This window comes from Alexandromys fortis, unplaced genomic scaffold (genome assembly GCF_014885135.2).
Source record: "Alexandromys fortis isolate MF-2015 unplaced genomic scaffold, M_Fortis_MF-2015_v1.1 scaffold_74, whole genome shotgun sequence".
Taxonomy (NCBI): Eukaryota; Metazoa; Chordata; class Mammalia; order Rodentia; family Cricetidae; genus Alexandromys; species Alexandromys fortis.
Genome location: NW_026068008.1, coordinates 8,687,879 through 8,759,967, shown reverse-complemented (window position 1 = coordinate 8,759,967; position 72,089 = coordinate 8,687,879). Strand labels below are relative to the sequence as shown.

The 72,089-nt window shown below is 38.1% G+C and overlaps 1 protein-coding gene across 1 annotated transcript; it reads left to right on the top strand.

The window, feature by feature from the left end:
* Positions 1-28,605: 28,605 nt before the first annotated feature.
* Positions 28,606-66,250, top strand: Ca1 (carbonic anhydrase 1). Its single transcript, XM_050161775.1, has 8 exons — positions 28,606-28,666; positions 58,574-58,633; positions 59,060-59,257; positions 60,635-60,753; positions 62,950-63,045; positions 63,177-63,239; positions 64,932-65,087; positions 65,863-66,250. Exons 2-8 carry the CDS (start codon positions 58,597-58,599, stop codon positions 65,977-65,979), a joined length of 786 nt encoding a protein of 261 aa, XP_050017732.1. The 5' UTR covers positions 28,606-28,666; positions 58,574-58,596; the 3' UTR covers positions 65,980-66,250.
* Positions 66,251-72,089: the final 5,839 nt, after the last annotated feature.

Sequence of the window (72,089 nt, the reverse complement as noted above, 5' to 3'; positions counted from 1 at the left end):
AAAGTGTTCCAAGGAGTGGCTCTCCTACCAAGTCACAAATAAGAAGCTGATGTGAGAGCCAGCTTCGTTTTTATGGATGTCAGACACTGATGGATCCCCAGGGTTATTATCTCTACACAGAGTATTCAGTTCTGTTCTGAGAACTGTTTCTCACCCACACACACTAGCCCTATCATAGAGCAGACATCATGAAAAATCACACCCATGATCAAAGAAAATAGAGGCCAGATTTTGGATAACTTGTAATTCACAGAAAAAAAAAATCACAACAGGCAAAACACTAACTTATGGCTGTTGTGAGATATCTGCCATTTGTATTAGTGCCGTGGCAGTGTAATGTGTCTTCGGTTCCAGAGCTAATGAAGGATATGTTGTTAAAAAGTCCTCTGAGATGCTGAGCATATGATACGACAAAGCAGCAAGTGGAGGCTTGTATAGCTTACTTTGGCATCGTCTTTGTAAGTGAGAAAACATCTAAATGATGTATACGTACTATGTAGAATTGAAGCCCAGGATCATACTGAATGCAGCCTACCTTTTGGATACACCTGAAGTGAAACCTGTTGTGCAGATAACAGAAATCCATGGTTAGGTGCGCCTCAAGAAATGGTGTTAGAGCAGAGAGAACAGGGTTCTGAGACAAGGGGTAGTAACCAAAAAGTAAGGCTGTTGCTGTTAACGGTAGCCACTGAACTTCCTTTGTAGTTATATACCAGCTGTGCCGTTTATGTATGAACAACTCCCAAGGATACATTGTTCCTCTCTGAAGCCTCTGCACTTAGCTCAAATTTGGTAACCTGTGGAAGGCTATGGGGAAGGATCAAGAAAGAGTCCTAACCTACAATTGACTTAAAGAAGAATTTCGTCTTGGTTAAAGGATAACAATAAATAAGTAATTAAATATATAGACCTCACTAATATTGGGGAAGATACTTCCATGCAAAAAGTCAGAAGTCTCCCAACCTTCCTTTGTTTTACTTTGTTATCATCGGCAGGTGGAAGAGAGAAAGCAAACAATGCCTGTCCAAGTTTGCTTCACTTTAACACTAAGTGGGAAGCAGCCTTGCCTGCCAGGCCCTGTTCTGTCTCTAAGGGCCTTTCTGGCGATTTATGCTTTGCTCTGCAGACAGCTGAACAATTTTAGCAGCCTGTTTCGGTGCCTGCAAAGCACAAGTCATTGCAACCTTTTTTAAGACAGTCGGAATGGTGAATATTCTTTCTGAACTCACCATGCCTTTCTTTCCCTTCAGCCACAATGGAATCAGAGTTCTAAATAAAGTGCTTACATGTGTTTTTAAACAGCCAAATTCACCTCTGTTTACTTTGCCTCCAGGAATATTTCTGGCTGGGAGCTCTGGAGCTTCGTTTATGGGTAGCTCAGTTAAGGCAGGCCATGACACGCTTCCAAGATGACCTTTGGGCAGAATTCAAAAGAGCTGCTTCGAATTCTTTCTAGCAGCAAAGAGGGAATAAATAAATACAATTTTGAAAGTAAGTATGGGTGGGATGTAAGAGTCATATCTTCTCTGGAATGGGAAGGGATATAAATACATAGATAACTATGCAAGTTTCCAGCTCAGGTATTTGTTTACAAGGAAAGGCTTGGATGCCTCAACTTCACATACTTTATTGCTAGCAGGGATATTTTCCTGAAGTCAGATGCCAACCTATAGCCTCTCTGCTTCCATCATATTCATGTTAATAAAACTTCTAGTATACAAATTTGGTTAATATACCCACATATTACATATAAGTTACATTTACTAACTAAAATATAAAATTCAGGGGCTGGAGAGATGGCTCAGTGGTTAAGAGCATTGCCTGCTCTTCTGAAGGTCCCGAGTTCAATTCCCGGCAACCACATGGTGGCTCACAACCATCTGTAATGAGGTCTGGTGCCCTCTTCTGGCCTGCAGACATACACACAGACAGAATATCATATGCATAATAAATAAATAAAATATTAAAAAGATATATAAAATTCAAACCATCATCATGCAGAAAATGACTTCTTTGCACAGTACTTTAAGCAGTATAATTTATCTGTTACTATGATGCTTATACAGGGCATCTATCTTGATGCTCCTTCTAATAACAGAGGGCAAACTCTTATATTCACAATTTAAGTACTTACATCTTACTTATTCTGTTAGTGTCCAAATAGAGAGAGAAAAGGGAGAAAGGTATGAATATGAAGAGGGAGGGAGGAAGAGAAGGAAAGAGACACCAAAGAGGTGCTTTATTTTTCCAAAAAGTCAAGGCAAAATGAGAAAAAGCTATACTGCTGTAACAGTGCTGCGCATGATGTGCATGTCTGTGATCCCAGCACTTGGGAGACAGAGGCAAAAGGATTGAGAGTTCAAGGTCTCCTTTAGTTAAGTTTGAGGGCAGTCTGGACTACACAGGAACATATCAAGACAGACAATCAAATTTATATAATTGTGAATTCCAGAACAAAATCTGAAGTGCTAACTCCTAGGCTAAACATATCACATTGTTATTAACAGGCTTTCATGTATGCCCAACTCTGGAATCCACACTTTTTTAAATCTAAAGAGTGGGAATCATTGTTTCAATGGCATCTCATTTAAGAAAAGTAAATAGGCCATGTCTTTCTCTTAAGTGTCCTCCAAAGCTCTATATATTAAAGGCTTGGTTCCCCATTAGGATATGGCAAGGCCTTTAGAGGCGGGGCTTAATTGGTAGTCTCTGTTCACTGCGGGTGCTTTAAGAGGCAGATGGGTTCTTGTTGTCCCTTGTTCTCTTATGCTTTGGCCACAAATTGAGAAGTTTATTTTACCAGAAAACCCCATCACACTGGACTCCCTCAAAACACACTCCAAGAAGTGAGGCCAAGATGCTGGACTTCAGCCTCTGAAACTGTAATCCCAAATAAACCTTTGTTCTTTAGAAAGTCTCTGCAATTTGCTGTAATGGCAAAAAGCTAGGAAAAAAAAAACTAGTACATTTTATCTTCAGTATCTCATCAACAAAACGCTTACTAGGAACTGAGTATTCTGGGAATGAAAGAGAAAAATACAGAAACCCTGTTAGCAACTACCCAAATGAGCACAATGAAGTTTTTCTTCAATCAAAAATGAGAAACATGAGCATGAACTTTTTTATGATTTTAAAAGTTCTACAATATTTGGTTCTTTACAAATATAACATGGTGTCAAGTTGAGAGTTTTTTTTTTTAATTATACATTTTTTAACTGGGATTTATCTCAATATTTCCTCAAGGAACTGAGGGATTGAGGACTTCAGCCAATTGAAGCATATAACTTTTCAGGAGCAGGTACAAGGGAGCAACCACTGAGAGAGCAGGCCTGAGCCAGTGACCTTCACTGGAGCAGCCCCAAGCAAGCAACCACCATGGAGGCAGGCCCAAAGGAATAATCTCCATGATTTCAAAGCCATCCCCCACCCAACACCAATAAACCTCCAGGGATAGCCTTAGGGAATGTTGTAGGAGGCTGCAAATTCATTTTCCTACCTGCCTTCCACTTGTTCATTTCCCTGTCACCCAGACTCCCAAAATAACCATACAGAAACTGTATTAATTAAATCATAGCTTGCCCAATTACTTAAAGGTATTGCTAGCTAGCTCTTACATCTATAACTAACCCATCTCCATTATTATATATTTTACCACGAGGTTACCAGTTTCAGTGTGCCTGTCTCTGGTGGTGGATCCATGGCTTCAATCTGACTCTGCCGCTTTCTTCCAGCATTCAGTTTAGTTTTCCCTGCCTAGCTCTGTTCTGCTCTGCTCAGCTTAACAAATTATAGTCACAGCACACAAAGAGGAATCCCACATCATGGGAACATTGAGTGACCTCCAGGGTGAGAGGAACCATGGCTCTGATTGCACTTCAAATAGCAACCATCTGAGCCTTGGATTCACTGGCAGCTGGAAGATTGATTACCAGAGACACAGCCCAAACCACACCAATCAGAGGAAAAGATGGGAAGACAAAGTAATAACACACTCAACACCACAAAAAATACATGACACCAACAAAAAAAAAAGTGTTTCTACAACAGCAAGACAAGAACACCCAAATATACACGAAGCAGAAGAAAACCTCCTAAAAAAATAACTTTAGGAGAATTTTTGAGGGCCTTAAAGAGGAAATGAAAAGTTTCCTCAAAGAAATGAAATAAATCACAAACAAAAAAATTGAAAGAAATTAACATATTCCTTGAACAAAATGAAGAGAAAGCAATCAAACAGATCAAAGAAACTATTCAAGACTTGAAAACTGAAATAAGAAACAGCAAAGAAAACATAAACTGAGGGAATTATAGAAATGGAAAAGAAGAGAAAATGTTTAGGAACTACAAACATGAACATAAATAGCAGAACACAAGAGATGGAAGAGAGAATCTCAAGTGCTTAACATACAATAGAGGAAATAGACTCATTGGTCAAGGAAAACATTAAGTCTAACAAAAGTGTAACACAAAATATCCAGGAAATATGGGACACCGTAAAAAGACAAAACCTAAGGATAATAGGGATAGAAGAAAGAGAAGAAGTCCAACTCAAAGCAGAGAAAATATATTCCACAAAAAACATAAAAGAAAACTTTCAAACCTAAAGAAAGATATGCATATGTAGATACAAGAAGCTTACAAAACATCAAATAAACTTGATCAAAAAACATCCAATTGCCACATAATAATCAAAATACTAAACATATAGAATAAAAAAATATTAAGAGCTGCAAAGGAAAGAGGTCAAGTAGCATATAAAAACACACATATCAGAATTACACCTAACTTTTCATAGGAAACAATCAAAGCCAGAAGGTCCTAGTTAAACATTATGCTACATTAAGAGACCACAGATGCCAGCCCAGACTACTATATCCAGCAAAATTTTCAATCACCATAGAAGGACAAAACAAGACATTATATGACAGATTTAACCAATATCTAGCCACAAACCCAGCCATACACAAAGCACTATATGGAAAATTCCAACCCAAGGAAGTTAGCTACATCCACAAAAACACAGACAATAGATGATCTCACAGCAGCAAATCCCAAAGTGTAACATGGTGGGCCTGTTTGTTGGGTTTGTGGACCTGCCTGGTTCCCACATTCGTTAAGTCCCAAGAAAAATCACACAGAGGTCTCCATAAGTTACAAACTGATTGGCCCATTAGCTCTTTGTATTAACTCTTATAACTTATATTAGCTCTTATAACTTATATTATCTATGTTAGTCACATGGCTCGGTACCTTTTTCAGTAGGGTAGGTCACATCCTGCTTCTTAGGTGGTTGAGACAGGACTGTGAGAGAGCTTCCTTCTTTCCAGAATACTTCTGTTTTCATTGCCCCACCTCTACTTCCTGTCTGGTTTTCCTGCCTGGCTACTGACCAATCAGTGTTTATTTAAAACATAATTGACAGAATATAGAATTGTCCCACACCACCAAAAGAAGGGAAAACAAACACAATAACATCACCACCAACAAAACTAAAATAACAGGAACTAGAAATCAATGGTCATTAAAATCTATTAATATAAATAGACTCAACTTAACCTATAGAAAGAAACAGACTAACAGATTTGATAGAAAAACAGAATCCATTCTCCTGCTACATACAAAAATACACACCTCAACCTCAAAGACAATCTTCACTTCAGAGAAAAGGGTTGGGAAAATTTTTTTCCAATCAAATGGATCTAAGAAACAAGCTAGTGTAAATATCCTAATATCTAACAAAATAGACTTCAATCTAATATCAATCAAAATAGACAAAAGACAATTCATATTAGTTACAGGAAAAAATCCAAAAGAGAAAATCTCTGTATTGAACATCTATGCCCCAAATACAAGGGTACCCTCTTGTGTAAAAGAAGCACTACTAAAGCTTAAATCACACATTAAACCCCACACACTAATAGTGGGAGACTTCAACACCCCACTCTCACCACTGGACACCTCTGTCAGATGGAAAATTAACAGAGGAAAAAGGGATTTAACAGATGTTATGACTCAAATGGACTTAACAGACATTGGGAGAACATTCCTTCCAAACTTAAAAGAATAAGCCTTTTTCTCAGTACCTCATGGAACCTTTTTGAAAATTGGCCAAATACTAGGTAACAAAGCAAACCTCAATAGATAGGAAAAAAAATTGAAATCACCCCATGTTTCTTATTAGATCACCATGGCTTACAACTAAAATTCAACAGCAACAGTAATTCCACAGATCCCACAAACACATGGAAATTAAACAATGTTCACCTGAATCATCAAGGGGTCAAGGAAGAAATGAAGGAAGAAATTAAAGACTTTCCAAAATTCAATGAAATAGACCACACATCATATCCAAATTCATGGGACACTATGAAAGCAGTGTTAAGAGCAAAGTTCATAGTGCTAAATATCTATATAAAGAAGCTTGAAAAGTCACAGAAGAGTGAGTTAAAAGAACATTTGAAAACTCTAGAACAAAAAGGAGCAAACTCATCCAGGAGAACTAAATGGCAGAAAATAACTAAATTGAGAGTTAAAATAAACAAAATAGAAACAAAGAAAACAATACAAAGAATCAATTAGACATAAAGTTGGTTCTTTGAGAAAATCAAAATAGACAAACCTTTATCCAAACTTACCAAAAGGCAGAGAAAGAATATCTATGAATTCAATGGAATCCCCATCAAAATCCCAACAAAATTCTTCACAGACCTTGAGAGAACAATAATCAACTTTATATGGAAAAACACAAAACCCAAAATAGCCAAAACAATCTTATACAATAAAGGGACTTGCAGAGGCATTATCATCCCTGACTTCAAACTCTATTACAGAGCTACAGTAATGAAAACAGCTTGGTATTGGCATAAAAACAGAGACATTGACCAATGGAATGGAATCAAAGACCTGGATATTAACCCACAAACCTATAAACACCTGATTTTTGACAAAGGAGCTAAAATTATACAATGGAAGAAAGAAGGCATCTTCAACAAATCACGCTGGTATATGTCAACCTGTAGAAGAATGAAAACAGATCCATATCTATCACCATGCACAAAACTCAAGTCCAAATGGATTAAAGACCTCAATGTAAATCTGACCACACTGAACCTGACAGAAGAGAAAGTGGGAAATAGACTGCAACACATGAGCACAAGAGTTACTTCCTATGTATAATGCCAGTAGCACAGACAATAAGGGCAACATTGAATAAATGGGACCTCCTGAAACTGAGAAGCTTCTGTAAAGCAAAGGTCACTGTCATTAAAACAAAAAGGTATCCTACTGAATGGGAAAAGATCTTCACCAACCCTGCAAAAGACAAAGGTCTGATCTCCAAAATATATAAAGAACTCAAGAAACTAGACATTAAAATGCTAATTAACCCAGTTAAAAAATGAGGTACTGAACTGAACAGAGAATTCTTAACAGAAGAATTTTAAATTGCCAAAAGACACTTAAGGTCATGTTCAACTTCTTTACTAATCAGGGAAATGCAAATCAAAACAATTTTGAGATACCATCTTATACCTGTCAGAATGGCTAAAATCAAAAACACCAATGATAGCCTATGCTGGAGAGGATGTAGAGTAAGGGGAACACTCATCCATTGCTGGTGGGAATGCAAACTTGTGCAACCACTTTGGAAATCAGTGTGGCAGTTTCTCAGGAAATTGGGAACCAACCTACCTCAGGATCCAGCAATAATATACCCAAGAGATGCCCTATCATACTACAAAAGCATTTGTTCAACTGTGTTGATGCAGCATTATTTGTAATAGACAGAACCCGGAAACAACCTAGATGTCCCTCAATGGAAGAATGGATAAAAAAAAGTGTGGAATATACACATATTAGAATACTACTCAGCAGTAAAAATAAAAACAATGACATCTTGAATTTTGCATGCAAATGGATGGGAATAGAAAACACTATCCTGAATGAGATAACTCAGACCCCAAAAGATGAATATGATATGTACTCACTCATTAGTGAACTCTAACCATAAACAAAGGACATTGAGCCTATAGTTCACAAGCCTAGAGAAGCCAAATAACAAGGTGAACCCAAAGAAAAACATATATAGATCCTCTTGGAAATCGGAAGCAAACAAGATTGCCGCGCAAGAGTTGTGAGCTGAGGGTGTGGATGGGGGAAGGAGGGAGAAAGAGAGAGAGAGAGAGAGAGAGAGAGAGAGAGAGAGAGAGAGAGAGAGAGAGAGAGAGAGAGAGAGAGAGAGAGAGAAGGGAAAGCCTGCGGAGAGCTTGGGGAGGGTGGAGATGGAGGAAGGGTGGATATAGGAGCAGGGAAGAAGATATCTACATTAAGGGAACCATTTTAGGGTTGGCAAGAGACTTGGCTGTAAAGGCGATACCAGGTGTCCACAGGGATGTCCCCAGCTAGGTCCTTGGGCAGCAGAGGAGAGGGTGCCTGAACTGGCCTTGACCCACTATCACACTGATGATTATCTCAAATATCACTATAAAATCTTCGTCCAGCAACAGATGGAAATAGAGACAGAGACCTTCATCAGACCGACGGACTGAGTCCCCAAGGTCCAGTTGAAGATCAGAAAGAGGGAAAAGATGAGCAAGGAAGTCAGGAGTGCGAGGGGTTGGTCCACCCACTGAGACAGTGTGCCTGTTCTAATGGGAGCTCACCAAATCCAGCTGGACAGAGACTGAAAGAGATCAAAATGGACTCTCTGAATGTGGCTGGCAATGGGGGCTTACTGAGAAGCCATCGATAATAGCTCTGGGACCTTATCAATGATGATCAAACTCGAGGAAAAAAGATTGTAAAAGATAACTCTTCTGCCGTTTTATCAATGATGACTAAAAGATACGCAAGAGGAAATGAAACACATGTCTAAAACCAAAAATAGTATGATGTGTTTTGGAACAACATGACTCTATTTCTGCTTACTAAATTCTGCTTAAGTAAACACTCTGGCTGCTGGTCAGTCGGGCTGTAAGGGTCTCCCTGTCACTGCCTCACTTCTTCCTGACAGTTTACGACACTTTACTTCCTCGCGGGACCTGTCAGTTGCTGGGGTTGGCTCCCAGCAGAGCCTCGTCCTCTCAGAGCCTCGTCCTCGCGTCCCTTCTGTTGCTATGATAAAACATTCCAACAGCAACTTAAAGGAGTTGCTCACAACTCCAGGCAACGGTCCATCCTTTATGGAAGTCAGGCAGGAATGTAACATCTCCAGCCGAGAGCATAACTATTCTGCAGTGTTTGAATGAAATGTTCTGTAGATGTCTGTAAGTCCATATGATGTTTCTTTGTTTAGTGTTCATTGGGATGACCTACCACTGGTGAAAGTGAGATGCTGAGGAAGTTCTCTGCTATTGTTTTCCTGGAACGATTAGTCTGTGTCTTTACAAGCAGTAGTGTTTGCGCCCTTAAGCTAGGTGTGCTGATATTCCCTTAATCACATGAAATGATCTTCTTTTTCAACTAATTTTAGCTTAAGGTTTATTTTGTTGGTATTTGCTTGGAATGCCTTTTTTTTTGTTGTTTCTTCAGACAGAGTCTTTGTACATTATGTCGCTCAGTGTGCTGGGTAATTTTATACCAGCTTGATACAAGCTAAAGTCTTCTGAGATGAGGGACTATAAAATAAAAAAAAGTTTCCATAAGGTCTGGCTGTAAGACATTTTCTTAATTAGTGATAAATGAGTAGGATCACATCATTGTGGGTAAGAACATCCCTGAGCTGGTGGTCCTGGGTGCTATAAGAAAGCAGGCTGAGCAAATCACAGGGGAAGCAAGCCAGTAAGCAGCTTTGCCATGGCCTGCATCAGCTCCTACCTCCAGGTTCCTGCCATGTTTGAGTTCCTGTCCTGACTTCCTTCTGTGATGAACAAAGCTGTGGAAGTGTAAACCAAATGAATCCTTTCCTCTCTAAGTTTCTTTTGTCATGGTGTTTCATCAGAATAGAAACCCTAACAAAGACAAGTCTCAAAAACTAACACAAAGAGTCCCCACAAAATATCGAAGAGTTATGAAAGTGGAAAAGAGGATAGGAGAAGCAGAGGTGGCAGGGCAGTTAGGAGGTGCACACAATAATCACATTGCATATTCTACTTGTATGAAATTATCAAAGAATAAGCTCAGTAATTTTTTTTAACCCACAGGCTAGTCCATTAAGATTTACCTTGAAATATAACTTGGTTAAAATTTCTCCCTTCCAAAATCCAGTCAGAACCCAGTGAAGGGCCAACAGAAAGTCAACACATTTTGTCAGATCTTCAGGCTTTGGAAGAAGGACACCCATGCAGTGACTTGACTTAGAAATGTCCCCCATAGGCTCATGTGTGTGAACATATGGTCCCTAGCGGGTGGTACTGTTTGGAGAGATAATGGAACATTTTAGTTATGGAGGAAGTACACCACAGGAGGTGAACTTTGAGAGATGATAGTTCCCACTCTTTCTCTCTCTACTTCATATTTTTGGTTGAGGTAGGGATCTCTCAGGTTCCTTCTATGGCTGGCTATTATTGTGTCTTTCTCTCCACTACTGACTCACCCTCTGGAACCATAGCCAAAATAACTCTTTCCTCTATAAGTTACTCTTGGTCACAGTGCTCTATCATAGCAACAGAAAAGGAACCAGTAAATCCTGCCTGAACTATTAACCTCTAAGAGCCTCAGCTGGTTTTGAGTCAGGGTCTCACTTAGTAGCCCAGGCCATCATCAAACTTGAATTAATCCTACTAAGTCCTGACATTATGCTCAAGAACTTCCACCTCCATTTTATATAACTTTTAAACAATTTTTTTTTTACTATCAAATGTGGCAGATTGTATTCAGGTTTGGTTTTGGTATTTATTATTATTGTACTGGCTATTATACAGATAATATATAAAAATGGTTAGTACAGTGTTTGTCATATGGTGCTCTATCTATTAATATAGAGGATATATACAAGTTCTATATGTGATTTTAGTGTTTAAGTAATAATAAATTTTATTCAATGTTAATAAAATAATGCAGAAAAGTACATTGAAAGTAAGCATTACCCCATTCCCCCATAAATGACTATACACAAATAAATGGCAAAAATGTATAACACATGAATACAGCATAAATGTCACATATGTTATACACAATATGTATTTGCTTTAATAATATACTATGGAACCTTTTTTGTTAGAATATTTTCCATTATCTATTTTGCTTTTGAATCATTTTCTTATCCTGTAGACTTGGCTGGTCTAGAACTTACTATATAGACCAAGGTAGTTTCAAGCTTCCAGAAATCCATCTATCTACCTCTGTCCCCTAACTGCCCACATGCTTGGCCTCATTATCTGTTTTAATGACTACACAGTGTTTCATTTTGTACACAATTAACTAGACTAATTTCTCATTCATATACATATTTTTTGAATTTTATAAAATTAAACATACAGTTCTTTTTGCTGCTACTCTTTAAAAACTTTATTAGCCTTCTTCAATTGTAGTAAGAACAGTTAATCCTAAATATCCTCTTGAAAAGACTTCAAGGGTACAAAATATTACGGTTGGTGTTGTTGATTTTAGCCATTCTGACAGGTATAAGATGGTATCTCAATGTTGTTTTGATTTGCATTTCCCTGATTGCTAAGGAGGTTGAACATGACCTTTTGGCCCTTTGAGCTTCTTCTGTTGAGAATTCTCTGTTCAGTTCAGTACCTCATTTTTTAACTGGGTTAATTAGCATTTTAATGTCTAGTTTCTTGAGTTCTTTATATATTTTGGAGATCAGACCTTTGTCTTTTGCAGGGTTGGTGAAGATCTTTTCCCATTCAGTAGGATACCTTTTTGTTTTAATGACAGTGACCTTTGCTTTACAGAAGCTTCTCAGTTTCAGGAGGTCCCATTTATTCAATGTTGCCCTTATTGTCTGTGCTACTGGCATTATACATAAGAAGTGACTCTTGTGCTCATGTGTTGCAGTCTATTTCCCACTTTCTCTTCTGTCAGGTTCAGTGTGGTCAGATTTACATTGAGGTCTTTAATCCATTTGGACTTGAGTTTTGTGCATGGTGATAGATATGGATCTGTTTTCATTCTTCTACAGGTTGACATATACCAGCGTGATTTGTTGAAGATGCCTTCTTTCTTCCATTGTATAATTTTAGCTCCTTTGTCAAAAATCAGGTGTTTATAGGTTTGTGGGTTATTATCCAGGTCTTTGATTCCATTCCATTGGTCAATGTCTCTGTTTTTATGCCAATACCAAGCTGTTTTCATTACTGTAGCTCTGTAATAGAGTTTGAAGTCAGGGATGATAATGCCTCTGCAAGTCCCTTTATTGTATAAGATTGTTTTGACTATCCTGGATTTTTTGTTTTTCCATATAAAGTTGATTATTGTTCTCTCAAGGTCTATGAAGAATTTTGTTGGGATTTTTATGGGGATTGCCTTGGATTTATAGATTGCCGTTGGTAGAATTGCCATTTTAACTATGTTGATCCTACCCATCCAAGAGCATGGGAGATCATTCCATTTTCTGGTGTCCTCTTCAATTTCTTTCTTTAAAGCCTTAAAGCTCTTGTCAAATTGATCTTTCACTTCTTTGGTTACTGTCACCCCAAGATACTTTATGCTATTTGTGGCTATCGTGAAAGGTGAAGTTTCTCTGATTTCCCTCTCTGCTTCTCTATCCTTTGTGTATAGGAGGGCTACTGATTTTTTTTTTTTAGTTGATCTTGTAACCTGCCACATCACTGAAGGTATTTATCAGCTGTAGGAGTTCTTTGGAAGAGTTTTTGAGGCCACTGATGTACGCTATCATATCATCTGCACATAATGAAAGTTTGACCTCTTCCTTTCTGATTAAAATCCCCTTGATCTCCTTATATCGTCTTATTGCTATTGCTAGAACTTCAAACACTATGTTGAAGAGATATAAATATGATGAGAGTGGACAGCCTTGTCTTGTTCCTGATTTTAGTAGAATGGCTTTGAGTTTCTCTCCATTTAATTTGATGTTAGCTGTAGTCTTGCTGTATATTGCTTTTATTATATTTAGATATGATCCTTATATCCCTAACCTCTCCAAGACTTTTATCATAAAGCGGTGTTGAATTTTGTCAAATGCTTTTTCAGCATCTAATGAAATGATCATATGGTCTTCTTTCAGTTTATTTATATTGATATATTGATTACATTGATAGATTTTTGTGTGCTGGATCAGCCCTGCATCTCTGGGATGAAGCCTACTTGATCGTAATGGATAATTTTTTGATGTGATCTTGGATTTGGTTTGCCACCATTTTATTGAGAATTTTTGTATTGATGTTCATGAGTGAGATTGGTCTGTAATTCTCTTTCTTGTTTGAGTCTTTGTGTGGCTTTGGTATCAAGGTAACTGTAGCTTCATAAAAAGAGTTTGGCAATAACTCTTCTGTTTCTATTATGTGAAACGCATTAAGGAGTATAGGTATCAGCTCTTCTTGGAAGTTCTGGTAAAATTCTGCATTAAAATCATCAGGTCCTGGGCCTTTTTTTGGTTGGGAGGTTTTTTTTTATGACAGCGTCTATTTCCTCATGACTTACAGGTCCATTTAAATTGTTCACCTGGTCTTGATTCAATTTTGGAATATGGTATTTATCTAAAAGCAAGTCTATTTCTTTTACATTTTTTTACTTTGTGGCAAACAGGCTTTTGTAGTAAGACCTAATGATTCTCTGAATTTCCTCATTGTCTGTTGTTATGTCCCCTTTTTTATTTCTGATCTTATTAATTTGCGTGTTCTCTCTCTGCCTTTTGATAGGTTTGGATAGGGGTTTGTCAATCTTGATTTTCTCAAAGAAGCAGCTCTTTGTTTCATCGATTCTTTGGACTGTTTTCTGTTTCTATTTTGTTGATTTCAGCCCTCAGTTTGATTATTTCCAGTCTTCTACTCCTCCTGGGTGACTCTGCTTCTTTTTCTTTTTCTAAATCTTTCAGCTGTGCTGTTTAGTCTCCAATGTGAGATTTCTCTGTCTTTCTAATGTAGGCACGTAGTGCTATTAACTTTCCTCTTAGCGCTGATTTCATAGTGTCCCATAGGTTTGGGTATTTATTTTTGTTGAATTCAAGGAAGACTTTAATTTCTTTCTTTATTTCTTCTCTGACCCAGGGGTGGTTCAGTAGTTGACTGTTTAGTTTCCATGAATTTGTAGGCTTTCTGAGGGTGGAATTGTTGTTAAATTCTAACTTTATTCCATGGTGAATCGATAAGACACAGGTGGTCTAATTTTTTTTTTTTGTATCTGTGGAAGTTTGCTTTGTTATCAAGTATGTCATCAATTTTTGAGAAGGTTCCATGAGATGCTGCGTATAAAGTGTCTGTCTACATCTTTTCTGATTGATTTTAGTTTGAAGTCAATTTTTTTAGATATTAGTATAGCCACACTCGCTGTTTTTCTTTGGTGCTTTGATTGGAAAACCTTTTCCCAACCCATTACTCTGCGTAAATGTCTGTCTTTGTGGTTGAGTTGTGTTTCTTGTAAACAGCAGAATGTTTTATCCTGCTTTCATATCCATTCTCTTAACCTGTGCCTTTTTATAGGTAAATTGAGTACATTGATATTAAGTGATATCTCCATTTTTTTTGGTGTTAGATTTTGGGTGTTTCTCTTCTTTGGGTTGTGCTTGTGGAGGGTTGTTAGATGTCTGAGTTATTGTGAGTGTGGTTGGTTTTCTCGGGTTGTGATTTTTCTTCTATTACTTTCTGTAAGGCTGGGTTTGTGGCTACATATTGTTTAAATTTGTTTTTATCCTAGAATATCTTGTTTTCTCCATTGATCTAAAGAAAGCTTGGATGGGTATAGTAGCCTGGGCTTGCATCCATGGTCTCTTAGTTTCTGAAGTACATCTATCCAAGACCTTCTGGCTTTCATGGTTTCCATAGAGAAGTCAGGTGTAATTCTGATAGGTTTACTTTTATATGTTACTTGACCTTTTTCCTTTGCAGCTCTTAATATTCTTTCTTTATTCTGTATGTTTTATGTTTTGATTATTATATGGTGAGGGGATGTTCTTTTTTGATCCAGTCTATTTGGTGTTCGGTATGCTTCTTATACCTTCCTTGGAATATCCTTCTTAAGGGTGGAAAGTTTTCTTCTATACTTTTTTTGAGTATATTTTCTGGGCCATTGAGCTGTAATTTTTCTCCTTTTACCCTTATTTTTCTTAGGTTTGGTCTTTTCATGGTGTCCCAGATTTCCTGGATGTTTTGTGGTAAGAATTTGTTGGATTTGCTGTTTTCTTTGATCAGTGTGTTTATTTCTTCTATAGTATCTTTAGCGTCTGATATTTTTTCTTCTATCTCTTGTTGGTCATACTTGTCTCTGTAGTTTCCCTTCATTTACCCATGTTTTCCATATCCTGCCATCTCTCAGTTTGTGTTTTCTTCATTGCCTCCATTTTAGTTTTCCAGTCTTGAACGGTTTCAATTACCTGTTTGATTGCTTTTTCTTGGTTTTCTTGGGTATCTTTGAGGGATTTATTCATTTCTTCTAACTTTTTGTTAGTCTTTTTATCCATTTCTTTTTTTTTATTGAGAAAAAGAAAAAAAAGGTTCCGCCTCCTCCCAGCCTCCCATTTCCCCCCTCCTCCCACCCTTCTCCTCCTCCCCCCTCTCCTCTCCCCCTCCCTCTCCAGTCCAAAGAACAGTCAGGGTTCCCTGCCCTGGAGAAAGTCCAAGGTCCTCCCCCCTTCGTCCATGTCTAGGAATGTGAACATCCAAACTGGCTAGACTCCCACAAAGCCAGACCATGAATTAGGATCAAAACCCTGTACCATTGTCCTTGGCTTCTCATCAACCCTCATTGTTCGCCATGTTCAGAGAGTCCGGTTTTATCAACAGTGGGGCTGATCTATTGGGAGCTCATCCATTTCTTTAAAGGAGTTTTTTACATCCTGTTTAATGGTCTCTAACACTTCACAATGTTACGTTTGAAGTCTATTTCGTCCACTTCTCCTGGATTAGGGTGTTCAAGTCTTCCTGTTGTATGTTCACTGGATTCTGGTGTTTTCATGTTGCTTTTCAGATTGTTGGAGGAATTATTGCATTGATGTCTGCCCATCTCTTCCTTCAAATGTTGTTAGGAGAGTCTTGGCAGCTTAGTCTGATCTATGCTGTGGCTACCTATGTGCTTGGGTTTTTTGTTTGTTTGTTTGTTTTTTGGTCTGCCCTCTCTTAGGTCCCCTCAGCACTGGAGTTGTCTCTCAGATCCTCTCCACCCTGAAGTAGGCTGTGGTGGTGGATCTGAGGACCCTGCAGATGGAAAGAAGTGTTTGGGGGGCAAGCTGGGATGGGATAAGTAGAGAAAGGCAGTAGCCAGGGAGAAGCCCTGCTGAACGGCCAGAAAGTTTAGATTTGTGGGTTCCTGTGCCCCCTTTTCAGGGCATCAGACTTGCCAGTTGGGCACACCCTCACCCCTCAGGACAGATCTTCTGGTATTGGGCTGGTATCTTAAAGGCCATTGGCTGAAGGAGCAGAAGGAACTCCCACAACACCTCCCCCTTTTGTTTTAATAAGAAAGTTCCAAACCTGATACAAAACAATATACACAAGGAACAGATATCATGTATAAGATTAGAATTACAACCAGTATAAACAATATTAAGCAAGGAACATATGCTAAAGATTTTAATAAACATTCTATTCTAAGGAGTCTAAGTCTTGTATAAGAAATGGCTTGGCTAGATCATAAGAATACAGTAACTACAACTATCTAATCTACAATCCCATCAAAGGCCTGAGAGTGGAGATAATATTACTTGAGCAGGCAGGAAGTGCAATCAAGTAGCTTCCAAAGTGAGCAATATATGACTTTGATGGAGACAATTAGCTACCTGAGCAATCACCCAAAGTCTCATTTTGCAACATTGAAGCCACCAATTTTGGCTAAGGCCTAGTGTAACTGACAGACCATTTTCAGAGGTAAGAAAAGTTTCAGAACCGTCCTACCCTGTCTTGGTAAAATTCAACAGTCTTTTTTATTGTGTCCTGATTATCCATTTCGAATACCATGTACTTTGTCAGTGGAGGTATGGGCAGTTCCTTGCCCAAAGGCCAGTTGTGTCAAGAAGAAAACATCAAGTAATGATGAAACTATATAGGACACTATAAGTGGAATTTAAATAATAGACAGGTGCCTCAAAATACTTTTTAATTACATTATGATCTAGCAATTTCATTTTTTGCATATATATGTAAAATAATTTAAATTGATCTGTTCCCTTATCTTCAATTTAGACTACTCAAAATAGCAAAGTTACAGGTCCAAATACAATATTGATGAATTAATGAATTTTAAAAATTAGTACGGTACACTATACAATGGGATACTATGTGACTCTTTAAGAAAGAAATGCTGTCATTCACATCAATGTGAATGGAGGTGCATGATATAATGCTAAGTGAAACAACACAAGTACGGAAAGATAAACAATATATGACCTTATTATAAATTCTAGAAACATTAACTGCATAGAAACAGAACATAAAAATGGAGCTATCAGTCTTCTGAGACAGGGTGCCATGGAGCTATGACAGATGTCACTTAAAGAGCACACAGACTCTAGCAGACTGGAGAAATAAATTTTTGTGATCCAATTGGGAAGCATTGGCACTAATAGGTAGCTATAATATATGGTACATTTCAAATTTTCTATAGGTTTAGTTTTCTCAACGCAAAAAAATTACACAAGCTGGCTATATGATAGGTATGTTATCTAGATTAATTATACAATGCACACATTGATCAAACATCATTTTATACTTCCTAACTATACACGGTTATTTTTAAAATAAAGAAGCTAAACATAACATACAAACAATTATGTGGATTCAGTTGCCTGTAGTCCCAGCATTTAGTAGGCTAAAACCAAAGTACCACCAGAAGTACAAAGACAATCAGAATAACAGTGGATTTTAAGCTTTGACTGTACAAGACCTTATTTCACACAAAGAAGTAATTGAGAAGGCACAGCGGGCAAAGGTTCTTCCTGTGTAAGTCAGGTGGCCTGAGCTTCATCCCCAAGACACAGGTGAAAGGGAAGAAGAAATGCACTCCACAAAGATGGTCTCTGACCTCCATATGCACAGTGTGGCATGCAAGCACCCTCCCGCACACACAAGAACACAGCACAGCAATAATAAAAATGTTAGGTATTTTCAAAAACAAGAGTTATAAAAGTATTAAATGTGAGTACAGTACAGTGTATTTGCATACACTAGAGTTATGGTTAAAATTACAATTCATACAGTTAAATAAAAAGTACATGATATCTTGTTATATTGGAGTTCAGAATATTTTTGTAGACAGTGAGTAAAGAATTGTGTGAAAACAACTAAGCAACAAACAAAATTGAAATTAATAGTTCTTTAATTTTTCATGAACTCTGACATCAAAACTGTAATTATTTATGGAAAAATACCATTTCTAAAAAACATTTTAGACAAAATCAAAACTTCATCACAAAAACTATATCTATAAACATGCCAACTATTTAAAGCTTAAAACTGAAGTGTAGCTGTAGTTGACTGAGAAACTTTCATATCCCAGCCTGGTGTTAATTATGTAAATTCTTTGCCTTACTTAAACCTCAGAAGCAACTCTGGGCAGTTGCTTTTTATAACCTCTATGTTACAGATAAGGAAACTAAATCTGAGATCTTTGCCAATGGGCTACAGACAGACACAGCTGATTCGTGTGGTGTCTGTCACTCCATCCGATGACTCGCCTTCAAATAATACTTGCCAACACATTATCAATGAATAATGGATGACTTAGCTAATGACATAGTTATGCACACAAATGGGGCCCTTTCCTACATTGTTTACTTGAGATTATTTTCATTTGTCATTCCTCTGCTGATATATCTGACTTACTTTCACCTGTTTCTCTTTTGTCACCAGTGACTAAGGGGCAGTTCTGTCTCTACAAATTCTCAGACTGAAGGGGGGGGGGGGTGAGATCCTGTCTCCACCTGTCTCATATGCCTGTCTCCACATCCCTAGTGCTGAGATTAAAGGCATGAGTTTCCTACATGTTGGGATTAAAGGTGTGAGCCACACCTCCTGGCGGTTTCTCTTTTAGGCTGGTTCATTTTATATAGCCAAAGTGGCCTGATCTTTTTACTCCATTTTCCTAAATGCTGGGATTAAAGGTATGTGCCACCACTGTGATTATGGCCTCTATGTTTAACTAGTGGCTAGCTCTGCCTTCTGGTCTCCAGGCAAGTTTTATATGTCAGAATAAAAGCAAGATATCGTACATCAGATGATAAAATGATGTAATCAAGCTTCTCACACAGGAGACTTTGATCTTCATATAATTTACAACAGTTTGGAACCATATTTTCACTCTTGGTGTCTGGGATTGGACCTTTCTGTTTCTGTATAGTCTACTCACTGCTCAACCTATGCTTACTCACATAGAGAACACATGGTCCTGGTACTTAGACATTGCTCAGGTCAAGCACTCTCAATACTGATCATGTCTTCTCCAGTGACCTTCATCCAGCCGGGTCCTGGAATTTGCACTAATGGGCCTTTAAAACATTTCCTGTGCATGTTTGAATATGATACTCAATTCTCATCTCTTTCAAAAACTTATTAGAGCCACTGCTCTGTCTTTAAAGTGTCTGTGGACAGGTGTCACAGCTGAACCAGCCAAAGAGTATCAGAGCTCATCAAAGCATATGTGCAAGCTCAAAGTACTCCAGTGATGTCATTTGGGGAACACAATCTCCAAGCCTGTAAGTCTAGCTCTCTCTCTATCTTAAGAGCCCATCAGTAGCACTCAGGGAAGAAAAGAAAGGGAAAGAGCAGGGTCTTAGTGAAGTCTACAGTTGAAGACTATATCCAACCCACTCTCATTCTGTGATCTCAGGCAAAACGCAAATGCCCTGCAATTCAGTTTGCACTTTTAAGTACTGGCTTCAGAGCAGGTACCTAGTAAGTAACTGAATGAATAAGCACATGGGTAACAGCTAACAGCATCTTTTTTTTTTTTTTGAAGATTCAATTTTTATTTACTTGTTTTGTATATTTTTTTTTAAAAAAGAACTATCTTTTTTTTCATTTTACATGCCAAATCCACTTCCCACTCCCTCCCCTTCTCCAGCTCTCTCCACCTTCCTCCTTTCACACCCATCTCCCATTCCACACCCCAACCACTCCTCAGAAAGGGTAAGGCTTCCCACGCGGGAGTCAACAAATTCAAGCACACTATATCTAGGATGAGCAAGGTATCCCTCCAGAGCGAATGGGTTCTAAAAAGCCAGAACAAGCAGTAACAATAAATTCTGGTCTCACTGCCAGTGGTCCCAGAATCTGCTCTAGCCATACAACTATTACCCACACTCAGAGGACCTAGTTTGGTCCTATGCTGGTACCCTTGCTATCAGGCCAGAGTTGGAAGACTTTCATCAGGTCAGGTAAGCTGTTTCAGTAAGTATCCCCATCATGGTCTTGACCTCTTTGCTCATATTATCACTCTTCCCTCTTTACGACTGACTTTGGGAGCTCAGCCCAAGGCTCTGCTGTGGTTTGTGGCATCTGCTTCTATCGGTTGCTGGATGAAGGCTCTTTGATGACATTTAAAATAATCTACAGGGCAAAGTCAGTTCAAGTACCCTCTCTGCTATTGCTTAGGGTCTTATCTGGGGTCATCCTTGTGAATTCCTGGGAATTTTTCTAGTGCTAGGTTTCTTGCTATTCCCATAAAGATTCCCTCAATCAAGATATCTCTTTCCTTGTTCTTCATCTCCCCCCACCCGACCATCCCATTCTCTCTAGTTCTCCTCCCTCCTCCCTTTCTCCTTTTCTCCTTACCTTTCACATTCCCTTCTTCTCCCATGCCAATGATCCCAATTTTCTCAGGAGATCTTGTCTATTTCCCATTCCCGGGGGCGGGGGGTGGGGATCTTAATATGTTTCTAATACGTTCTCCTTGTTACTTAACTTCTCTGGGGCCATGGACTCCTTATGCTTTGCTTTACACCTAGTATTCACCTATGAGTGGGTACACACCATGCTTATCTTTCTGGGTCTTGGTTACCTCACTCAGGTTGTTTTTTTTTTTCCTAGTTCCATACATTTGCACGCAAATTTCAAGATGTCATTGCTTTTTATCACTGAGTAGTATTCCATTGTGTGTATGTACCACATTTTCTTTATACAATCTTCAGTTCAGGGGCATCTGGGTGGTTTCCAGGTTCAGGCTATTATAAACAATGCTGCTATGCACATTGTTGAACAACTGTCCTTATAGTATGGTTGAGTATCCTTTGGTGGGTATTATTTGATGGGTCCCGAGGTTGGTTGATTCCAAATTTTCTGACAAACAACCATACTGATTTCCAGAGTGGTTGTATAAGTTTGCATTCTCAAAAGCAATAGATGAGTGTTCCCTTTACTCCACATCCTTTCCAGCATAAGCTATCATTAGTGTATTTTATCTTAGCCATTCCAACAGCTGTAAGATGGTATCTCAGAGTTGTTTTGATTTACATTTCCCTGATGCCTAAGGATGTTGAACATTACCTTAAGAGTCTTTCAGCCATTTGAAACTCTTCTGTTGAGAATTATCTATTTATATCTGTATCCCAATTTTTAACTGTATTATTTGATATTTTGATGTCTAATTTCTTGAGTTCTTTATATATTTTGGAGATCAGTTTTCATCTCTGCATCTCTAGGATGAAGCTGACTTGATCATGGATGGATGATTTTTATAATGTGTTCTCGAATTCAGCTTGTCAGTATTTTATTGAGTATTTTTGTGTCTATGTTCATGAGTGAGATTGGTCTGTAATTCTCTTTCTTCACTGATTCTTTGTGTGGTTTTGGCATCAGAGTAACTGTAGCTTCATAAAAAGAGTTTGGCTATGTTCCTTCAGATTCTGTTATGTGAAACACTTTGAGGAGTATAGGTATTAGCTATTCTTTGAACTTCTGATCGAATTCTGCACTGAAACCATCTGACCCTGGACTTTTTTTTGGTTGGGAGGCTTTTGATGACAGTTTCTACTGCCTTGCTGGTTATAGGTCTATTTAAATTGTCCACCTGGTCTTGATTTAATTTTAGTATGTGGTATCTATCCAGAAAATTGTTCATTTCTTATAAATTTTCCAATTTTGTGGAGTATAAGTTTCTAAAGTATGACCTAATGATTCTCTGGATTGTCTCAGTGTCTGTTGTTATGTCCCCTTTTCATTTCTTATTTTGTTAATTTGGATATTCTCTCTCTGCCTTTTGATTAATTTGGATAAGGGTTTGTCTATCGTGTTGATTTTCTCAAAGAACCAGCTCTTAGCTCTTTGTCTTATTGATTTTTTGTATTATTTTCTTTGTTTCTATTTTGTTGCTGTCAACACTCAATTTGTTTGTTTCCTGTAATCTACTCCTCCTGGGTGAGTCTGCTACTTTTTATTCTAGAGTTTTCAGGTGTGTTGTTAAGTCAGTAGTGTGAGCTTTCTCCACTTGATTTATGTAGGCACTTAGTGTTATGAACTTTCCTCTTAGCACTGCTTTCATAGGATTGAGTACATTGTGCCTTCATTTTCACTGACGTCTATGAAACCACTGACTTCTTTCTTCATTTCTTACTTAACCCAGTGGTGGTTCAATAGAGCACTGTTTAATTTCCATATGTTTGTGAGTTTTCTGAAATTAGTGTTGCTGTTGAATTTTAATTTTTAAACCATAGTGATCTGATAAGATACAAGACGTTATTCCATTTTTTTGGTGTGTGTGTGTGTGTGTCTTTGAGGTTTGCTTTGTTACTGAATATGAGGTCAATTTTAGAGAAGGTTCCATGAGGTACTGAGAAGAACATATATTCTTTTGTGTTTGGATGAAATGTTCTGTAGATGTCTGTAGGGTCATGATATCTGTTAATTTTCTTATTTCTCTGTTATGTTTCTGTCTGGTTGTCCTGTACATTTGGGAGTATGGACTGTTGAAGTCTCCTATTATTAGTGTGTGGGGTTTGATGTGCAATTTAAGCTTTTGCAATGTTTCTTTTATATATGTGGGTGCTCTTTTATTTGGTATATAGAGGTTCAGGATTGAGACTTCATCTTGATGGATTGGATTGTTCCTGTTACAAAATAATGTGTCCTTCTCTGTCTCTTTTTATTGATTTTACTTTGAAGTCTCTTTGTGTTAGAAATTAGAATAGCTATACTTGCTTGTTTTTTAGGTCCATTTGATTGGAAAATCTTTTCCCAACCTTTTTCTCTGAGGTAATGGCTGTCTTTGAGGTTGAGGTGTGTTTCTTGTATACAGCAGAAAGCTGGATCCAGATTTCGTATCCATTCTCTTAGCCTGTGTCTTTTTTTTTGTATCATTTTTAGTTTTGTTTACACATACCATTATATCATCTGCAAATAAAGATATTTCTACTTCTTCCCCTCTGATTTTTTTATATATTTTTTATTAAAAATTTCCACCTCCTCCCCTCCTCCCTCTTCCCTCTAGATTTTTCTTCTAGTACTTTCTGTATGGCTGGATTTGTGAACAGGTTTTGTTTAAATCTGGTTTTGCCATGGAATATCTTTTTTTCCCCATTGATGGTGATAGAAAGCTTTGCTGGGTATAGCAGTTGGGCTTTCAGCCATGGTCTTTTATTGTCTGCAGCAATCTACCCAGGACCTTCTGTGTAGTGTAAGAACACTTGTTTGTTTCCCGGCCATCAAGCAGCTCAGACACAAAATAGCCAAACAAACTGTATTAATTAAATCACTGCTTGACCTATTAGCTCTAGCTTTTTAATAGCTGTTTCTTATATATTAATTTATCCCATCTTCATTAATCTGTGCATTACCACGAGGTCATGGCTTACCAGTAAAATTCCGGCATCTGTCTCCAGTTGAGCTACATGGCTTCTCTCTGACTCTGCCTTCTTCTCCCAACATTTGATATAGTTTTCCCCACCAATTCTACTCTGCCCTATCAACAAGCCAAGGCAGTTTCTTTATTTATTAACCAATAAAGGCAACACATATACAAAAGGACCTCCCAAACTATTTTCCCTTTTCTTTTTTAATCAAAAGGAAGGTTTTAACGGCAATATAGCAAAATTACATATAACAGTTATCAAGAAAGAGTTACAGTTACAATATTTATATCTATTTTATCTTTTATCATAAATAAAGAAAACTATAACTATAGCTATCTATTCTCCAACTCCATCAAAGAATCCAGAAGGATATAATATTACCTAAGTAAACAGGAAGTGCATTGTAGGCAACTTTCAATACAATAATTGACAGAGACATCTCACTGCCTGAGCAGTCACCCAAAGTTCTTCTGTATCATTGGGACATCCATCTTCAGCCTACAGGCTCATAGTATCCAGCAAACTTTTCCATGAAGTAGGAAGTTTCAAAGACTGTTTTGCCTTTATTGGCAGTTTGTCAGTCACTTTCTTCTGTGTCCTGGAGAATATCTGCACACTCTTTCATGAAGTAGGAACCCCAAAGGACCATCTCAACTTTAGGTAAGTACAGCAGTCATTTCTCTGTGGATCCTGCATGTCCAGTCACACAGCATAACATCAAGCAGTCCGGGCAAGAGCAGTTTCTTGCCCAAATAGCTAACAAATTCCATGAGGAGCTTCTTTGGTGCCCATTTTTTCTCTTGAAGTTATTGGTGCTGCCAGGAACAGATGTGTCTCATTGTCATGAAAAGTCCTAAGTTTTTAAAACATCTTAAATGCCATATTCTGAAGGTCTCTGAAAGATTTGAAGTACACCTAGTTAACTGAAATATATCTCTATATATCTAGAAAACCTAACATGACTACAAGCTTGACTATTATAGATACTATCTATTAACCTATATTTCTTAATTATACATTACATTTTTAAATGAGCTGCACAAACACAAGATCTTAATCAAGAGCAGAAATATACATATAACAAAATTGACCTTAAATTTGTATCAATAAACCATGATCAATACCAATACAAATCTCTATAGCATATCCCCTTTTCAATGCAAACAAATATTTATAAACAATATTTAGGAATATGGGCATAGTTCTCTCTAAACTGCTTCCTGCTGTTTTGGGGGCAAAGTAATTTTTTGAGATATGTTCAAAGTGATTTTTTAGGGGTTCTTGGTCCATCAGGCCACATTAGTCTGGAAGGATTCCATAGGTTCTCATCCTCTGTGAAAACAAAAGCAGAAACTCTTTTCCAAAGCAAAATATCCTCAGATCTATATTTTGAATTTAAGATACCTTTAAACTATATATGTTGGCTTAGCTTAGCAGTCCCCAGAATCAAATATCTCTCTGCAGTCAAAAAATTCAAAGAAAACACAATAGTATACATAATCCAGACTGTTTATATATATATATTTCATCTTTATGTGGCTTATTTTTTTACCCCTTTTACTAAATGATTGTTTGTACTCTCTCTTTTTAAAGACTTTACATTTTTCTTAAAACATCTACCTCTTTTAATAACTGTCTATAATCTTTTTCTTCTCTCTCCCAAGCCTATATACATTTATCCAGCACTGTAAACTATTTAGAAGTCTATATCTGCTTAAATCTTCCTTTATTGTGTATCTATAATTATTTTCTGTCCAAGAGTGCTTCTTAAAATGTTAAGTGCTTAAAAACCTAAGTGGCGGCATTGCTAGGTGCCTTCTTGCTCTGCCTAGTTCAGCATGGTGGAGCTGTTGTTGCCTCTGAGAGCCATGTACATTGCCCCATTTTTAGGCACATAGTGGGTCTATGTTGCCATTAAGCAAGTTGTAGCAGTCTGCTCACAAACCCTATTTAAATGCTCTGTCCTGAAAGAGCCAGAGATTGTGCTGGCAGCACAGCTCAGGCCCAGGAAACTAGCATTCTAAAACTGAGTGCCCGTTTTTCTGCTACTACTGAATCAGAAAGACCTCTCTTAAAGGAGCCTCAGAAAGCTGACAGCAAGCAAGGCCCATTCTGGAAAAAAAAAAAAAAAAAAAAACTGTAGCTAAACTTTGTGTTTTAGTGTGTGGAATTTCTTTCCAAGCTCTCAGGTTTTATGTGGATACAGTTGATCAGGTTGGAGCAACAATTTGTAGTGAGATGAAAGGCCTAAGTGACTAATAGAATGAAGTCACATATAAAAGATCCAGCTTCATCCAGAGATATATTTTAACAAGAAAACTTCCTAACACCTACTGACCACACACACACAATCATACTATGTAATTTAAATTTTTGAGTACAGCCTAATGTCTCCTCATTCATTCACAAAAGAACTTGCATTGTTGAGAGCATTTAGATATACCTACTCTTGACTGAGACTCAAACTGTATCAGTCAGACTCTGGCATTGAACCCACTTACAGTTGTAACAATGCTGAGTACCCACAAGGCTACAGCTGAAAGGTCAAATCAAATTACTAGATCCCAGTACTGCATTTGGATTCTACAAATGGTTCTACCTCTATATAATGACTGACGTAATGACATAAACCACAATATTATATCATATGTGGTTGCTCTGTGGGAATGCATACCTAGTACCACATTATGCAGGCCAAAGACTTGCCATTAGAGATGAATTTGTTATATCTCCAACTACCAGGAGAGTGAACTTCACCATGCTTTGGGAAGCCTCACCTCCAGAGGAAGCCCTAAACTGTCAGTGACCCATTAGATTACTAAGTCCTGTTTCATTTAAAAGGTGGGACTCACCAAGCAGGGTAACTTTCAAGACATTTCAATTCATTTGCCAAGCAAATTAACTCTGTCTTATGATTCTTTATACATCTATGTTCTTTTCTCTGTTATCACAATTTGACTATATGCCACGGTAAGGTTAAGTCTCCATGGGACCACATCTATTGTTCCCATAAACTTCTAAGGTGCAGATTCCTGCTGCCATCACCTCTTTCTTCCACCTAATGAATATGCACACCAAAGGCTGCAGACTCTGTGCTCCCCTGGTGCCACAGTGCAGTTCTACCTGTCTTCAGTCTCCTTTACCCTTCCCTGACTTCCTCAGTGTTATGTCTCCTACCCCTACCACTCTCTATTAAAAGCACCTTGGCCTCTTGCATTCTAAAAAACTACACAGACAGTAAAATCCAAACTTATTGTCATAGACCTCGGATATTTAAACAGATATCCAAACTATACATACATCTGTCTGAAGTTATCTCCTATAAGGCTGTTAGACATGTTAATCATCCTGTGGCCTTATCTCACACACCACACAATCATCAAGCTGGTAAAATTACCCTAGAGACACAATATATGGAGTAATTAAAACTTCTTTCATACCACCACCTCCCTGAATCTGGGGTTCCCCCTCATGACAAGTGGCCCTCATGTTTCCTACAACAGACATATCTTTGCTCTGTCAAGACTCACAGAAATTTTGTGCTCCTCCATTTCCATCCTTCATGCCAAATTTTTGTAAAATGAGATACAACCATCCAACCTAAAGGTGATAACACACTATATTGTGGCTCCACAGCAGAGTTTCACATTCATCTACATTTTTCCTTCCAGTACCTTCAAACCTAAAGCCATGTGGAAATACTCTCGTATCTCCTGCCTTCTTCCATATAATACCAATCATCCCCTGCCCACCCCCTCCCCCGGACAGATGTCACCAATGTCCCATACCTGTTACAGTGTTCCTTATTGCTGCGTGGAGACAGGCCAGAGTGGCCACAGCAACCATTGCTCTAACCCAGCATTGAAAGCCATCAATGCTAACCTACAAGTTCCCCCAAACTCCACTATTTCAATTTTCTAAAGCAAGACACATACGAGGCCTGCTTTGTGAAGGTCAGAAAACTCATCAAATATAGAGTTGACAATAAATTTGTCATCAAATCTCTATTAGCTAGTTCAGCTGGTATATGTACCATTCATTGTTCTTGTTTTTGGATTAACACCTCCAACGAAGGCTTCACTCTAACAAAACTTGAACCAAACTAGCATCATTAGTCATACTCTATAATTCTAAGCAAAAATCTGTAATTTACACAAAATGCTGGTGAAGTCTCACTTGATGTGTTTGCCTGCCCAATACCAAGCAAACAATAAAACCACCTGCCTTTTAAGCTTCAGTCACTTCATGTTTTTAGTTTTCTTATACTATCATAATAGTATACTCTCTGTACTCATCTACTCAATCTTTATAAAAGTGACTCTCTTTCCTCCTTCTAGAAACTGTTTCCAAATTCTCTAGGAGTCTCTTCCATTCAAACCATTCAACTATCTCTCAAGTAAATGAGTTTGAAACTAATAACAAGATATTCACAATTCAACAATAACATAAGGCTATGTGTATTTTTCTTTTTCTTTTTTCTTTTTCCTGTACTGTCTTGAAGTGGTTTTTGAGACCCTGTCAGTGGCTGGCCAGTTTCCTTTCTTGAACAGTTGATTAAGTCCACACCCCAACTACTTCCCTTATCAGGGTCTCATGTTCTGAGGCCCTTTATGAATCTACCCTAATCATCCTAAGGTCAGACAACAGACAATTTGGGGGCAGTTCCTGAGCCCTACAGCCCACTAGAAATATTTAAATCAACCAACCTGGGCCCATAGCTAACCCCACCCTGCCTACTGTATATAAATTGTTTCCTATCCCTCCACATAGCTGTACCCATCCTCAGGAAGGATTCACTGTGTGACCTGGCCAGCAGCCTTCTCTGCAGCTGTAAGTAACATGAAGAACTATCTTTTACCTAGACACGTATTCTTATGAACCTAACCATTAAAAAGATCTTATAAACAGAGTTCTACCTGTTTCTCAATATATTAACGTTACAAAGTTTAAACTCAAGCTTTTGCAAAGCTTTATGTTTAACAAGTAAGTCTTAATAAATATTGAAATGTGGGGTAGGGATATGATTGATTAGTTACACCAATTCTTTGATTATTTCAACATTCATTTCCCTAATCTATGTTGTAAATAGACTTGATTGTTTCTTTAAATACTATATCCTATACAAATTACAAACTTAGTCTATCATAATCTTTTAAGCATCCCAAATGTTTTGCAAGTTAGTATTTCACAACTTTGAAATTGGCAAAGGAATGTTAATAGTTAAGGCAATGTTGGTAAAAATAGACCAATTTCAGCATGACGCAGCACTTACATGATCCTAACATTCAGGAAGCTGAGGCAGAAGTTCAAGTTCAAAGCTAGCCTAGAATACATAGTGAGGCCTTGTGTCAACAAATCAAAAGAAAATGAGATCAGTATGTTCATTATCCTGGATTCTCAATATAAAAAAGTATTGCTTCTTAAAACCTAAAACTATATAGTTTGTGCATCTAGTTTTCTTTTCAAATTGCTTTTATTTTTATATTATGTATACATGGAGTGGAGCCATGGCACATATGTGGAGGTCAAAGGATAACTTGAAGGTATTCTGCGATGAGGGTCCTCCTGTGTGTTATCAAAATCAGGTCCTCAGGGCTTGGAGGCAAGTTCCTTAACTTGTTGAGCCAACTCACTGGCTGTCATTCATCTAATTTTCTAACATGTTAGGTTCTTTTTTATATGCCAGGCTTCAAAAACCTTAATAGCTTACTTCAATGATTATAAACATTACATTCTTGAGTTTAACACTAACACAAATTCTATGGATTTAACATTTTTTAAGCATCTATTCCTTCTTCTAGGATTGTAAAGTCACTTACTCGAATGAAGGGTAAGGACTTATGACCCTAAAGTTGAGGTTACTGTGCTGAGAATCATGACTCATGGTAAAGTGTCAATAAAACATCTTAGAGAGGATCAGAGACCTAACTGAGACCATGAATGTGCAGGGTGCCTGGCCTGAGACGAAGGTCGGCATGTGGTAACAACTTTACACATCTTGTAGACTTTTACCCAATTTTTAAGTTACACCCTGACCTGGTCAATGCAAATCTATTTACATTCTAATACACTTAAATTTGACTAATTTATTTTTTTATTATTGGACTCTGTAAGCTTTTTATATCTTTCAAACTGGTATAGCAATCATATTTTATTGACTATTTCCTGCATAATAAGCCTATCCTATGGATGTTTTATTTTACAGTATTATGTAAATGTACATCAAGTTCACCAAGTTCACTGCTCTGCAGCTAACTGCCTGCTAGGTTTTGCATGTGCCTGCACAATAGCTCTGCAAAGACTCCACAGGGACTCTCAGCCAATCTTAGAACCTGCATCTTGCTTGAACATTCTTCCTACTCTTTCAGAGAGAAATGGGTGCCCATTTAGAGCATGTAAGATTTCCATGAAAATATTTTGACCTCTTTTAATATTTTAGATTTATTTTATATATGTGAAGATTTTGCCTGTATGTATGTATGTATGTATGAATGTATGTATGTTTGTATGTATGCCTGATTCTTATAGAGGACCGTAGATCAACAGGAACTGAATTATAGAAGTTATAAGCCAACTTGTGGGTGCTGGGAATCAAACCTGGGTCCTCTACAAAAACAAGTGTTATTAACCACTGAGCCATCTCTCTAACACCCTATTTTATTTTCAGGTCCATTCCTGCCAATGTCTAGTTTAATTTTTCTATTTGCTCAAAACATTTGTTGCAAATATTCTCTTCAGAAGAAAAAAGTAAGGAAAGAAGGAAAAAAAGAAGAAAGTAAAGAAGGGAGGACATAAAAAGGAGGAAGGAATGGAGGAAGGTAAAAATAAATCTTTTGCATCAGCACTGGTCAGTGTAGGCAGGTGGGCCAGGCACAGAAGTATATGTGCTGGGAGGCAGAGGAGACTGTGTTAACTTTCTGAAAGTGCTAATAAAAGCACAAAAGAAGACTATGCCTTTCAATGAAGGCCAGAGTGAGTGAAATGAGTGCTTTACTCTCCAGCCTTCTCGGCACAGCTGCCTGTGTTTTTTTCTGTCTAATTACTGTTTCTCCTTACCTTACCTCAATTCATCATGATTATTTAAGGTAGAACAATGGCATGCTGAAAGCAAACAGACTTCGGCAGGATGCTGTTATTCTGAATACAATGTTTAAGCATGAAGACTATTTAATTGGTCTACAACCATAGTCCTAGAGGGACCTACACATACATTTACACTAGTATATGCTTTTATCAAATTTATAAAATATACCCAGAGACAGTCAAGGTTATTATCATTCCAGATTGTCTACCAACTGCTGAATACCTGTGTTAGATGGAATTCTACAGACATTGCCAAGATCCAATAGAGAAAGCTGAGTGATTATTCTAACTAACTCTTCATGTGAGCAGTATCAGTGTTTGTCCTTTGAGGTCTGGCTTATTTTACTTAGCATATGCTAAAGTAATTTTACTCTTTCAAATGTCTCCTTTAGAGATATAACACACTTCAATTACCCACGTATCTGACAACAGTCACGCAGTTTTTCCACTGTGCTATGGGTGTGTGTGTGCACTAATCTCTCAAGTCTCCACTCTCACTCATTTTAGGTACATTTCCAAAAGTAGAATGGCAACTACAAGGTGATAATATTGTATTAAAAGTTTGTAAGGAATTGCCTTTCAATTTTCATTATAGCTATACCATTTTATCCCTGCTAGAATGAACAGGATGTTTTATGTTTCCCCATCATAGACAACATCTTCTATTTTCCAGAATGGATGTGATTGTTTGCTTGTTTGTTTGCTTAATAACTATAATTGCAGGCAGATGTACTTTAAAGATAACCACCCAAAATAATCCTGTGCATTCATTGGATTCACATGGGCACTGAAGTTCTACTATGGAAAAAAGAAAAGTCAGTCACAATCAACTCTATTTCCTGTTTTCTTTTTTGGTCTTGTAAAACAAGGAAAATGGCAGGTGTGTCTTTAGGCTTCTCTTGAAGGTCTTTTGAAAGAGTGCTTGCAAAGCTGTTAGTCCACGCTTAGAAAAAGATGCCGTAGGCAGAGGCTGCTTCTTCGTTCCCGGAAGCTCAAACATGAATTAATCACACAGAAACTGTATTAATTACAACACTGATTGGCCAACCAATCACTTAGGCATATTGCTAACTATTATATTTTAAATTAACTCATTTATATTATTTTATATTTTACTGTTAAGGCTCCAGAGTATCTTTCTCCTTCAGCAACTACATGGTGTCTCGCTGACTCTGTCTCCTTTCTCCCAGAATTCATTTTAGTTTTCCTGCCTAACCCTATGCTGCGCTGCCACAGGTCCATTAGCCAATGGTAATAAAACATGCAGCATACAGAGTGGAATCACACATCAACCTACCTTTCACTTTTGCTTGTTTTCACATCTCTCTTGCATAATTTTCTCTTCATAGCTCATGGTCTAACACACAGTCAGTAGTTTTTCTTTACTGCTGTGGTTCACAAAATAATCTATGAAACTCAGGGCAAACTGTTTTGACCATAGTGATCCCTGAGGCACTTCTCATTAAGTGGAACCAAAGGTCAATATAAGAGCCTTACTGCTCCATAACCCACTGAATGCAATGAAATCTTTATCAATGTTAAAACCTTTATTGGTCTCATTCCTTAAAACAGCTTCACTGTGCTCAGAAAATGATTTTATTTTTCTCATAAAGTTATAAATTGCAGTATTTCTGTGGGTGTGGGTCTAGACAAATATTTGCAGTGGGCAAAATCTACCTGAGCAGTGCCACAGAATCTGGTGACTTGTGATGTTAGTACATGTGCCATGGAAGCCTTCAACGTCTAAAAACTGCTCTCATTCTAGATGACTCTAGATCCAGGCATGCAAAGATGATAGAATTATGACCTCAAATCAAAAGTTCCCATAGTACCCCAATTAATAAGAAAAACATAAATTTAACAATCGTAGATCTACATGAACACAGCAAAGGTTTTTATTTATATTTCATTTATACTTTAATCCATCTTTGTGTTTTTATATAATAATAAAAGTTTGAAATTATGTATTTTCCATGTAGGTCAGGTTAAAATCATTTAAGAAAAACAATAAAAACAAATAATAGCCGAGAAAGTAAGAAAGCAAATGAATGACAATGTATTCCTATATATAGTAGTGCAAACTATCATTCATTTATAAATTTTTTGCATGTGTTTATTTTATGTGTGTTTATATGGGATGTACACATGCTTTGGAGAATAAGTAGAGGTCAGAGGACAACTTGCAAGAGTTTGTTCTGTCCAACTACCATGTGGGTCCAAGGAATCAAACCCAGGTTGTCAAGGCTTGGTGGCAGCTACTTTTACCCACTAAGCCATCTCATCAGCCCAATTGTCATCAATGTTGACAATAATTCTCATTTCCTGGAAATTGAGGTTACTTTCTAGTTAGTCTATATGAAGAAAAATCTCCCCTACTTTCCTAGGTCAAGACAGAAGGGTAAACTGGACAGTTGTAACTGAGTTCTTCGCTTCTATAAGTGAGGCAGAATATTTTACTTCCTGTCTGAAGCAGCTGCCAGAGGTGATTGAAGGGGCTCCAGATCCTTTCGTTTACAAAGTTAAAATAGAACACTGCCTTGAAATTGTATTTTCAAGAATGTGAAAGTTTTAGTCCTACTAAAGATATTTCTGAGCCTAGAGGCTTGGTTGACTTCCCCTGACTTACTGTCCCTGGTGGTCATGGTCACTTCCATTCTTATCCTCAGATGGCTAATGCAGTCTGAACAAAGCTAATAGCCATGATTTCCATTACCAAGCTAAGATGGTCTTAGATTTTTCAAAGGCAAGAGAATCAGTATAAACATTTTTATGTGTATATTTTTTCTACTTGTCTTTTACATCATGCATTCTAAATCATTCATTTCACCATCCCTTCATATCCATCCTCTGCCCCTGCACCCCCAAAAACAAAACAAAATTTAAGAGAAAAACAAAAAGAAAAAATTAAAATATCATAATGGAAGCTGTAGTATGACACAGCGAGTCATGCACACTTTATCCATACATCTTTACTTGCAAGTGTTCATTGCAGAGTCATTGGTTTGGTTCGAGGCCTCTGGTTTCTATTGCACCATCGATGCGGGGCCTTCACTAGGGTATTTCTTGGATATCCTGTTGTTGCCTTGTGTTGTAAATATCCTTCAGCTTTGGGTCTGCAGGTCAGATCCCTCACGTGCTCCAGCATGTCATAAAAAGGGTGCATGTTGGGGCAGACCAAGACATAATCCTGGTTCTCGGTCTGGGTGCTGTAGAGTTGGTCCACCAACCAGCTCTCCCCGTCTTCACCACCAGCGTGAGCTCTCCAGCATTGCCCCAGCTAATACAGCTCTTAGAGCAATGAGCAAGAAGTGGGGCAGATTCTCTTCCCACACCCTCATAGTCGGCTCTCCCACACCTATACCTTTAGGGCCAGCTCTGTTGTATAGTCCAGGTGAGGTACAGGTGCCACTCTTCAAAGTGCTACAGCTGGTGAGGGATAGGGCAGCCCTCCTGCTCTTATGTCCCCAGGACCAGATCCTCCACCTGTTTCTAGTGTTGATGGGTGGGAGGTTGGGGAGAGGGCGCCTCTCCTCTGTCCATGCTACCACGTGTCTGATGAGTAATGGGGCGCAGCTCTCCTTTGCTCATAACATCATGGCTGGGCCACGCTTACCTCAGACCACTGGGCAGATCTGCTGTGCTGCCTAGGTGAGGTGTAGGGCCTGTTTCCTGAGTGCTGCAGCTGGTGGGGGGGGGCATGTAACCTCTCTCATCTGTTACAGGTGGTAATGGCAAGGGGTAAGGGGGATTATTTCTCATCTTCTCACACTGCCATATGACAGACATTTAGATAACAAATATAGGAAAAACAAAACCTGATTGGCTTATGAATCATAGATTGTATAGATAAGATAGCTTGTTTTATAAAACAACATAGCCAATTCAGTTCATCATCCATCCCCCACACTGTCACTTCCAGTCCTGATTACAAAAGAGTGGTACCCTGTTATTTCTTTGTAAGAACTGGTCTGCTAGACTCCTACCGCTGATCTAGCCACAAAGCCTCAGAACCTAACTTTGCCATACTATACTTGGCTGTTTGTTGAACTTTTATCCTGCTCTTTACTTACAGAGCTAGAACCGAAGGGTTTCTTAACCATAATTAAATGTTACTTCTAGTCTGTAGAAAATAGGTTAGCATGGGTCCAGCTCTTGGGGCAATAATGTAAGGATGTATTTTACTGTGTAGGGTCACATTCACCTCCTTCTTAGGGATTTCTTGGGGTCTTTCAAAGGAGAAAATTGCTCACATCCTCACAAACACAACCCTCACCTCATCTTAAGCTGATGTGCTGTGATGTGAGAGACACTGGAGAACTGCTCCAATTCTCTCTCTCTCTCTCTCTCTCTCTCTCTCTCTCTCTCTCTCTCTCTCTCTCTGTGTGTGTGTGTGTGTGTGTGTGTGTGTCTGGACTGTAACTGATTGAGACAGTCCACTGAGGGAAATGGTTTTTGAGCTTAAATTTTTCATGTAAAGCACAGGTTAAATTTGAAGAAACTTTCTTTTTAAGCTATGTTCCCTTTCACAACCTGCTGTAAATTTGTATCAAGATGGTTAAGAATTCAAATTCAGGGAGGTTTAGTTTGGGGACAAGAGTCAGATACATCCAAGGCAAGCTAGATACTCTCCAGAGTAGAATAGCCAAGGGATAGCATTAGAAAACAGTGAGCGTGGAACAAGCAAGATGAAATCTGATACAAGCAAGGAGCGATGAGAGCAAAGCCTCATTTTCTTAGATTTGTCACTCAACTGCCATTCTGACCTCTGATTTGCCTAAAGCAATTGCTTTTACAAAGTAAACATACAATTTGAAAGTCTATCTGCAATGGCCATGCAATTACGTTGTACAATATAATGAGATGGAAAGAGCACAAAGACTAGGGTTTGAGGCCATGGGGGTGGGGTGGGGTGGGCGAGGCTACTTTGCTTAGAAATAGTCTTGGTCTCCTGAAATGGCATCAAGCAGCAGCAACAAACCCAAACTGAAAGGAAAGCTTTGCTGAGCCTTCCTGTAGACACCTTAAGACCTAAAAGATCTTTTCTCTGAAGCTCACTCCAGGGGGATGGTACTGGTCCACATAGAAGGGCAGATTTGGTTTCTGAGAGAGAAGCCCTGTGGGCAGATGATAGTGACAAATCTGGAGCCTCATGTCTTGAACACTTATCTTTGGGGTCATATTTACAATAGAAGACTGTCTGGAAATTTCAGCCATGTTTGAGAAAAGGAATAAAAAAATTTAAAGCAATGTTTATGTAAGTACAATCCTTAAGCCAACATCACCAACTTCACTTGGATACTAAGAACGAGTATACCACCCCAGCTTTCACCCAGACCTACTTACACTGGTGGTGAAGTAGGGCAGTAACCTTTCACAACATTCCAGATGGTTCTAATGCATACTTCTGTCTCAGAGCCAGTGGTTGAAAGGCACGTGGTAAAGAGTATCATTCTCCAAAGATTATCCTGAGATTTTCATTTCCAAGCACTTAGTTTTAATTTCTTATGCCATGGAGTTCAGTAATACTGATCCCTTGGTTTCTCCAAACCTTAGATTTTTCTCCAAACAAGTACTCCTTTATCTCCCAAGAGTATCATCATCATGCAAAAACAATAAAATAAAATGTCTTTTCCATGTGTTTATCTCGTTAGAAGATATTTTTTTACTTATATGAGACAGCAAAGTAGTATTTAAAAATTGCATAGCGTCTTAACTGTCAGTAGGTCAAAAAACTATAGAAACCTATTTTTCTCTTATGTTTTTAAATATAAGACTTTTGAAAAAATAAATGAATATTTTTAAGTCTATGTTCATTGTAATCACCAAATAACTCAGATATGAATGAAGTAATGTTTGGTAGCCTTTCCTTCTTTCCAATCATGGGCCTTTCAGGGTCACAGCCCCTGACTGTGTCTACCCGTGAACTCTTATGTCACCGAGGGTATAAACTTGTATGTGCAGAAAACTTCATATACAGAACCAGGATCATTGTGTGCTACTGTTGAGAAACTAAGCCTTTACAGATAAGATAGCAGAAGCACAGTTACCTCATATCATCCATCCCCTGTTAGATTTTTGAACGCCTGCTCTTCAGTTAGCGTTCTGACATATTTCTCTCCATTTACTCCTTTTAAAAATGAAGTGTAAGTTACTATTCTATGTCAATTCATAATTTATAAATAGTCTATAAAGTAACTGTTTGTGCGCTTTCTAGTTCTACATGAAAAAAAAAAACATCAATTTCCTGGTTTCTCCATCTCTGTGTCTCCCAGGGTTTCATTTTGCATCTTCTCACCCACTGTTCCTTCAGGTCATCTTTTCTCCCATTATTACCCTTGAAAATTTTTACCAAAGAGTCAGAAGGCCTCCATGAGTCTGTGGGAAAGAGACTAATACCCTGATGTTACTGATAAGGAAGGGTACAGTGGGCTCTTCCAGTTCTCAGTACATGGTCAAACAGCAGTTCAACTCAGGGTCACAGTTCCTCTCAAGGGCTGCTGGTGTTCTCACTAGAAACTGAAAGGTGAATTTTCCCAAACTGAAGGATAGTGTTGGTTTAAGTGTTTGGACCCACTGAGGAAGTTGTGGCTCAGGGTTGCAATTAAAACTAAAAGATTCAATCTCCACCCATTGAGGAGCTCCTGTCTTCTGCCTGAGTCTCAAACAATGAGGTGCATACCTGTTTGGTATTGAGACTGTCTCTCAGAGGCTCACTGATTTTGTTATACTACTGTCTGAATCTTTTGGGTAATACTGACCAGGAGAAGTCAATGGGTGTACAATCAAGCTGCCATCCTTCCCAATATCTTATTCATTCTCAACTGTATGGTTTTAGTTCTTCACCCTCTGTTTAGAAACAAATTAATAATATGATACTGAAAGCAAAGAGATGATGAATTTAAAATAATACTTAAAATATATCAACTTTCTACAAATTTATCTATAATAAAATACAAGCAAAATACACAAAGTGATCGATCTCCCAGTTCTCTGAAGGACTCTGGAAGAAAAAGCCCTGTGTAAGATCAAGTGCAGGATGGTGCTGCATGAAGACTATATTTGGTGTCCCCAGCCTGCAATGTGAGAAATTCCTTTTCCCATAATAAAGCTAGTGAGGCTGAATGCAGTCAGGTTCTCTTTCTTAAGTCTCAGAGGTTTATCAGGTCAGGCAAAGTTTCAGCATCATGTAATCTCACCTTTCATCATCTCTTATGTGAGCCCAACCTAGCTCCTTCTAAATTAATGTGACTATAATTTGTTCATAGCGCTCTGAAGTGTAGCACCTGAAAATTTACCCTCATGAAGACCTCCCCCTTTTTCATAAAAGATGCAATATTGTCTCTCTATTCAATGTTGTAATTTGATCTGAAATTTCCTAGTCTATTTATAGATCAACAAGGACCCATCTCATCATCTTGCTCTATGCCCTTTCAGCATTATCTCCAGAGGAGAGTGGACGCCTCTTCTGATGCCCTGCCCAGATGACTACCCACCTCCCCAGCTCATCTGATAGCCCTTATCTTGTCACATCCGTCTCTTGTCTGACTGGGGAAAGCAAGGGCTGTCTTCAGAGACATGAACAGTTGTTGCTGCCAATATCATGACTGGAGAGCAAGTACAATCACAGCACATCTCTCCACATGCCTCTTTGCTGTCTCTTGAGAGTGGCTAATGTTCGGACTAATTTGATACCCTCAGCTCTGTGACAGTTTGTCATCTATTAAAAACTGAAACTTATTTATTCTCCAGAGAGGAGGTTTCAGCTTTCCGGTTCTAAGATTAAACTGAGTCTTAGACTGTGAGATGGTATGTCTTTCCTGAAAATGGTATATTAAGATACTGGTTTCCAGAGTTTTTTCTTGGCTTGATGTATCCAAGTACCATCTTATTTACCTGAATAATCCTCTATTCTAGATCTCTTATTCTTGAGTGGGCGTAAACGATTTGTTCATATTTTCACTAATCTCCTATGAAATAAGTGAAAAAATTACTGTTTCATTCATGCTAACACAGCATATAAATGAAGAATAATGCAAAATATGTAAGAGTGATAAGATTCAGCTTCTAACCTCAAAAAACCTTGTGTAGGAGAGAGAAGTGCATGCATGAATGTAATTATGGTTTCAATGAAAAACGTGTCAAAAAGATACAAAACAAATTCAGTGGCAATGTGGCAACATCTTTCAATTTGAGACAGTATAAATTTCATGAATACCTTCACTAAGCAAATACTGTATGGTTCCCTTATCAGCTCTTCCTCTCTTATAACTGTTTAAGTTACCTCTAGTCAATTGGAGTTACAAATTATTAATTAGAAATTTGCAAAATGAATAATTGATAAGTTTTAAGCCACACACTCTTTTCAGTGTTATAAAAAGCAAAAAACTCTTGTTCCTTCCCCCCTTCATTCTTCCTGGAATGGGACTCACCCTGTGGTCTGTGTGTATCCATGTTGTTCACATAATCTACTTAGTAGGCTTCTTGGTATCAAATTGGCTACTTGGAATTGCAAGACTTGTCCTCACGATCTCTAGCATAGTGACCTAAGTTTACAGAGCAGCACATCATGTAGATACTGTATCATATATATCACCTCAAGGAGGAAAATTAATAAGGAAAGTTCAGTAAGTATCTGCATAATTTTATGAAATTTTAGTTTGCTATTAGATTTTTACTAACTTCATGCCTAGTGTAACGTCCTGCTTAGTGTAAGCTGTAAATATATCATAAATGCACATATTATAGGAGGAAACAGTATTTACAGATTTTTGTGCCATTCATGTGTTTTCACACATGTGTTTTTAGAGGATCTTGGAAGTACCTCATAAATAATAGGGCACTACTATACTTCATGTAAGGGATTCTTGGATTTTCCTATGTGAATATGTGTTTAAGATGGAAGTTTGCACAAGAGTAAAATGTGTAACAAAGCCTGAAGGTAGCAGGAAGCATGCAGACTAGATTTAGAGATGACAGAAAGTCCTGTTTTACTAAAAATTGAAGCATAGAAAGGAACTCCCAAAGTATTCTAGAAGAATGGATTTAAGGTGCTTGTCAGAGATGCTGTTCTCCATTTTTGCAAGGAAACCGCTAATGTGGTAATTAGAATTAAGATTCAGGATGACTATTCTCAGTAGGACTTGAATCTGTTAAAAAAGGACAAGGGCTCAGCAGGCAGCATAGCCAGTTAGGATATGAATTCATATAAGCAGGTAAGTGGCAATGTCAACAACAAATAATGAAGAGACCAAAAAGAGTTCCAGGGGGCCTGTGAAGATAAAATTGACAGTCTTCACATTTGAGAGCCAAAAAAAGAGGAAGAAGACAGGGAACACCAAGACAGTGAGTCCGGACTTAGATCTCCATCATGGTGGTTCCATTCATAGAGAAGACAAAGACTGAAGGAAAGAATCACATATCCCCTTGGAGATAGGAGGACTGAGTACAGACAAGTCGCTTCCATCATGCTGACCTTTACACAGAAAGGCTGAGGAGATCTTAAAGACATTTTTACAGATGCCCTTTGGATGTGATTCTGCATGGTTTATGATGATTGGCTGGTGGTGCTCTTGGCATCACTCTTAAGCCATGTGAACAGCTCTTCTGCAGTTCATGATGCCCCAGGACTTAGGACAGAAAAAGGTTTATGTTGAAATTAACCTTGAAAACTAGAGTTTTTCTCATTAGTAGTGAATCTCTCTACCCTGAATGAAACAAGTGTTTAGGGGAGGGGGGCATTACCTTTGTTGTATCCTCAAATTGTAGTAATGGATTTGTGACAGAATAGTGACCCTGGTGACTAAGCAAAGCTCTGTAGTCATAATAGCCCCTATAAAATAAAACTCGTAACAAAATCAACCTGACTCACCTCTGTGCTATTGTGTTACAGAGGGATTAAGGTGGATAGTCCACATGAATGGTTTTATTGGCAATGATTTTGACAAAACAAACATTTTCAGTTCCTAGTCGTTTCTTAGGCTTCAGTTGCTGACATTAGCACTGATATTTTCCTCAAACAGTATGACATATTTTTAGCTGCCTAAAATATCTTATAGAGTAATGAATAGACATGTTACACCAACTATAATCACTTGAAAAAGATCAGAACCCTATTCATGATGGTAATAAAATTGTTTGTTCATCATTTTATCCCAATTCTCACTTACTTCTCACAATTATACTCACATTCCATTTAACCATTAAGGTAGTCAAGTGGTTGGTTGCCAGGGTTGAACCCAGGGCCTTTCATATTCTAGGGACATACTATTGTTGAATCAAGCCCTCGGTCTCATCTCCATGTTTTAGAGGAAAATATCTAGGTCTTTTTCATACAAAATTCAGCTAATTCCTTTGAGTATCATACCCTAAATATACCATCCAAACATTTTAAACTCTTGTCCCCTCTTTGGCTTATTTTCAAAAGGATACCCTATCTATTCCCACCTCCAATCTCTATCATAGTTTTATAAATCCTTCAAAAAGTACCCTTTGCTCCTTAGTGGCCCCAAAGATGTCCTCAGGGGGAATTCCCAGAACCTTTAAATATGATAACTTTCATGGGGGATGGAACTTTATAATGTAGTTAAATTTAAGGTCCCCAGGGTAAGAAGATTCTTTATAAGAAGGTAAAGAGTAGAGAGAGAGAAGATTCTATGCTGCTGGATTTGAATCTGGAGTAGTAAAATGCAGACAACTTCTAAAAGCCAAAAAAAAAAAAAAGCATTCCTGTTTAGGGCCTTTGAAATAATACAGCCCTACCATCATATGGAGCTGGGCCTGTTAAGATGCATTTCAGACCTGTGATTTCCAGAAATGTCAAGAGAAGGATTTTGTGTTCTTTTAACACCACTGAAATTTTAGTAATATGTTACTCCCTTATTTCTGTATGATTTGCCAAGACCTTCTGGCTATACAGCCATAGATTTCCTGCACAGGGAGAGGTACTGTGGGACCCACACAAACACCACGGTGATGATAGCCGAAGAAGCAGCACGTTCAGTGTGGGTACAGAAGAAGGGAAGAACCAGAACCCCCACGAAGTTTCATTGATCCTTCAACATGGTTTATATGTTGTCTCTTACCTATTTTCCCTTATTTTCTTTTGTTGTGAGCTCATTGCTTGATAGTCACAAGTTATTCTGAATGCCCAGACTTGCCTTCTTTAATTCAGAGAGGTCATCATCATTGGATGCCACCAACCATGAACCATAACCAGTTTCTGTCATTATCTGTTTGTTCTCCGTGGACAAAACTCCCCTTGGACCACAATCACAGTGGTTACGGAAATCTACCTCACCTTGCACTTCCCTTGTACAAAGCCTTCTGTGGAAAGTTTTATCTTCCTTTGAGACAGACATATGTCTCTTCTGAAGATGCCATGATCTTCTGCATGACACATATTCTTCCTGAACATCTACCCAGAGTCAAATGGATCTGCAGGAGGGACATGGCAGAAGTAGAAGGTAATGGAAAGGAGATGGGTTTAAGCCACTAAGCTTGCTGGCTCTTAGATATGTAGGTTTTGTGAAACAAAATCTTCAAAAAGAAATGAGATTTCTTTTTCAAGAAAGAAGAATGGTATGAATTCCATTTACAAAAGTAAAATCGAGAGGAAATGTAGGGGGATGGGAACCAAACCTTGCATTTTACACTTGGTTGTAACAACTTGGATATCTTCTACTTTTATTGCGTTGAAGTGCAATGCTGAGTGAACAGAACAATTTTGATTACTTTGTAGATTAATAAATAAAGATCAGTACTGTCTATTTCATATTCACATATGCTTATTAATTTATCACCTCGTGAGCAAGGTCTATCTGAGCTTAATTTTCTATTAAATAGGAAAAGTTAGTGAATATGTCAAATAAGTAGGGTGAATGGAAGTAAAAGGATGAAAATCTCATGATTTATCTTTCAGGAAGGATTTAGAGAACTGGAAAAGAATGACAGTATTTATTTATTTTTTAATATTTATTTATTTATTATGTATACAATATTCTGTCTGTGTGTATGCTTGAAGGCCAGAAGAGGGCACCAGACCCCTCTACAGATGGTTGTGAGCCACCATGTGGTTGCTGGGAATTGAACTCAGGACCTTTGGAAGAGCAGGCAATGCTCTTAACCTCTGAGCCATCTCTCCAGCTCCACTGACAATATTAGGACTCAAATGATGCTTCCCATACCTTTATACTTTCTGTTTGCTTACTTAATTTCTTTCCACCAAATGATATGAGGAAACACAATCTGCATGAAATATCAGCATTCGTTCTCCATGTTCCTCCAAGGAATTTGGTCTCCTCATTAGTGTATCATGTACCATACCAACAAAAAGGTTGTAACCAGATAGAACTCAGTTTTCAAAGTATATGTGTGCCCAGACTATCCCAAGGAGTTCAGATGATGAACAGACTATGTGCCTCTGAAAAGACCTTGCCATCCATCAGGCTGTCACACAAGTGTGTGACATTCCATTGCAACTGCTTCTATCAGACTCTTACACACATAAAGAAAATAAGATGACTAAATAAAGTCAGTCTCTTTCTTCAGCTTCCTTTCCTTCTTCTATTCTAGCTCCATGACAACCTCTCTTTGACGTTTAGGCTTGGCATCTTCTTTTTCTCAATCTTCTCCACCATGTAAAATAAGAAAGGTCCTACTATGATCATTTTAATTTCATGGAATCTTATGTTTAGTATGAGTTAGCTGACCTAGACTGTTCTATTTTTAAATGTTCCTTCAATTCCCTAGGCCATGCCTACCCAGTGAAGTCACTGATTGATAGCATCAGCCTGTAAACCAGATTATCCTCACTCCCTGCCCCACAGATCTTCACTCAGCTGTCTCTGAAAATCATTCAGAATGTTCATGTACTCGGAGAGAACACTGGACATGTTCTCTCCACTGATGTTCTTGTTAGGCCTTTGAAATCTTTCTCTTTCATGTGGACTTTCTTTCAGTTGTGGTCTATAATTGCCATGGGGGGTGTCATTCCCAGCTAGGGTAAAGTCTGCAAGAATCTTCCATATTCTTTCCATTTTTCTTCATATAAAGGCAGTCATTGCAGTCTTTACTTGGTGGTTAATTGCTCAAGTACATTGTTTGTGTGGTTGCTGCACAATAAGGACCTATAAGCTGTCTGTTTATTGCTAAGATTTTTTAAACTTCATGCAATTAGTATTATAGAATATGCATTTCTCCAATGTAACTTTCTTTGCTTATTTAATACATTTTGTGGATTTTCTATGTTGATACAGATGATTCTGTTTATACTCAACAATACAACTATGCCACAATACCTTTCTTCATTTTGCTACTGGTTGATAACTTAAAACACAAAAAGAGCCATAAACTACAATGAAAATACATTAATCTTTTCTTTAAAGAAAATCAAGAAACAGTAAGTATAAAAAGTAGACTAGGGAGGTCTCATTTTTGGAATGGATATTTGATTATGATTATCACAGAAGGTAACATTTCTTGTGGTAGGATATATCATAGGAGAAGGGGCTAAGGTGCGTTCCAATAATAGATGTTTCTTTCCTCTCATTTGCTTCTTTTGACTATAATATCATATTTCATGTTATGTATGTCCCATCTCATGAACATTCTCACATATTTTCAATCCAGTCTCTTACATTGGTCATATCCTGTTCCCCAATTAGGCAGTCTAAATTAGTTTGTCACCCTTTTATTTCTAAGTCCTTGAATATATGTCAGTTCATCTTGAGTTCACCTTTCTGACCTTTAAAGGCTCATGTATATTTGTACTGTATTACTTATTCAGAGATTATATCTGCGGCCCTAGGTGACAATTCGGTCTCTTCCCATAGTGAGATGAATGTGCCTCCTATTCTCAAATTGTGTGGGGTCTGCTCTTCTCCCGAGTATAGCATCCAGTTTACTAAGTGAAGGTTTGATGGCTGGAGATGTATCCCAGTTGTAGAGCACTTATCTAACATGTACAGACATGGGTTAAGTCACCAGAAGCCATTAAAATTTAAAATGGAGGCTTAGGCTCCCAAAAGAATGTTTCTAGAAAAGGCATTAGAGATTCTCTAAAGTCATTAAAGTCCTGATCCTAGAGCTTGGTGCTGGAATCTTCTCCCTCCATTAGTCCAGGGCAACAAGTAACTAACACAGTCTCCTAACTGGCTTCTTTGATCCTGAACACTTTCCCTTTAAATCTGTTAATCATTTCCCATCATGTGTAATATGAAATGAGTTTGCATGGGCAAGGTTCCGATTGACTTCTCTGAACTCTGTACTTTCCCCTCTTCTCTGTCTTATCCCCTTTCCAGTTCTTTTGCAAGTACTACATCACTTGAAACCTCATCACCTTAAGTGGCAAAAAATGTTTTTATCATTGTTCTATAAGGTGAGGGGATCACTCCCCTGGTTTTAACTGGACTTACTTATACAGCTAAACTTAAGTAGAAGATCTTGGAGGAAGGGAAGATTCTAAGCTTTACCTACATGTCTGGGATGCTTGATATCCTAGCAGTATTTCATATTGAGAAGAGATGGAACCAGGGCACGTTTCCCCGCATGGTTCCTTTTTCTAAGGTTTGCTGCTGCCCCATTAGCCAACCCCAGAGTCAACATCAGAAGTAGTCGGTATAGTAAATCCCAGGAGACAGGACTCAGGAGGGGCCACCGCAAACCACAACACCTCACCATGCTTAATGTTCCATGTTCTTTTCTCCCTACAGATATTTACATGATCTCGTTTCTTTATTTTTAAAGCCATATAAGTGGATAAAATACATAAAAGTTTAATCTTTTTCAAAAGGAAAAGCACATAATAAAGAAGTTGCAAAAAGAAATCTAGATTATTTTAACAATCATAAGATGGTCTGAAGAAACAAATTGAAGTAATAGATAGGGAATATCTAGAAAAAATGGAGAGACAATGAGGTCAATAAGATATTTGGAGGGATTTCATTGGACCTAAAATCTGAAAGATGAAATGAGCTAGCCATGGGGTGTTATAAAGGAGGAGGGTCCCAGGAAGGGAAATCTCTCTTCTGCCAGGTCACTTCCACCAGCCCCACGTCCTCCCATGTTTGTTTCTGTGAGTTGCCTCTTTGTTCTGCCCCTATAGTTGTTGGCCTTCTTCAGCCTTGATATTCCCTTCAGAGAAGTTGCCACAGTATTCAACAAGCTGCTCTTGCTTTCTTGTATCAGTGTACAATAAAGTGTACACTTCTAAACACTCCAGAAAACTGTCTACACACTTCTTAAACATCTCCAGAAAACTGACTGGTCAGCACTCAAAAGAATTTTCACCAGGCCCTTTAGACTTCATCACAAATCCCTCCAAGTAACAAAACTGAGGTCCAATCAGGTTAAAACATTTGTTTCTATTTGCACAAAAATTAAGGTGTTAGGAATCTTTCTGTAGGCCAACTCATCCTGTGGATTAACTCAGAAAGAACTTTTATTCTTACAAGTATGATATTTTTCAATGTGGTCTTAAAATTCCTAATTGTGGGGAAAGACACAGTTGGACTTAGTCCCTTTTTATGGAATCAAATCTTATCTCTCTAGTCCTGAAATGTAATATCAGTTTTTCTTGCCCACCCTTAGAAGTGATTGTCACTATAGTGGGTTCACACACATGTTGTCATGGGAATTGTGTCAAATGCTGGAAGCATAATGCGTTACAAGAAGCCACTGCATGCTGACACTCTTGATCCTTCATACCAGAAAAGGAAATTTATCACAATTGCCATTGATATAAATGCCTAGGTTCAGACTATATGTTTAATTTTAAGCTACAATGAAAAATAAGGTGTGTTTTATTATTGCTTAAATTGAAAACATGTACTTTTGATTTTTGTTTTAAAATTGAATGTGTGTGTGTCTGTATACACTCGTGTGCATGCGTGTTCACCATGATGCAAAAGTGAAGGCCAGATGACAACTTTCTCTCCTTTCACCATGTGGGGCCTTGTGGGTTACACTAGGATCATCACGTTTAGCAGCAAGTGTCATTACCCTTGACCCAACTTACCAGTCCAGATTATGTATTTTTTGTTTATTTTAAAGACTTATTTTATTTTTAGTTATGTGTGTTTGGGGCTGTATAGGTATGAGGACATGAATGCATCTGCCTTTAGGTGCTAGAAGAGACTATCAGATTCCCTAGAACAGGAGCTACAGGTAGTTATGAGCTACTGGACATGCGGTGGCGAAGTGAATTTGGGTCGGCTGATAGAACAACCAGGGCTCTTAAGCAGTTCAACCAGCTTCACACATATTTTTTAAAGTACAGAAATTTAAACCTCTACAAAGAAATAGGCACACAAAATGTGTTCGGTCATCTGCAAATTGGCCTTTTTTTTTTTTCTTCTGATGACTTATCTGGTACTTCAGTCAGAGGGAAGCTTCTTCTGGAGTGGGTGTCAGTGTCCGTGACTACAGGGTCAGGTCATGATGCCATGATTCACTGCATGCCTTCTACTCAGAATGCTCATTTTCTCTCTTCATGCTAGTCAGGGAAACAGTTTTAGAGTGTTCCTCAGCAATGCAGCAGCAGTGTTCCTGTCTCCTGCTTCCCTCATCACTGAATATGTGATTGGAAACCAAATCTCTCTGGTTTCTCCAATCAGTTTCTCTATTGTCTCTGCAAATGGCAACTTGGATCTATTCTCAATGACTTAAAACTGCCTCCCTCTTCTTCTACTGCAATTAGCTCTTTTTTATTCTGTGCATGTTGAGGGAAGCAGGTGCTTTTTAAAGAATGGAAGATTATCTCAACATTTCCATGTTAGCACCTTTTCTGGAAATTAGAATGGATTTTTTCACTAAAACGTGAAATTTGGGTGTGACTACAGAAGATGAGTTTCTGTCCAGTCTTGTTACTGGAAAAAGCTACTGAATCACTTCCCCTTAAACATGGTTTTCCTGGAACACAAAAAGATTCCTCTGTCTCTCTTAGCTCCCTGTTAAGATTACTAGTGTAATCTGAGCAAGTGTAGGTGAGCGAGCACAAAGCAAAGCTGCTGGAAGCCATTTGTCTCTCAGATCTAGTCCCCTTCTCTGAACCATGCCTTTTAAGAGCCAAAGATCAGAGATCCCTGAGGCTTTGTTGTTTTGTTTGTTTGTTTGCTTGCTTTTACCCACTGGAGAACTTAATATGCCCTCTGTTCCTAGCACAAGTTGCCTTGCTTTCTTCCCCCTGTGGCTTAGGTTCCTGCGCACAGTTTCCTTCCTTGGCATAAATTCAGCGTCCTGTGCAAACAGTTGCCTCGGCTGTCTGAACTCAACTACAGTTAGTAACAGGTCCTGGAACACAAAGAATAAGGGGTCCTGGCCTCAGAAATGGGTTGACCCGGCAAGCAGCAGACTGGCAGGGCTTAAGCCATATAGCAGTAAGAACTGTGACATAAGTCAATGAAAGGCAAGGTCAGAGTCATGGCTGAAGGACCAGGGCTAAGGTCCAGAAATCTCTGGTAATCCAAAATAAAAATGAGACCAAGTATAAGTGTGTGGGTTCAGTGTTCAGGTTAACTTGGAGCCAGTTTCAAGAAAAGACATATCTATCCCTGAAATATGACCTACACTGGTTTAAGCATTTTTCTTGCTTACAATATGTAGTACAGCAAATATGGTTCTCTCCCTCTCCATTTTCACTAACATTTGTCCCAGGTTCTTACCCTAGGAAGACATGGGCCATTGAGTTCTAAACAAGCTTTCTCCACCCAGTCCTAGGTGTTGTGCTGAGTGATTTGGGGACATCTCTGCAGACAGGCATCCTGGGTAGCATCAATGACAATATGTAACTGAATTATAAAATTAACTCCTAAAAGCTGCAGTGCTCGAGGCAGTTCCCACAGCCATGCTGCCATCTGTAGCATGGCAAACTTTGCTGGTCTGCTCACTGCTGTCCATGTCCTCTGTAGGAAGAAGCTGCAGCTTAGTCTTGTAACGTTGGGTAGCAGTGCTGATAAATGCTCCAAGTTACATCAGCTTAGCAGAAGCATCAGGAATATCACAACTCTTGTCTCCAGGTTATCCACAGAAGTGGTGAAGAGAAGTAGATTTTCAAGCTTATTTTGGAAGAGGCAAGCAGGAAACAGTCTAAAAGCTGACTATAAATCAGTTACTTTGGGCTTCACACTTGCCCTGTCAGTCTCAGCTACATCCAAATGGAAAAACGAGTGATCTAGGATTACACCAGTGCCATGCCAGCAGCCATGTACTGAAAGGTCACATCTATTATGTTTGGCATGTGGCCTCAGGACTGTAGTTTGAGAGGACGTCATAGTCATCTCATGCAGAAGGCACGTCCATCATGCCAGAATGTTGCTGTCAGTATTTGATCTAATAAAAGACACACTATCACCCTTCCCTTCAAATTCAGTCTATCTAGCTACTGCTAAATAATGATCACTTTTTTTCCTTGTTACTTTACCCTTGCATTTTAAGCCCTGGGTAATTCATTGAAATTGTGATGTTTGCCTCTGGCTATAAAATTATGATGATTCTTTTAAAAACATTCTATTAACTAGAATAAATGATTGAGTCAGATTGTGCCTAGGAGTGATTTCATCTAACTAGTCAGTGCTGCCTTGGAGGGAACAACTGGCCTCTGCTGACAATACCCCATGCATCGGCAACTGGAAACTGAGTGAGAACTACAGAGAAAATTCTTAAAACAAAAAATAAGATAGAAAAGAGCAGCTACAGCTGGTGCCATCTGTGAGGAACCACACAGTCAAATCTTATCCTGTTCTGCAGAGGAATTTATGAGAATTCTCAGAGCTCTGCACAGGAACAACAAAAGACCTCATTGTAAGGACGTCCATGTGAGCACTGGCTCTGCAGCTCCCCTGGGGATCACCAGCTGGAGGCACGGAGAACATAGCCAGGAATCTATCTTGCAGATCAAATCACTCCAGTCCTTTGTGTCCCAAGAGATCCCCTGTTATAGGGTTCGCCTTAACTGGAACATGACATTTTAGCAACTTGGGCTCTTAGGATTCTTTTGGGTTCTATGGGTGCCCATTTTTAAAATGTTGACGTGAACCTGAGAGGTGTTTTTCCTGGAGTTCTTTCTCACCAAACTGGTTCTGGCTGCCTCCTGGGTGATGGTGGAAAATGAAAGCACTAGCCAGCATCCATCCCTGCTTTTGTAAACATTGCGAAGTTGCACAAAGGTTCTGTGGAACTTTGCCAACTCAGATATTACTGCAATTTCAAAGTACTGCACATTAAGGAACTCTGGGACAGGCCAAATACAGGGGATGCAGCAGGGATCTTGTCCTTTGATACATTTCCCAGAACCCTGGAGTTCAGAAAGTCCGTGCCTATAAGTCACATTTGAGAACGCTTGCTTACATGGCCTAGTCAGAACACTTGACCCTGGAAAAAAAGAGAAGGAAACACTGTATATACTCTGCACTGAGGAGTCAAGCACATAAGAAAGCTCCAAGAGCTATGGCATTCCTTAAACCAGTATTTAAATATCTTTTGAAGCAAAATATTTATGCTATATATGTTCCTTTGCCTGGAACAACTTGCAAAAAACAATAGAAAGAAAAACGGGAAGTTCAACACAAGAGATAACCATTATCATCTAAATTAATTCCTTCAAATAAACTTTTACCTAATGAAGACAGGCTAAAAAAAAGTACGCTCATTTAAACTTGTTTACTTTGCCCTCTGCTAAGAGAACAGAAAACTTTCCTGATGTCTTTTGTAGTGATTCAAATATAAATGCAATGGTGTTTTGCCTACCTGATGAAGAAACGGAAGGTAAAGTATCTGTTCTTCACATCTAGACCTGCAAGAGATAGAGAAAATGTCTGTGGAAATGTAGAGAAATGTTCTCGCAAGCTACACTGGGATCTGGTGGTGTAAGCCATGCATTGCTTGGTTTCTACACAAAAGCATAGGATGTGTGAGCACTTAGGGAACCTCAGTAGAAAAGTAAGCAATAGCTCAGCTCTCTGGATCTGTGTACACTGGCTATGGATGTGTGCATTGTGTGCATAATTACAGTCTCTTTGTGGAAGAGAGTGATTCACAATCACAGACAGCACCATGAAGGACACCAAGCTCCAAGCAGAACTCAAGAGAAGGTATCAACTCTGTCCCCTATACTCCAGGGAAGTACAATGAGCATTGTAAGGTAGCTCCTTGTTTATTTTTTTTATATTTATAGGTGTTTTTTATTAGTGGTTTTCTTTTTTATTAATTTATTTATTTATTGAAGATTTCTGTCTCTTCCCCACCACAGCCTCCCATTTCCCTCCCCCTCCCCCAATCAAGTCCCCCTCCCTCCTCAGCCCAAAGAGCAATCAGGGTTCCCTGCCCTGTGGGAAGTCCAAGGACCACCCACCTCCAACCAGGTCTAGTGAGGTGAGCATCCAAACTGCCTAGGCTCCCACAAAGCCAGTACCTGCAGTAGGATCAAAAACCCATTGCCATTGTTCTTGAGTTCTCAGTAGTCCTCCTTGTCCACTATGTTCAGTGAGTCCGGGTTTATCCAAGGCTTTTTCAGACCCAGGCCAGCTGGCCTTGGTGAGATCCCAATAGAACATCCCCATTGTCTCAATGTATGGGTGCACCCCTCGCGGTCCTGAGTTCCTTGCTCGTGCTCTCTCTTCTTCTGCTCCTGATTTGGACCTTGAGATTTCAGTCCGGTGCTCCAATGTGGGTCTCTGTCTCTGTCTCCTTTCATCGCCTGATGAGGGTTAATATTCAGGAGGATGCCTATATGTTTTTCTTTGGGTTCTCCTTATTTAGCTTCTCTAGGATCACTAAGTTTAAACGAACTTTTTGATGATAATGAAATAAGTGTAATGGGAGAAAGGCTGTTGTTGGGTAATTTTTTTTCAGTTAACTCATAATAGTGAAGAATTCTTGACATAGTTTGAAGATGAGGTTCTACGTCTGATGTGTATCGCCCACTTTGGACAAGTAGGACAAGCCCCCAAACTATGAAGGACTCTTCCTTCGTTTTGAAATGAAAATACAGATACTTGGTCTTTCACCACACAGAATACTGAAAATTGCAAATAAGGTCATACAAGTAAAGCTACAGTGACTCAAAGTGTCTTTTCATGGGACTGCATAAAAGAAAATATTTCTTCTTTGAAAAGCACCTGTAATAATTCCATTTGTGTTCTTTTTAAAGGTAAGAATGTGTTTTTCTGGATCAGAGCTCAAGAATAAATTCTATCACAGGAACGTGGAGGAAGGAGTAACTTTAAGTAGCTCGTCACTTTGCATTTACTTTTACAATATTTTTAAGTATTATAATATAATTACATTACTCCCCCTTCCCTTTCCTCATCCAGTCCCTTCTATGCATCCTCCCCTTACTCTCTTTCAAATGCATGGCCCCTTCTTCTTTAGTTTTTGTTATTTGTATGTGTGTGTGCACATGTGCATACAAGTGTATTCCAAAATATATAGATATAACCTGATTGGTCTGAATCATGTTGTTTTATGTATATTTGCAGGGCTTATAATTTGGTATTGGATTACTGGTTGGTGGGTTTTCTCTGAGGAAGACTGTTTGTCCAGCTCTCAACATTCCTCAGCCACCTGTAGTTTTGTCTTGATTTGAGGCCTCCTCAGCTTTCCCCCTTCCACAATTAGCATGTCTGTTGGTACTGTCTTGGTCAGGTTTTGCTTAGGTTGCCACTTTAGTGAGACTTCATAGGTGTAACTTCTCTGACATCTCTAGGAGACAGTTTCACAGAAAACTTCCTGATCATCAGGTTGTTACAGTCCTTTTGCCTGCTCTTTCAAAATGATCCATGACCCTTAGGTGCAGGAGTTGTGTTGTAGATATAACAGCCTGGCTTCATAAATCTTCACAGCATTGTGGTCTTCTATATTGACCTCCATCTGTTTCAAAATGAAGTTTTCTTCATGGCTGGTGATAGTCATACTTATGACTTTGGGTATAAGGATAAATATTTAAAATCTAGTTAGGGATTATGCTGATTTATTAAAGTGGAGATTGTAGGTTCTCTTCCAAGATCTATGACTTCAATAACCCTAGGTAGTTTGCCAAGTTTCCAATATCAGGCCCAATTTTCCTTTTTTGAGCTGTCCTTACATCCAATAAGAGAGCTGCTGGTTAACATTAAGGTATGTGTGCCACTACTGCACTCTTAGAGTTTCTGTGCCATGTTGATTGTTGCTGTGGTTCATGGGTATAGACTGAGTAGAACTGTTGGTTGCTTCAGTCCTTTGGAAGCTTGCATGGAGCTTTCTGGTACCATGAAAGCTCAGTTGAGGAGCTTTCAGGTCAGATCCATCTCAGAATCCTCTGGGTCCTTTGTGCAAATCACTTGGTGTCTTCAACTATAGGAACTTAGCCTTTCATCTCTGGGAGGCAAACAAGGGCAAGTATTTATTGCCTAGAATGTTTTCAGAGTATCATGGACAACTATGACCAACAACTCAAAGGAGGGCTTTTAATGCCTGGTGTTGGGGGTTTTGTTAGATAGTCTATAGCTTTTGCTATATGTGAAAACTTCACTTAAACAACATATGTAAAAATACACAAAGAGTGGTATGTATTCCATGTTAATAACATATTAATACATTTGTAATATAATATATTATGCATATTTAATAATATATGCTTATGTACTGTTAATAATATATGCACAGTCAGGAATTTGGTCAGAAACTTGTTTCACTTAAATATAACTCTTGGAAATTAGATGAGGGGATAGTTCCCATAGCTCCCGGTTATAGCTAATGGGGCTACCAATGCTTAGGAAACACACTTGATATTTGTTGATCACCCAGTCTAGATACTATCATATCATAGAAGTAATGGAAAAATAAGCCTCACACATGAGCACCTTTTAATCACTACCAGGTCAATCCAAAACATGTCTTCAGTAAATAATGCATTAAGAAACATGTGATTTAAGAAAGGACATATTTAACTGCAAGTGTATTTTAGAATTCTACTATGATAGAATAACAGAGTTTAGGAGTTAATAAAGGCAATGGGAGACAGCAGAACTTTTTCTTTTAATTTCAAGATGATTTTAGATGGAAACCTCAAAAAGGTACATGAAAGATTTTATCACAAGATCACTGATAAAAATGTCCTTCACCTTCCTTGATATTTACACTTGAAAACTTATCTCCTTTTAGATTAACTTGTGGTATTTAGTTTAAGCTGTGGTGAGCAGATCTGTTATGCAATTGTTTGGATTTGAGGCCGCATGCAATCATTTCGATTCTCTTGCTTTATGTAATTGTCTATTTGCCTGGGAGTTAAAAATCAAACTCTGTTCTCGAGCCCTCATTTGGGTTTAAATTCATTTTATGGCTTATGAAGTATTGTACATACCTTGCTTTCATGTGAAAATGTTTCTTGTTTAGATCATTTGGTTGGGGGGAGGACATTCCTTAACCAGTTACAGAAGGATATATATATAGTTATATATATATAGTTATATATATATATATAATATTCCTCAGCTTTAAAGATAAATATGAGGGTGTTCCAATCAGCAAAGACGGAAGTATGGACTATTATCTTAATAAATGTTTATACATTCCTATTCTCAGAAGGATTTTCCAGCTGGGTTATTTTAGTAAACAAGACAGTAACTAAATATGTTTATAATTTAAAGTTTTTCAAACATGCCAAATTACAAGACACTATGAATTCCCTGAAACTGTGAATTAAAGTCATTATTTGTGTAGAGCTGAGTTGGTTACTGATTTTTAAAAGTTCATTGCCAGATTTAAAATTTGCCTTCAAATTAATACGTTCTAAGACATATGAGTGTGGCAGGGGGAGTTAAACAATGTCTCTAATCATAGCAATAGTAGCCTTAAGAATCTTGGATTTTTTTCAATTTAGCACAATAAAAATTTATATAAAAATTGAACAGTTAAATTTTGCCACACAACGTGTCAAACTATTTGACACTTCTAAGAACCAAAGTTTTCACACTCCCAGAAATGATTGACAGAGGCAGTTGGTCACTTCACCATCCCATTAATAGAAGTGTGAGGGAAAGATTCTTTCTGCTCAGTACAAATGTGGTCATGAGTTCACCTTCTATAAAGCCCATTCACGTGCTCACACATCTACTCTCCACACACCATAGAGTTTAGATCAGACAGCCCTGCTGAGCAGCTTGCCCATAGTGTTCTTCATGAAAACGAAAGAACTGCAGCTTAAAGAAACTTTTCAGATGTTCTGTTTATGAATATATAACACCATTTTTTCCAAAAATTAAAGGGAGAGAACATGGTGGTGGAAAGCTACCTGGTCCAGGTCTTATCCTTCCGGGGGTACTCTTTCAGAGACTATTGCAGATGCTAAGCAAGTAAAAGAAGGACAGACTGAAAGGAATGGGAAAAGGATTTACAGTTTTGGAGTTTTTCAAGTGTTTCGAGCATTTGCTCATATATGAGGTGAATATCATTGATCTGAAACCAATCCTGCTCCAAAATCTGAAATTATAGTGAATCTGCTAATTTCATGATGTGACCAAAAATAATTTCTAATGTAACCAAGGTTATAAACTAAATAATTTAGAATGGTATAGTAGAGAGGCTGGGAGTGGAGAGACACAGTGCAGGGTTTGGAAGTCAGATGTGAGAAGGTGATAATGATCCTTAGCAAGCTCTGGCTCCAGGAGGCAGGTCCACAGGAGCAAAGCACTGAGATGGACACCAGAAGAACAAAGTTATCCACATGTCTTCAATGTAAGTGAATAGAAAGATCAAAATGGTGGAAGTGGTATGTATAAAATTCAGATAAACCATTTAAATAGGCTTATCATAGTTTTATCTATCTTAATGTGGAAATGTCCTGGTTAGTAATACCATATTCTATGACTAAATTATTCACTGAAAAAAGGCTGATTTTGTCACAACAGCACCAAAAATATCATTTCTGCAAGGACATGAAATTTAGGGAGCATTGTGAGATTAAAGTCAAACTTAATAGCCCTTGATTTTGGAAATGTATGTGCCATTTTAGGCAAAACTATGTCTGTTAGTTTGGATATTGAACACCCCCCAAAGTCCATGTATCAAAGTTTGGTCCTCAGAGAGGCACCTGTTGAGAGGTAGGACAAATCCTTAAGAGGTTTGGCTTCAGGAAATATGTTGGGAGCACAACATAGAGGAGGATTGCTGAAGACCACTGGATCTCTGCCTCTTGTTTTTCTGCCTCTTACCATGCACTCTACCTATGACACACCTTATCAGATCAAACGAGCTGGGGGCAGTCTATCTTGGCCTGAAACCTCCAGAACAATGAGCTCAAATAAACTTTGTTTATTTTGTAACTTAATTCTTGTATTTCTTTTGTCATAGTAGCAGATAGTGGACCAGCCAGTAATAACAATTCAGGTCAGAAAAGATCCTTCATTCTGGAGATATGTTGAAATTCATAAGTGGAAATGATTGTATTAATATTGGTGATTTATGATTAAGTTTCAGGAGTATATGGCTTCTTTCAAAACAGTTTATAAGTTAAAGCAAAAAGCTTTTTTCCATTCATATCTTTGATGGTTTTAGGAAATAAGCTGTTTAGAAGAGCAAAGCCTGTATAGATTGAGCATGTTCTTAGGAGTAAAAGCAAAGCAAATGTTATAATCTTCAGGAAGTATAGTGGAAGAGATCTATGAGTCAAAGTACAATGGATAAAAACATTAAACACCATTCCTTTAGCTTAGACATAAAAATGAGAGAGTCCGTTTATGAAAAGAAAATATTGAATAAAAGTGAGAGCCATGTTAGGGTTGGACCCTCATTAAATTTTACAACTCTCCCTCTAATTCTTTCTTTGTGGGAATATTTGAATATGCCCTGAGTACGTCATAAAATAAACATGAAGGTAGGAGTCAAGGAAGTTGCCTCTAAAACTTTAAATGTATTACTATACCATATAAGACTTTCCTATAGTGAATCATCATGTAATGATGCAAGAATGTTGTTCCAAATGCATTGATTAATATAGTAATTCAATGTAAGATTTAAGGAGATGACTCAAACATAGTAATTACAGTTAGACGGGAATTGTAGAGCAAGTTAACTATAGTTAATGGTGATGGATTGTATTATTTTAAATGAAGAGAGTGGACATTGAGTACTGTTGTCATGAAATAAACTCTAAGTAATGTGACCATTAACTGAATTTAATGTTTTATAATGCACATGTGCTCTTTAAAATGATGTTGTATGTGAAAATTCCATGGAGCACCATCAGATTAAAAAATGTTATTTAAATAAAATTAAGTTCCCTTTCAAGCTGTGCTTCCTAATGCTTATTAAGATCTAGGGTGGGAACTTAAGCATCCTCATGCTAAAGTTTATATTTATCAGCTGTGGCCAATTTCCTCCTGAGGAAGGATACAGTAAAGAGCAACAGCATGAATGTTGCACCTACGTAAGCATGCCTGTTGTCCATCTTCCTTCATGGCTCATGGCAGTGCAGAGAGTTCTGCAGCAAAGGGAAGAAAGATACTCAGTATGGCAGAAGTTTACAGTTTTGTTTTTACTTCCAAACAATATTTACAGACTTTGAAAGAAGGGCTTATCCATATTTTGACACATCCCAGGCAGCTTTCTGTGCCTCTCTGGAAAGTTTCTGCTGCTTCTCTTTACTAAATAGCGTGAGTGAGTGAGCAAGGTGAGTTCTCACATTGGTGTATAATCGGACTGATCTTATGAGCACTGTGGACCCAGAAGCAGAATTATCATTAACCCACACTTCACCCAGGGCAATACATGTAGTGGTGGAATGAAGGAGGCAACTGACCTATAAAGGCTGAGGTTCAGACATCTTGAGAGTTGTGATGAATTCCTTCAACACGCTCAGCTACAAAATGCTAATTCTTACTTTATAGAATTTATATGTACTATAATAAAATAAAACAATATGAAAGAGATAATAAATTGCAGAGAACTATAAAGAGGTCATATTTTATTCTAGGTGGAAAGCTATTATACCACATTCTGCTTTGATATTAATAAAATCATCCCCACTTATGAATTTCAACATGTCTCCAGAACAAAGGACCTTTTCTAACCTGAATGGTTATTATTGTCCTAAAAGTTCATGTAGGAAAAATGTCTCACATTGACACGTTCTTTGGAATTCATCTAGAAAGTTTATTTATGTTTCTATAAAATGTATCATAATGAATTATGTTATGTTACAGATAATTAACTATGGGTTCTATTACCTGATTCTAACTTAACATCATGATGCTCATTCATTTCATAATCATGCACATTCATTTCCTTATTAAATTACTGTTGCTAACATTGTTTAGTTAACCAGTTATGGCATCACTAGAAATCCTAAGGGCACAAAATACTTTTTATTCTAGAAAATTTGATAAACATCAGTCAATATTCAGCCATGTCTTCCACAAGCATAGGAGAACAAGACTAGTTTAATAACATCTATGATTTTGATATTTAATTTTTATATTACAATAAAACAATTAGAGCTGACTTAATCCCAAGAGACATTTTTACAATACCACTTATTTTGATATAATACTTCCTGATAAGCAGAGATTATGAAATAGTGGACTATTATAGGCAGACAAGTTTCTATAAAAACCCGTGGTGTATCATAAGATCTCTGCTGCAGTCACAGTAGCAGTTGGTTATTCTGCATATCATTTCTTTTTTCAGGAACCAAAACTAAACAGGAGATCATGGCAAATGCAGACTGGGGATATGATGCCAAAAACGGTAAGAGCACTTCTTTTGCTTTTGTCAAAACAACACTTCATTCTCACTTCTGTTAAATTTAATAATCATTTAACTTAACTGTATAGTCACAGATTAATGACTTGACGCACTTTTGAATAATTACAGTATCCTTGTATGTAGTTTTAGTAGTTGGCCTTTGGGCATAAAGATCTACAAAAATATATTTGGTATGAGAATACTATTTCTATACTATAACTGTATAGATAGCATAATTAGGCCTGTATTGATGATATTGCCAAATATTCTCTTTATTAGTATAGTAATGAAAGGTACATTTTCAAATACTGAATGCCATTTAAGACACCTGACTAAATCATAATCTAACAAGCTAAGAGTTGAAGTCCTGATACTTGGAATGAAGCATTCTGTAAAATTGTAGTTATGTGGACATGTTTGTTCCCATAGGCCCTGACCAATGGAGCAAGCTGTATCCCATTGCCAATGGAAACAACCAGTCTCCAGTTGATATCAAAACCAGTGAAGTCAAACATGACACCTCTCTGAAACCTATCAGTGTCACCTATAATCCTGCAACTGCCAAAGAAATTGTTAACGTGGGACATTCCTTCCAAGTAGTTTTTGATGACAGTGGTAACCAATCTGGTGAGCATAAAGACAATTTTGATACTTGTTTCTTTAGAGTCTACTAAATGTATTTTCTGTTGAGAACAGATTCTTCTCTCATATAATACATTCCAACCACAGTTTTGCCTCCCTTCACTCTTTCCTTCTCCTGCAGAGATACTTTTCCACTTCCCTTCAGAAAAGAGCAGGTCTAAGAGACAACAGGTAAACAAAACAAAAGAGGATACCAAAAAAAAAAAAATGCCAAGGCACTCATATTGAGGATGAATAAGGCAACTCAATAGGAAAAACAGTCTCAAGATCAGGCAAGAGTCAGAGTAGCTTCAGAAACAGCACAGCATCCTGTGTATTTTGGACATGTATTTCTTATCTTACAATTGCAATGACTGGGAGGCATTGTGGCCTCCTGGAAGATGGTTTGCAGAGCTCCCAGCTCTTCTTGCAATCCTTCTATTTCTTATTGAGTCACCTTTCCTATTCTGGCCATTCCAGGATCTTTATCATTATTTCTGTAAGAGGCAACTTTTGTCCCAAAAGAGTCTAGTACTAAAATCACAATAAACATGAAGCCATGAAGGAAATATTCTAAACAGGATGAGAGTGGATGAGCTTAATAAGGAGTCAGGTGTGCATGAGTTCCCATCATATCTGAGAATCTGGCATGTTCCTTGCCACATGGTCAACTTTTCAACAGTATTTATTGAATAAGCTCTTAACGAATTGTTCTATAAGAGTTCTAGTGATGTGAAATGTCACTCTTGCCCTACTTTCACACCAAATTCTAATTTTAAATGTTAGCTACCTTAGAGGTGTGCCCCTTATTAATAATAGGTTAGGTCTAGAGGGTCTTTTGCTTAGGTAATCATATGATTGGACAGATTCACCAGGCTGGACTGTCATTCAGAGAAAACGTTTAAAAAAGTGATCTTGCCCCTCAAGCAGTATCTCTTGCTCCCTGGCCATAGGGTCTCAACAAATTAGTCAAACTACATTGTTATATCTTCAATAATTGTTTTTAAAAAACAAGTGTCAGTGAATTTTTAGTTAACAGAAATTGTACTTACTAGCCACACAGTAAGGTTGAATGAAGAAGTAAACTTGTAAATTAATGGAGATCAAAGAAAACTCTGTGATCATATAATTTATTCACTTTGGAATATATTATCTTGGCAACATAAATAGGTAAACTTGTTTCTTTGCTGGAATTTGTAAATATTTCATGAGCTATATTCATAATCAAGAAGACACTGTATATGAGTGTCATCCTTGGGGATGTGGAGTGGAAACACAATGAAAATCAAATGTTGACAATTTCTCACAACATAAAGTAGCATTGATTTATATTAAATATGAACTAGAGATTACCTGGCTGAAAGTACCTTTCTTTCCTTCTAGTTCTGAAAGGGGGCCCTCTCTCTGATACCTATCGGCTTATCCAGTTCCATTTTCACTGGGGCAACTCCAACGACCATGGATCTGAGCATACCGTGGATGGAGTCAAATATTCTGGAGAGGTAATGTGATATATTAATGAGAGACAGCTCCTGAGCATGCCTCCAAAGCATCTCTGAAGGACATCAATGAGGAGAGCTTGCTGGTCTTTGTAGGACAGATGCATAAATCCATTAAAATCAAACACTGGCACACTATATATTGCAATAGAGGGATATTTTAGATATTTATCTAAAGAAATGCCCAAACTTATAGGTAAGAGTTCATGAAAAACATCTTAACATCTTGGGGGAGTGTGGAAGGGGGAGGAGAGAGGTGTGTGTACATAATTATGATTCCATTTTAGTTTTAATTTGCTAAAATGAACTCTATAATGCATATGATTTTGAAACTTGCTTTTCCCCACTTGCCAATGTATTATCATTATTTTACAAGTCAGAAGGGGTTTAATTCTATCTCTTAAAAATAACTGCTCAGTATTTCATTGTATAAATATCAGAATTTATTTAACTAGCCTTCTTGATAAACAATTACAATATCTGCTTTTTATTATATTCCACTGAGTTCTGTTGTTGTTTTTATCAGATAATCATTCAATGACTACATTATGCCTGTATCTGAGGTACCTATTGAAGTAACTATGTAAGAAAAATTTCTCACAGAAGAGGTTTTAAAATATATACAGTGTATTGTGATAGAATTAGGTGCTAGGGGTTGAATACAGCTATATCTTGTATTATTTTATAATTTTTAAATAATAACTTTCAGCGTTTCAGACGGCTATAAAAACTTATTCCTAGTTTCTCTTCTGCAAAACTGAAGGTGGACTAAAGTGGAATAGAAGTGTAAAATATCAGGCTTTAGGAAGGATACTTGTAAATATTCATGGCATCTAAATCAGGGATTATATTTACTCAAATAAATTTAGAAAAATAATCTAAGCCAATGATGAGAAACATCTAGTCACAAAGTTCAACATGTTATTTAATATTCATCTTGAAAGCTTGTGTGGAGGACACACCAGGTGATATAGGTAATGTGTGACATGTGCAAGCTCCTCCCTTGGCCTTCATGGAGTCGAAGCTGAGCCTTATTGGCTATGTGACTCTTCTCTTCTATAGTTAGGTATTATAGCATACCTTATATGTTCAAGCCAGCTTCCACATCATAAGTGATCAGTAACATTACCTGCAGTTCTGTAGAGGAGATAACATGAGCCAATGGTGGGAATTAAGTAAACAGTACTAAATGGCAGTGTGAGTGCATACAGAGAATTGTCCATGAGTGCGAAGTATAAATGATAATGAGATGACACTTCAACTAGGCCTGGGGAGTGATTGCTCTCAACATTAGTGTTCTAATTATTCTACTTATCAACTATTTATTGAGTCGTTATAGTATACTAGATTTTTGTTTTTAAAGTAGCTGAGAAGAATCTACATTTTGTAGGGAAATAAAAAGCTTTTTTTAAAAAGTGAGTCAAGTTAAGAAGGAAAGAGAGGGGGTAGAGAGAAAGAAGAGATCAGATAAATGCATGAAAACAATAGATTTGAGTTAAGGTGGCCAATTTATATTGGGTAATCTACTCATTGAGGTGTGGTATTTGAGTTCAGTCCTAACTACTATAGAGACAAAGAAAATTCCAGGAAGTTAGCAGTTAATACAAAAAAAAAAAAAAAAAAAAAAAAACCAAGCTATGATCAAGTGAAGAAGTATACTCTGCTAGGCACAGAGGCTGATAAATGTATAAAACATGAGATTTTCTTTTTATAACTGTGGTAGTTTTTGATAGAGAGGTTAGGAGAATAGCATTACCTTTCCTAAGAGGAGAAAATGACAGGTGTAATATGAGGACTCAGCTTTTCCTTGTCCATATGACTCCTCAGACGGCTGTTAGACGTCATATGGAGATATAAAGACAATATCAGAAACACATCCAGGCACACGTAGATGTGTGAGCCTAAAATTTCACCAAGAGTTTAGACTGCAGAATTTGACTGAGGAGATCCTGGGAAAAGCACTGATATGCCCAAACTTCCAAGCAGTCAAGGACCTTCTTACAAAGTTCTCTCATGGAAGAGAAAATTATTTCACCTTTTATCCTAAAGCTAGTTGCCCACAAGATGAGGGTTCACATGGAGTTTGTCTACCACCACCATGAAATATCTTAAATATAACAAATTAAGATGTAATTCATCTTCTGTCTTTTCCTTTGCAACAATATTAATAATGAATTATTTACATGTGGCCCCTTCTAGCTTCACATAGTTCACTGGAATTCAGCCAAGTACTCCAGTGCTGCGGAAGCCATCTCAAAGGCGGATGGGCTAGCAATCCTTGGTGTCTTGGTGAAGGTGAGTCATAGGAGTTACATAATTGTCACTCTCCAGTTATTGATGTTACTTGAAAAAATAAATTTTGACTAAAGAATATTTTATAAGTATCAGTATACAACTCACACCTTCTTTATTTTTTAATTCTCTAGGTTGGTCCAACCAACCCAAACCTGCAGAAAGTACTCGATGCCCTAAACTCAGTTAAAACTAAGGTAAATAAGCTAAATAAGTTAATTTAATTCTGAAAACAAGAACACACAGAAGTACATAAATCATCCAGTTGCCTGTTTGAAATGAGAAGCAGGAAGACAGGTGTAGAAGCCAAGCAGACACAAGGTGCCGTACAAACCTTTCTTGTCCTGGAGAAATTGATGTAGGAGTTGGTTTTGTTTTGTTTTCCTGGTGCTTGTTCCTAGTAGAACACTTTTTGATCTGATAAAACCAATCAAAAAAGTGACTTTTTGATCAGATACTTCTTGATCTGCTAAAAACCAATCACACACATGAGAAGGAACATCTTGAATTCTTTAGTAACATGAAAACTTGGGCCTGAAGAGCCCTATTTGAGAACTATGATTCTGAACTAAACTTAAAACTCTTAATGGATTTTCTGAAATATTCATTCTTAGCACCACTGTCTTAACACTATTTGACCTTATTTTAAAGGTCAAAGTAATTATCATTATTTTCACAGTGAGTAGAACAATTGTATTTTATGAAAAATAAGTTTGTTTTATGCTGAGTTCAGAAAAGAACTTTGAATGAGCATATAATAAAGTGAGATGGAATGTTCTTTAAATTCTACTCAGGGATATCAAAAATATATGAAAATAAAATAGAAGGAAATAGTGAGGATAAAAGCAGAAAATAGTAAAAAAAAGAAATAAAATTACAGATGAATACAAAACACTTTTATCAATAAATGAAGAATTTACTCTATAGAATAAACAATGACAAAAAGGAATCATTTGGGCAGCTTTGGTAAAAGAAAGCTGGCAGAAACACCAAATGTTACTAGAGGGACTGGCTAGATGGCTCAGCGAAGAGCACAGCCTTTCCTAGGAGTATGGCCGAAATAACTCTGAAATTACAGCAGATCATTTGAAACAGCACTATTGATGAAGTCATATTTTTGACCAAGTAGAGTTCACTCTAGATGTGGATAGTGTTAAAACTAATCTTTGATTAGATATTATCGGATTAAACATGAAAATTCATATCATCAGTTTCTCTAGCTGACGTTGTTCTAGTGCAGTCACTAGAATAGTACAGTGTCTACCACCATCACAATTTGCATAATTAAAATTTTAACTATTAAACAAATAAAGAACAAAACATAAAGCTAAATATTGGGAAAACAAAGACAAAATTATCATGTATCGATGATATATCTACCTGGAAAATTTAAAGGAGTCAAATAAAAAATTAGATTGACTAAAAAAAAAACAGTCTGGTAAAACTGGTTGTATAAAAATTACCTTACAAATATCAGTTAATTTTCTTTATACAAGTAATAACTGATCAGGAATACTTATGGGAATAAATAAGAATAAAATGTAACGGATGGGCTTGTCCTGAATGTCTTTGCCCCTAGAGCAGGACAGAGCCTTATCCAAAGAAATTAAGATATTTCCTAATGAATATTAAGTATCTTTTGGTAACTATAAATTACAGAAAATTTTTAGATTTTTTCATCTTCCAATGAAGAGGAAGATTTAATGTATTTTTATGTTATATGTATTGTTCATATTTGTATTGTTTTGTTCATATTCACAAACATATCAGACATTAAACAAGTATAGAAGAAAAGTCAAAATTAAATGCACCTAAAATCTCTAGGTAATATATAAAGGGGCATAGATTGATACATTTTATAGCATAATATATACTGTTTTTGTTCTCAGGGAAAACGAGCCCCATTCACAAATTTTGACCCATCCTGTCTCCTTCCTTCATCCCGGGATTACTGGACTTATTTTGGCTCTCTGACTCACCCTCCTCTTCATGAAAGTGTGACCTGGTTCATCCTCAAGGAGACCATCACTGCCAGCCCTGAGCAGGTATCAATTAAAATGAATTTATTTCTAGTGAAGGATCCCTGTGTTTTCTAAACAAACAAATAAATAGATAGATAAAGTCCTTCCAATAACTGTTTTTACTCTATGTAGAGAATAGACTTATGAGGTTCCAATTTCCTGCTGTTCTTCATAAAGAAAAGTCAAAACCTGTTAGGTGGCTTCTCCGAATGTCAGGAACAGACAGTGAATTCTCCTTGGAACTTCCACAATGGCTCTCAGGTGGCCCAACTTAACAGTTGGTCAAATCGTCCCAATTTTTCTAGCTAAAGTTAAAATTAAAATATCGATTAAAGCACCTTCTGGCTTATTGTCTCTAAAGATGCTGCTGCTGTTTGATGGAAGAGCTCCTTTCCTGAACTGTTTTGTGTTTCTCACAGCCTTGTGCCCTGCCATTTACTGATGCTTGTGGAGCAGAGGCATTGTACACCAAGCACTCCTATAGGCCCTTGGCATGGATAAACCCAGTTAATCTGAACAACTCCCAAAAGGAAATGCTGTGAGAAATTAAGGGGTGCTGAACTGACAAATCAATTGCACAAGCTCCCAAGTGCAAGCTGATGTTCTGACAGAGTCAACTGTGCCTCAGTTAATACCTGGTGCAGAAGCGGGGACATTACTGCAGCCTCCTTCCTGCCCACCAAAAGAACCACCACTGTCTTTAACTGCTTTCTAAGCAACAATGCATTAACTTCTCTGGAAACAAAGTGCTTTCTTGGACTTTAACAGCTTTTCATCCTTTAAATGTTTCACCCCACAGCTGGCACAGCTCCGCAGTGTTCTGTCAAATGCAGAGGGAGAGGCAGATGTTCCTATTCTGAGCAACCACCGTCCAACCCAGCCCCTGAAGGGCAGAACAGTGACAGCCTCATTTTGAGACCCAGCAAGGAGGAATCCTCCATCAGGAACCTGTCCCTCTGCAGACATCACCCAGTACAGTAATCAACGTTAAGAAACAAAGTTATTCCTGTGCTAGCAAGACAGCATACCTGCAAATTTGATCCATAAAGCTAAAAGCCATTCATTTTAATTCCTGGTGTTAATGCAGATAATCCATAAGCTTGCCGATTGTAATCTCTAAACAAGCACTGTGACTAATGTCTCTGTGTGGAATGTTTCATAACAAAATCACAATTAAGGGATTTCCCTTTCTCCTCGCTCCATTTTAATTGAACCAATAAAATGGCTTTCTCTCTTCTCCTTGTCTATTGTGCATTTTATTAAAACCATTAGATTTCTCCTCCATTTACAGTCCTAAATCTTGAAGGGCTTACTTGAGTCTTTCATCTCAAATGTAACCTAAGAGAAGCCAAGAATGACGCACTGAATAATCCCCTTGACTTAAGATAGCCTCTAGATTTAGTGCTTTTATGCTAGTACAAGCACTGCTTTCATTCGTGTGCCCTATGATTACAATGTAAAAGTGACTTACCAAGGGCAGGGATTTTCTGCCATCATTATAATTGATGGGTTTGAAGCATAGTCTGTGTTTTAAAACTGAAAGGAGCTGGGTAGATTGGTCGGTCAGTAAAGTGCTTGTTACACAATTACAAAGACCCGAGTTCAATCCCAAGAACCCATATAAAAAATGTTGTGGTGGCACTATTGTCAGCACAATACTGAAGAGGTAGAGACTGGCATATCTCAGGGGCTTTCTGGCCAGTTACAGACATTGAGTCATATTGATTGTATGTGTATGATGTGTGTATGTGTGTGTGCACATGTGTGTTCAGGCATATGTGGAGGTGAGAGGCCAGTAACAGATATGTTTCCCAGTTTGCCTCTATTTGTTTTTCAAGACAAGGTCTTTTCCTGAACCTTGTTCAGTAATTCAATAATTTGGTTAGCTAGGCTGAACAGTGAGCTCCAGTGACCTCTTGTCTCTGTCTTTCCAGTGCTAGTATTACAGACAAAAGCTGCATATCCAGTACCTGTGTTAGTGCTGGGGATCTGAATTCAACTCCTCATTTTGTGTGGTAAGCACTTCACAAGCAACCATCTTTTCAAACCCAGTACTTACACTTGGATTCTCAAGCCATCCTGAGGACCAAAGGGTGATGGAGGAGGGTCATCTTTCTATCTGTTGTTTCATTGGTTAAAAAAAGAAACCGCCTTGGCCCTTTAATAGGACATAAAATTAGGTAGGTGGAGTAAACAGAACAGAATGCTGGGAGAAAGAAGCTGAGTCAGGAGTCGCCATGGTTCTCCCACTCCAGACAGACACAGGTTAAGATCTTTCCTGGTACGCACACCTCGTGGTACTACATAGATTATTAGAAATGGGTTAAGAGGCTGAAACTAATGGGCCAGGCAGTGTTTAAAAGAATACAGTTTCCATGTAATTATTTCAGGTAAAGCTAGCCGTGTGGGTGGCTGGCTTATTACAAAAGTGGCGCCCAGATGTGATGGGCTAAATCCACTTAAAAACCTGAGAGAGCTTAATTTTAAACAGAGAAAAAACAGAGTTTAACGCAGATTTTTGCTGTTTGTTGGTGGCGTGCTGTAGAGAGATTTCCTGATTCGGCAACAGCAGCAGAAAAAAAGCTGCGTCATTTTAAAACACGGCTTCCTGGGGCTGTGCCGCCAGTGCAAACTGGCTTTAAAGCATTTCAATGGCTTTTATGGGACTGGATGTTTGTGTTACCTTTTGGGATCGGAAGGAGAGTTCTCTGAGACCGTGCTGATGGCTCAGCGCTCCCCGCCTGCACCTGGGCAGATGGCAGAATTAGGCTAAGGCAGGCAGAAGAGCATGGCGGATTCCTGCCGTCATACAGAGATGTGTTTTCAGACTGCATAGTGCTCTGCGTGTCAGATTTGGCTGTAACTTGAATGAAAAGAGTTTCTGTGCCTCACACTCAGTCTCAGAGTTAAACTGCTGAGTGGGGCTCCAATATGGACTTGCTGTGTGCCTGGAACTGTGCACAGCTCAGGGGCACCAAATGGATCTGAGGCAGGAGGGCTCTGCTCAGCTCCCCCATGCTGAATCCTGCTGACCTCAGGCAGGAACTACCGTAGGTTTAGACTGGGCAGGACACAGGCTGTACCGTATTACCTGTACATGGTGCAACTTTTGTTTTTAAGAAGTGCTTAACATTTTAAGAAATGCTCCTGGATAGTAAAAAATTACAGATTCACAATAAAACAGATTCAGACATAAAAGACCACAGTGTTGGATGAATGTACGTAGGCTTGGGAGAGAGAAGAAAAAGAATATAAAGAATAAAGTTAATGTCTTAAAAAGAAAAAGGGTAAAGTCTTTAAAGAGACAGAGTACAGATAGTTAAGAGATTAAAAGAAATAAAGAAAAATAAGCCACGTAAAAATAAGCCACGTAAAAATGGAAAATTCACAGAGTCTGGATTATGTACATTGTGTTTTCTTTAAAATTTTTGACTATAAAGGAGCTAAATACAGAGAGACATTTCATTATATGGGCTGCTAAGCCTGCACATATGTTCTAAAGGTATCTTGACTTCAGAATTTGGATCTAAGGTTATGATGCTTTGGAAAAATCCTTCTTTTGTTTTCACAGAAGATGAGACTCTATAGATTTCTTCTATTCCAATATAGTATGATAGACCTCGCCCTCCTGAAAGGTTGCTGTGAACACCCTCAAAAAATTACTTCACTCAACTGCCAACTGAGATGAACCTGGCACACAGGTTACACCCTAAATGATCTGATCAACAATGCCCCCATTCAGCAGGAAGCAGTTTGGAGAGAAAAAACTGCGCCCATGTTCCCAAATATTGTTTATAAATGTTCTTTTACATTTAAAGGGGGAGATGATATAGGTATGAATAATTTGCATTGGTATGGATTTTAAGGTCAATTTTATTATATGTATATGCATATTTCTGCTCTTGATTAAGGTATTGTGATTGTGTAGTTCATTTTTAAAATGTAACGTATAATTAGGAAATGTAGGTTGTTAATGGATAATCATCAATAATATTCAAGCTTGTAATCATGTTAGTTAGATTTTCTAGATGTACATAGATATATTTGAGATAGGCATTCTTCATATCTTTCAAAGATTATAGACTATGACATTTTAAATGTTTTAATAATTGAGGGCTTTTCATGACAATGAGACACTCTGCTCCTGGCATCACCAATCTACATCAAGAAGAAGATGGGCATCGAAGAGGATCCTTATGGAGTTTGATAGCCATTTGGGCAAGAAAACTGCTCTTGCTGGACTATTGCATAAACTGGACACAGAGAACCCACAGAGAAAGGACTGCTGAACTTGCCTAAAGGTGAGATGGTCTTTCAGGGTTCCTGATTCATGAAAGTCTGCGAAACATTCTGCAGGACACAGCAGAAAGTGATTGAACTGTCTTTGAAGTTTCCTGCTTCATGGAAATGTCTGCTGGATACTATGGGCCTGAAGGCCGAAGACGGATGCCCCAATGGTACAGAGGAACTTTGGGTGACTGTCCAGGCAGCGAGATGTCTCTGTCATTTCTAGAGCTTTGGATTTCTTTTTTGCTTAGGTAATATTATATCCTTCTGGAGTCTTTGATGGAGTTGAAGAATGGTTAGTTATAGTTATAGTTTTCCTTAGTTATGATAAAGAATAACATAGATATAAATACTGTAACTATAATTCTTGCTTGATAACTGTTTTGTTATATGTAATCTTACTATGTTAAAGTTAAAGCCTTCCTCTTTGTTTAAACCGAAAAAGGGGAAATGATGGAGGAGGGTCATCTTTCTATCTGTTGTTTCATTGGTTAAATAAAGAAACTGCCTTGGCCCTTTAATAGGACATAAAATTAGGTAGGCAGAGTAAACAGAACAGAATGCTGGGAGAAAGAAGCTGAATCAGGAGTCGCCATGATCCTCCCACTCCAGACAGACACAGGTTAAGATCTTCTCTGGTAAGCCACCTCGTGGGCTACACAGATTATTAGAAATGGGTTAGGTCAATACGTAAGAGCTAGCCAATAAGAGGCTGGAACTAATGGGCCAACCAGTGTTTAAAAGAATACAGTTTCCATGTAATTATTTTGGGTATAATGCTAGCCGTGTGGGAGGCCGGGTGCCGGGGATGCAGCCCCACCGCTCCCACTACAAAAGGGAAAGAAATAGTAACTTAATTTAAGACATTCATGTTAAAATAATGCTCAAGATCTTCATCTTAAACACTTTCTGGAAATGAGCAATTTCTAAATAAGTTTTATAGGAAGGACCTAGAAAGTACTTGATTCTATGACCTGTGTTTTGTTGTTTGTTTAAGGTTAAAATAGATTCCAGGATTTATTCATGTGTATGTGAGTCTCATAATTGGAAGGATAAACATGGGACAGGAGACATATGAAGGCCATCAATCTGTTTCCCTTAAGCTGAGTACTTCCGGGAAGTCAGCTTCATTCCTGTTCCTTCATAGGGCTTCTGTGCTTCCTTAATGTAACTGATAAAGCAGCTGTTCTCAGACACAGAAGAGCCTTTGGACTATTTGAAGATTTCACTCACTTCCCTTCTATTCTGTGACCTTTCGACTTGCTGACTTTGGGTAAAATATTGAACATCCTGCAAGGATTTTCTGCTATTTTAAAAAAACATTTGACAGCCGGCGTTTATGACAAATTCCCTGGAACCCTAAGAAAGATCTAAAAGAATGGTTTTTTTTTCCAGCTTCAGTTTCCTCTGTGTATCCAAGCTTGTGCTTCCACCAGGATGTGAGCTGCAGACCATCCTGCCTTTTGGGATACAATCAGGTGCTCCATAAAGGTTTCTTCTCCACAATGGAAGACTGTAGCTAGTGGTTCTCAGCCCTCCTAATGCTTCCATACTTTAATGCAGTTCTTCATATTGTGCTGATGATCCCAACCATAAAATTATTTTTGTTGCTACTTCATGATTATAATTTTGCTACTCTTATGAATCATAAATAAGTATCTGTGTTTTCCAGTGCTCATAGGTGACCACTGTGAAAGTATCCTTCAACCCCCAACAGGGTCATGACCCACAGGTTGAGAGTTGCTAATCTTGATGCTCTGCTGATGTCTCTTTTCCTGAGATGAGCATTGTACTAGGAGAATAGATATAATAGAGTGAGGTAAAGAAAATCTCTCTATCAATATAAAATAAAATACTTCCAGGGCTGAAAGGATGACTCAGTGCATAGAGCACCAGAATCTGGATCCCCAGAAGCCACATAAAAACCATAGAGGATGTGGTGACCATCAATTATCCCTTGAATAAGCTAGCTGGCTAGCAAACTTAATCAGAAGAGAGACCATGTCCCAGTAAATATAGTAGAAAACAATCATGAAGGCAACTAACATCAACTGTCATCCTTGTCTAACAGGTCCTTCTGCTTATGTGTTGCTTTCATTGGTTGAATAAAGAAACTGCATTGGCCTTTTGATAGGGCAGAGCTTATACAGGTGGAGAAGACAGAACACAATGATGGTAAGAAGGGCAGTATGACAGACCCCATGGTTCTGCCCGAGACAGATGCTGGTTAGACTCATGCCAGTAAGCCACAGTCAAGTGGTGATGCACATTAATGGAGATGGGTTAAACTAATATGTGAGAGTTAGCCAATAAGAGGCTAGAAATAATGGGCCAGGCAATGTTTAAATGAATACAATTTCTGTGTAGTTATTTCGGGTGTAAGCTAGCTGGATGGGACGAAACAAAAGGACCTGCTCTCCCTACAACAGAATGGTACCCAACGTGATGGACTAAATCCACTTAAAAACCTGAAAGGGTTTAAAAAGGAGAGAGAGGGGGGGGGAGGGAGGGAGGGAGGGAGGGAGGGAGGGAGGGAGAGAGAGAGAGAGAGAGAGAGAGAGAGAGAGAGAGAGAGAGATTAACACAGCTTTTTGTTGTTTGCTGGTGGCATGCTGCAGAGAGAATTTCCTGACTCAGCAGTCAAAAGAAAAGCCGTGCAGTTTTAAAATGCTGGCTTTCTGGGCTATGCTCCTAGTGTGACCTCTGTCTCTTGTGGGAGACAGAGCATTTAGATGGGGT

Excerpts from the sequence above, each read along its gene's own strand:
- Ca1 (XM_050161775.1), top strand. The coding sequence starts at position 58,597 with ATGGCAAATGCAGACTGGGGATATGATGCCAAAAACG. Across the intron at positions 59,258-60,634 it reads TGACAGTGGTAACCAATCTG|TTCTGAAAGGGGGCCCTCTC; the intron begins GTGAGCATAAAG and ends CTTTCCTTCTAG. Across the intron at positions 63,046-63,176 it reads TCCTTGGTGTCTTGGTGAAG|GTTGGTCCAACCAACCCAAA; the intron begins GTGAGTCATAGG and ends TTAATTCTCTAG.